Below are 72089 nucleotides of genomic sequence, written 5' to 3' on the forward strand. Positions count from 1 at the left end.
CCTCTAGCCACATGCTTAAGGTCCAGTCTTCTCAATTGAACCGGCTTGCCTTTAGAGTCTCTTTTCCATTGAGCTCCTTCAACACATATGTCCATAAGGACTTGGTCCAACCTTTGATCAAAGTTGACCCTTCTAGTGTAGGGGCGTGCATTTTCTTGCATCATAGGCAAGTTGAATGCCAACCTTACATTTTCCGCACTGAAATCTAAGCATTTCCCCCGAACCATTGTAAGATAATTCTTTGGATTCGGGTTCATACTTTGACCATGGTTCCTAGTGATCCATGCATTGGCATAGAACTCTTAAACCATTAAGATTCTGACTTGTTGAATGGGGTTGGCCAGAACTTCCCAACCTCTTCTTTGAATCTCATGTCGGATCTCTGGATACTCATTTTTCTTAAGCATGAAAGGGACCTCAGGGATCACCTTCTTCTTGGCCACAACTTCATAGAAGTGGTCTTGATGGGCTTTTGAGATGAATCTCTCCATCTCTCATGACTCAGAGGTGGAAGCTTTTGTCTTCCCTTTCCTCTTTCTAGAGGTTTTTCCGGCCTTAGGTGCCATCAATGGTTATGGAAAAACAAAAAAAAGCTATGCTTTTACCACACCAAACTTAGAATGTTGCTCGCCCTCGAGCAAAGAAAAGAAAAGAATAGAAGAAGAAGAAGAAGATATGGAGGAGAGTGAGGGAGAGGTGGTTTCGGCCAAGGTGAAGAGAGGGTTGTGTTTGTGTGAAAATGAAAAAGGAAAGAGTGGTTTATATAGGAGTGGGAGAGGGTAGTAGGTTCAGTCATTCAGGGTGGGATTGGGTGGGAAAGAGATTTTAAATTTGAAGGTAGGTGGGGTTTATGGGGAAGAGTGGATGGATGTGAGTGGTGAAGAGGTGATGGGGAAGAGAGATTGAGGTAATTGGTAAAGGGTGTTTGGGGAAGAGTGTTATTGGATTGTGTGAAAGAAGAGAGAGGGTGAGTTGAGGTAGGTGGGGATCCTGTGAAGTCCACAGATCCTGAGGTGTCAAGGATTTATCATCCATGCACCAATTAGGCGTGTAAAACATCCTTTGTATGCAATCCTGGCATTTAACGCCAGATTGATGCTTGTTTCTGGCGTCAAACGCCAGCTCTATGCTTGTTTTGGGCGTTCAACGCCAGTCTGCAGCATGTTTCTGGCGTTGAACGCCAGATTCATGCTCTGGGTGTAATCCTGGTGTTTGAATGCCAGACTGTTGCTTGTTTCTGGCGTTCAACGCCAGATTCATGCTCTGTTCTGGCGTTCAACGCCAACCAGATGCTCCTTACTGGCGTTCAAACGCCAGTAAGCTCTTCATCCAAGGTGTGCTATTTTTTCTGCTGTTTTTTATTCTATTTTTAATTTTAGCATTTGTTTTGTGACTCAACATGATTATGAACCTAATAAAACATAAAAGAACAATAAAAATATAAATAAATAAAAATTGGGTTGCCTCCCAAAAAGTGCTTCTTTAATGTTAATAGCTTGACAGTGAGCTCTCATGGAGCTTCACAGGTGATCAGGTCAATATTGTAGGCTCCCAACACCAAACTTAGAGTTTGGATGTGGGGGTTTCTCAACACCAAACTTAGAGTTTGTTACACCAAACTTAGAGTTTAATTGTGGGGGCTCTGTTTGACTCTGTATTGAGAGAAGCTTTTCATGCTTCCTCTTCATGGTTGCAGAGGAAGATCCTTGAGCTTTAAACACCAGGTAGTCCCCATTCAATTGAAGGACTAGCTCTCCCCTGTCAACATCAATCACAGCTCCTGTTGTGGCTAGGAAGGGTCTTCCAAGGATGATGCATTCATCCTCCTCCTTCCTAGTGTCTAAGATTATGAAATCAGCAGGGATGTAAAGGCCTTTAACCTTTACTAACACGTCCTCTACCATTCCATAAGCTTGTCTTATTGACTTGTCTACCATCTCTAATGAGAATGTGGCAGCCTATACCTCAAATATCCACAGCATCTCCATTACAGAGAGTGGCATAAGATTTATACCTGACCCCAGGTCACACAGAGCCTTCTCAAAGGTCATGGTGCCTATAGTACAGGGTATTAAGAATTTACCAGGATTTTGTTTCTTTTGAGGTAAAGTTTGCTGAACCCATGTATCTAGTTCACTAATGAGCAAGGAAGGTGAATCTTCCCAAGTCTCATTACCAAACAACTTGGCATTCAGCTTCATGGTAGCTCCTAGATATTGAGCAACTTGCTCTCCAGTTACATCTTCATCCTCTTCAGAGGAAGAATAGTTCTCAGAGTTCATGAATAGCAGAAGGGGGTTCAATGGAATCTCTATGGTCTCTATATGAACCTCAGATTCCTTAGGTCCTCAATAGGGAATTCCTTCTTGTCTGGGAGACATCCCATGAGGTCTTCCTCATTGGGATTCACGTCCTCCCCTTCCTTTCTAGGTTCGGCCATTTTAACTATGTCAATGGCCTTGCACTCTCTTTTTGGATTCTCTTCAGTATTGCTTGGGAGAGTACTAGGAGGAGTTTCAGTGATTTTCTTACTCAGCTGGCCCACTTGTGCCTCCAAATTTCTAATGGAGGACCTTGTTTCACTCATGAAACTTAAAGTGGCCTTAGACAGATCAGAGACTATATTTGCTATTGCTATGCCTGTTTCTTCCACCATTATTAAAACCTTGTTGAAGCTTTTGTTGATCCTTCCATGAGAAATTCGGATGATCTCTCCATGAGGAATTATAGGTGTTCCCATAGGGTTCACCCATGTAATTTACCTCTGCCATTGCAGGTTTCTCAGGATCATAAGCTTCTTCTTCAAAAGATGCCTCTTTAGTACTGTTGGATGCATTTCGCCATCCATTCAGACTTTGAGAAATCATGTTGACTTGCTAAGTCAACATTTTGTTCTGAGCCAATATGGCATTCAGAGCATCAATTTCAAGAACTCCCTTCTTCTGAGGCATCCCATTACTCACAGAATTCCTCTCAGAAGTGTACATGAATTGGTTATTTGCAACCATGTCAATGAGTTCTTGAGCTTCTGCAGGCGTTTTCTTTAGGTGAATGGATCCACCTGCAGAATGGTCTAGTGATATCTTAGAGAACTTAGATAGACCATAATAGAATATATCCAAAATGGTCCACTCTGAAAGTATGTCAGAAGGGCACCTTTTGGTCATCTACTTGTATCTTTCCAAAGCTTCATAGAGGGATTCACCATCTTTTTGTTTGAAGGTCTGAACATCCACTCTAAGCTTGCTCATCTTTTGAGAAGAAAAGAACTTAGCCAAGAAGGTCGTGACCAGCTTATCCCAAGAGTCCAGGCTATCCTTAGGTTGTGAGTCCAACCATGTTCTAGCTCTGTCTCTTACAGCAAAAGGGAAAAGCATGAGCCTGTAGACTTCAGGATCTACTCTATTAGTCTTAACAGTCTCACAGATCTGCTAGAACTCAGTTAAAAACTGGTAGGGATCTTCTGATGAAAGTCCATGAAACTTGCAGTTCTGTTGCATTAGAGCAACTAATTGAGGCTTCAGCTCAAAATTGTTTGCTCCAATGGAAGGGATTGAGATGCTTCTTCCATCAAATTTGGAAGTAGGTGTAGTATAGTCACCAAGCATCCTCCTTGTGTTATTATTTTTGGTTGCCATCTCCTCTTCCTTTTCAACTCCGCCTATGTTACACTTGCGGTACATAGCTGGTCCCAAGCCCGGATAAAGGAGGAGGGTTGTGTTAGGTCTTCGGCAACCAACATAAAAATATAGCCGAACCCCCATGATATGAATCAAAGACATTATTGCGCTAAAGCTAGGTCGTTGCCCGGAAGCAACGTGCCGTATGGCTCGAGTACGGTGTTGAAGCAAGAGCCGCTGCATCGGTGCCCGGATGTAGTGTTAAATGAGCAAGGGTTCTTGCGTTTTCGTGAACGGACGAGGGTAAATAAGCTAGTTCACAAAGGAAAAGATATAGGTCGAAGCGACAGAAGGTTGAGATTTGGGACATGGAACATAGGCACTCTAACAGGAAAGTCCATGGAGTTGGTGGACACCATGACAAGGAGGAAGATTAACATTATGTGCCTACAAGAAACGAAATGGGTTGGTGCAAAGGCTAGGGAGTTGGATACTTCTGGTTTCAAACTTTGGTATACAGGAAAGGTGAAGAATAGGAATGGGGTTGGAATAATTGTGGATAAGCAGTGGAAGAAGGACGTAGTGGATGTCAAGAGGGTGGGAGATCGGATCATCTCTATCAAACTTGTGGTGGAGGGAGGTGCTTTCCATGTGATTAGTGCCTATGCACCGCAAGTGGGTTCGGACGAACAACACAAGATAAGGTTTTGGGAGGATCTAGAGAGTTTGGTTCAAGGCATACCTTTGGGAGATAAGATTTTCTTAGGAGGAGATTTAAATGGCCATGTTGGGAGAGAAGTGACTGGATATGGGAGTATTCACGGAGGCCATGGTTTCGGGGTGATCAATACCGAGGGTAAAACTATTTTGGACTTTTCCTCAACTTTTGATCTTCTCATCGCAAATACATGTTTTAAAAAGAAAGACGAACATCTTATAACCTATAAGAGTGGCATGACAAGCTCTCAAATCGACTTCTTCTTGTTGAGGAGAGTCGACCGGAAATTTTGCATTAACTGTAAAATTATCCCGGGAGAGAGTTTGACAACACAACATAGGGTGCTCGTCATGGATTTTCGCGTTGAGCAAAAGTTTAGGAAAAGACATCATACGAAGAACCCAAGGACGAGGTGGTGGCGGATGAAAGGTGAGGAACAAAGAAGCTTCCTAAGACGGGTAGGAGAAGAGGCAAAGTGGGATGGGAATGGAAGCGCGGAAGAGATGTGGAGGGAGATGGCAGAAGTTATTAGAAGAACAGCAAAAGAAAGTTTTGGTGAATCTAAAGGAATAGGACCAAGAGACAAGGAGTCCTGGTGGTGGAATGCGAGTATACAAGAAAAGATAAAGATAAAAAGGGAATGCTTTAAAGAGTGGTCTTTATGCCGCAATGCAGATAACTGGGAAAAATATAAGGCGGCTAAGAAAGAGACATAAGTGGCTGTAAGTGAAGCAAGGACAAGAGCATATGAGGGTCTCTACCAGTCTTTGGGCACGAAAGAAGGAGAAAATGTATATATACAATCGCAAAGAGTTGGGAAAGAAGAACGAGAGATTTGGATCAGGTTAAGTGCATAAAGGATAAGGATGGAGAGGTGTTGGCTCAAGAGGAGAAGATTAATGAAAGGTGGAAGAGCTACTTCTACGAGTTATTTAATGAGGGACAGAAGACTCTTCCGAGCCTTGGCAATCATGCACAAGGGAAGAAGATCAAAACTTTGACTACTATCGAAGGATTCGAGACTTCGAGGTAAAAGAGGCTCTAAAGCAGATGAAAAATGGCAGGGTAATAGGACCTGATAATATCCCGATTGAGGTTTGGAAGGGTCTTGGAGGAAAAGGCATCAACTGGTTAACCAAGCTTTTTAATGAGATTTTAAGGTCAAAGAAGATACCTGATGAGTGGAGAAAGAGCACCTTGGTACCTATCTACAAGAATAAGGGGGATATACAAAGTTGCGGAAACTATAGAGGGATTAAGCTTATGAGTCATACTATGAAGTTATGGGAAAGGGTGATAGAACGGAGGTTGAGAAAAGAGACACAAGTAACAGAGAACCAATTTGGATTTATGCCAGGCAGATCTACCATTGAAGCGATATACCTATTAAGAAGGATGATGGAGAGGTATCGTAGTAATAAAAGGGATCTGCACATGGTGTTTATTGATTTGGAAAAAGCGTATGATAGGGTACCAAGGGAGGTCTTATGGAAGGTTTTAGAAAAGAGGAGAGTAAGGATCGCATATATTCGGGCAATCAAAGACATGTATGATGGGGCCACAACTAGTGTGAAGACTCAAGGTGGTGTGACAGAGGAATTCCCTATTGGTATAGGATTACACCAGGGATCATCCTTAAGTCCATACCTTTTCACATTAGTCTTGGAAGTACTCACAGAGCATATCCAAGAGCCTGTGCCATGGTGCATGCTTTTTGCCGATGATATCGTCCTTACGGGAGAGTCAAGGGAAGACCTAAATAAGAAGTTGGAGTTATGGAGAGAAGCTCTAGAAGTGTATGGTCTGCGCATAAGCCGTAACAAGACGGAATATATGGAATGTAAATTCAGTCTGAGAAGGGAAAACTCCAATATAGAGGTGAAGATTAGAGAAAATATCCTACGAAAAGTTTAAAGTTTTAAGTATCTTGGGTGCATCATACAGGATAATGGAGAGATTGAACAGGATGTAAATCATAGGATCCAAGCAGGTTGGTCAAAATGGCAGAGTGCATCTGGTTTTATATGCGACAAAAAAGTGCCTTTAAAACTTAAAGGTAAATTCTATCGCACCGCTATAAGACCGGCTATGCTGTATGGTACGGAGTGTTGGGCGGCTAAAGGGGAGCACGAACATAAGCTGAGTGTGGCAGAGATGAAGATGTTGAGATGGATGAGTGGTCATATGCGATTGGATAAAATAAGGAATGAAGATATAAGGGAGAGAGTTGGAGTAGCACCCATTGTGGAAAAGATGGTTGAATCGTGTCTCAGGTGGTTTGGACATGTGGGAAGAAGACCGATAGAACATCCAGTCAGGAGGGTGGATGAGATGGAAGATGGACAAAGAGCGAAAGGCAGAGGAAGACCTAAGAAGACCATCCGTGAGGTGGTCAAACGAGATCTACATGTAAACGGTCTCTCTGTAGACATGATACATGACAGAGCACAATGGCGTCGTTTGATTCATGTAGCCGACCCCACTTAGTGGGACAAGGCTTTGTTGTTGTTGTTGTATCTCCTCTTCCTTTTCGAAAATCTCTGTCAGGTTGTCTCTGGATTGTTGTAATTTAGCTTCTCTTAGTTTTCTCTTCAGAGTCCTTTCAGGTTCAGGATCTGCTTCAACAAGAATATTCTTGTCCTTGCTCATGCTCATATGAAAAAGAAGGGAACAAAAAATAATAATAGGGATCCTCTTTACCACAGTAGAGAGATTCCTTTATGTGAATAGAAGAAGAAGAATAGAGAAAGGAAAAGAGGAAAATTCGAACTCAGAGAGAGGAGAGGGTTCGAATTTTTAGATGAAGAAAAGTGTTAGTAAATGAATAAATAAATAGAAAAGAGATGATAGAGAGAGAATTTCGAAAATAAATTTTGAAAAAGGGTTAGTGATTTTTGAAAATTAAGATAAGAAATAAAATTAAAATTAAAATTTGAAACAATTAGTTAATTAAAAGAATTTTGAAAAAGAGGAGGGAATTTTCAAAAATTAGAAAGAGAAAAGTAGTTAGGTGGTTTTGGAAAAAAAAGATAAGAAACAAACAAAAAAAATCAATTAGTTAGTTGAGAAAGATTTGAAAATCAATTTTGAAAAGATAAGAAGTTAGAAAAGATTTTTGAAATCAATTTTGAAAAAGATATTTTTAAAAGATATGATTGAAAAAGATATTTTGGAAAAGATTTGATTTTTAAAATTAAAATTGATTACTTGACTAACAAGAAACTAAAAGATATGACTCTAGAATTTAAAGATTGAACCTTTCTTAACAAGAAAGTAACAAACTTCAAATTTTTTAATCAATAACATTAATTGTTAGTAAAGTTTTCGAATTTTTGAAATAAAGATAAGAAAAAGATTTTGAAAATAAATTTTAAAAATTTTTGAAAATAATAAAAAAATGAAAAAGATTTGATCTTTGAAAAAAAGATTTTGAAAAGATAGGATTTTTAAAATTGAAAATTTGACTTGACTTATAAGAAATAGCTAAGTTTTAAAAATTTTTGACTAAGTCAACTCAAATTTTCAAAAATTATGAGTAAAATAAGGAAAAGATATTTTTTATTTTTGAATTTTTAATGAGGAGAGAGAAAAACACAAATATGACCCAAAACATGAAAATTTTGGATCAAAACACTTAATGCATGCAAGAACACTATGAATGTCAAGATGAACACCAAGAATAGTTTGAAGATCAAGATGAACATCAAGACTTATTTTTTAAAAAATTTTGAAGAAAAGAAAAACATGAAATTCACCAAAGTTAGAAATTTTCAATGCTTAGATACTACGAATGCAAAAATGCATATGAAAAACAACAAAAGATACAAAACAATAAAATTTAAAGATCAAACAAGAAGACTTACCAAGAACAACATGAAGATCATGAAGAACACATGCATGAATTTTCGAAAAATGCAAAAGTTTTTAAAACATGCAATTGACACCAAACTTAAAAAATTACACTAGACTCAAACAAGAAATACAAAATATTTTTGGTTTTTATGATTTTATTAAATTTTCTTTTTTTTTTTCAAAAATTGTTTTTGAAAAAACGCAATCAAAGAAAAAATTTTGAAAGATTTTTGAAAACTTTTTGAAAAGAAAATTACCTAATCTGAGTAACAAGATGAACCGTCAGTTGTCCAAACTCGAACAATCCCCGGCAACGTCACCAAAAACTTGGTGCACGAAATTGTGATCATCAACAATGGCGCCAATAGACTTGGAGCTCTCAAACGTGAATCACACTTTGTCACAGCTTCGCACAACTAACCAGCAAGTGCACTGGGTCGTCCAAGTAATACCTTACGTGAGTAAGGGTCGATCCCACGGAGATTGTTGGTATGAAGCAAGCTATGGTCATCTTGTAAATCTCAGTTAGGCGGATAATAAATGGTTATGGAGTTTTCGAAAATAAAGATAAATAAAACATTAAAATAAAGATAGAAATACTTATGTAATTCAATGGTAGGAATTTCTGATAAGTGCATAGAGATGCTTGTTCCTGTTGAATCTCTACTTTCCTATTGCTTTCATCCAATTCTTCATACTCCTTTCCATGGCAAGCTGTATGTAGGGCATCACCGTTGTCAATGGCTACATCCCATCCTCACAGTGAAAATGGTCCAAATGCTCTGTCACAGCACGGCTAATCATCTGTCGGTTCTCGATCATGTCGGAATAGAATCCATTGATTCTTTTGCGTCTGTCACCACGCCCAACAATTGCAAGTTTGAAGCTCGTCACAGTCATTCAATCCTTGAATCCTACTTGGAATACCACAGACAAGGTTTAGACTTTCCGGATTCTCAAGAATAGCCGCTAATAATTATAGCTTATACCACGAAGATTCTGATTAAGGAATCCAAGAGATATTCGCTCGATCTAAGGTAGAACGGAAGTGGTTGTCAAGCACGCGTTCATAAAGATGGATGATGATGAGTGTCACGGATCATCACATTCATCATGTTGAAGTGCAACGAATATCTTAGAACAAGAATAAGCTTAATTGAATAGAAAATAGTAGTAATTGTATTAACATTCGAGGTACAGCAGAGCTCCACACCCTTAATCTATGGTGTGTAGAAACTCCACCGTTGAAAATACATAAGTGATGGTCTAGGCATGGCCGAATGGCCAGCCCCCCAAAATGTGATATGAAATCGAAAATAAGGGAAAAGGACCCTTTGTACAATAGTAAAAAGTTCTATTTATACTAAACTAGCTACTAGGGTTTACAGAAATAAGTCTAAGTGCAGAAATCCACTTCCGGGGCCCACTTTGGTGTGTGCTTGGACTGAGCTTAAGATTTACACATGCAGAGGCTTCTTTTGGAGTTAAACACCAAGTTGTAACGTCTGTTTGGTGTTTAACTCTGGTTTGTGACATGTTTCTGGCGTTTTACTCCAGAACGTAACATGGAACTGGCGTTGAACGCCAGTTTGCGTCATATTAACTCGAATAAGGTGTGGATTATTATATATTGCTGGAATGCCCTGGATGTCTACTTTCCAACACCGTTGAGAGCGCACCATTTGAAGTTCTGTAGCTCCAGAAAATCCATTTCGAGTGCAGGGAGGTCAGAATCCAACAACATCAGCAGTCCTTTATTAGCCCTCTATCAGACCTTTGCTCAGGTGCCTCAATTTCAGCCAAAAAATAGCTGAAATCACAGAGAAACACACAAACTCATAGTAAAGTCCAGAAATGTGAATTTTACATAAAAACTAATGAAAACATTCCTAAAAGTAGCTAGATCCTACTAAAAACTACCTAAAATCAATGCCAAAAAGCGTATAAATTATCCGCTTATCAAGCTACCATGTAGTTGAGAACTTCATTATTATTTGGCATTAGCTCACCCATATTTTATTTGTTTGCATATCTTTGTTTGTGGGTTCTTCTTCTTCTTTCTTCTTCTCTCCTTTCAGGATGGCCACCAAGAAGAAAAACGGAAAACTTCTAAATGGGGCGACAAACAAGTTTCGCAACACAATCTTTGGAGAAAGCGTATCAATTGTAGCAACCCATCCACTTGCACATCTTTGCATGCACCGAGGACGGTGCAATCTTTAAGTGTCGGGAGGTTGATACCGACTTTCATGGGTTAGTTACTTTCTTTTCAACACCAATGTTTAATATTCTTTGTTAGTTATTTGTTGCATTGCATAATAGATTGCATGATCAGTTAGTTGCTTACAATTAGCTACTACTTGGTTGAAGTAATATTTTCTTTTTTCAAGAAACTTTTTAGAGCATTTCACTAATTTGAATTAAAATGTTTGTTAAACTTGTTTGAAGATATTTAATTTGAAACATGGTTTTAGAGCTCGAACACACAAAACCGGTGAGATTTTGAGCCTATTTGATTGGTTGCATCTTATCAACCAATATTTTATTTTGGTGTGTGTTGTTGTCTCTAAAATTGTGATCTTTGTCTTGCTTGATTCTATATTTCCATTGTTTGATGTATGCATGCACTTATGTGATTGAGGCCTTTGTTTCACTATAGCTCACATATCTATATGGCCTTACCCTTTCATTATCCTTTGTAACCCAATGTTGAGCCTTTTCAACCCCATTTATTCTTTACTTTAGCTCATCACTAACTCTAAGCGAAAAATAATAATGTCCTTAATTTGAATCCTTTGTTAGCTTAGACTAGTGAGAGTGCACATTTTAAGTGTGGGAAAATTGGTTTGGAAACATTTGGTTTGAGAATTGGGTATTGTATATTTTTGGTGAATTTGTGAAAAAGATAGTTAAACACATATTCTTGTATTCAATACCTTAATCATATGCATTGAGAAAAACAAAAGAAAAGAAAAATAAAAAGAAAAAAATAAGAAAAGAAAAAAAGAAAATAAAAAGAGCAAATAATAAAAAGGGACAAAATTCCCCAAAGTAGATGGTGATAGCAATGCATATGTACTGTACTCAAAATCAGATGCATGAATATATGGAAAACATAGTTAATGGGTAGTTAGATTTTGTATTTTGATTACATGGATTGTCTTAAGTTAGGTGGAAACTTTAGGTTAATCAAAGATTTAGATTTTAGTCCACTTGACCAAATACAATCCTACCTTGACCCTAATCCCATTACAACCCTTGAAAAAACCTCTTGATATGTATATTTGTGCATTAATTTTTTATTGATTGGTAGAAGAAGAGAAAGTCTTAGAAAGTAAGATTAGTAGAGAATTGAGAGAATCGAACCTTAAACACCTGAGTGATCAGAGTGTATACACTTCTGGTGAGGGTTCGATGCTCGATTCTTTGTTCCCGTCTTTCACGAGCTTTCTTCTTGAAAATCTATTTGTACTTTATTTTATGATTTGAATTAGTGGAATCCAGTTCATATTCATTCTTAAAAGATTTTTTTACTTTTAACCAAGTAGGTAGAAGCATTTCACATTTAGTTGCATTCATATAGATAAGTGGCACTACGCCAGGAACGGAACATAGCGGCAAAGAATTGGCGGCGTTTCACCTTGCCACCGCAAAGCAGTGGTGCAAATGAAGGCTCTCTATGTGTTCCGCTACAACAATGGCGATTGCCTAGTTAAACGCCGCTAGGTAAGGATCTCTTAAATCAAATTCTGTTTTACCCCCTTTTTAATTTATCCTATAAATTCTAATTAAATCTTTCCCAAATCAAGCAGAACCCCGCGAAGAGTCCTTGGAAGCGCGTGAACACTGCCATCCCTGATCCACTGCGCCACTGCTGCCGATCCTGGGTCCTCTGGCCGTCGTCAAGCATTTGGGGCAGCCACATTTCCGGAAACCCATACTCCCTTGTCCAAGGTGTGCAAAATCCCTAGGATCTGCAACACCCTGCACCTTTGTCTGGGTTGTAGAGTCGCGCAGCTTCCATACACGCTTCTCCTACCGGCGTCGAAGTCTCCCATCTCCTTGGTCATGCACGAAACTATTGAGCCACCCTCCACCGTTCGCCATCTTGAGCTATCGCTGCCTCTCTTTGTCCCTGGTTAGTTCTAACACTTTGAGCTTTCCTTTGTGTTTTCACTCTTGGTTCTACTGCTGTTTAGGGTTAGGGATTTGATTCATGTGACTTGGTCCCATATGAGCAAGCTTAGCTGGCTAATCATTATTCTACTTCTGTCATAATTTTAACCAATTGAATACGTGAGTGTTGATTGGCTAGATAGTTAATTGAGTTAGATGAATTAGCAGATTGTAATGCAACCTTGTCTCCCTGACAAAGCATGCCTTGTTTAATTAGAACCTAAACATGGAAAAAGGTCGAGTTAATATTAACATCACTTGATCTGGAATCTCCTATATGATTATTGAAGAGGCTAAGGCAAAATTGACTTACTAGGACACACTAGAGTATGGCAGCTAACACCATCACACCAAAAGATTGTGGTTGAGAGAATGAGCCCTAATTTTTTGAGCAGTTGTCAACTCCTAATGCAATAAGCAAGAGACCTAAACCAGTTCAGTACATGCAAGTTTTGAGTTCCTAAGTTATTTTGCAAGCATAAGGGATAACGTATATCTAGTTTTCAAAAGTAAACATAAAACTTGATAATGTTTACTTTTGTGCTGAATTAGGAACATGGTGATGAAAGTGATTTGTAATCGTCAAACGAACTTAAGTATAGCAAAGCCCCAACTCAGAAATTAAATATAGGAGAAAAAATGTAACCTTTAATTATATTGCTTAAGATACAAGGAACAATGAGTTGTAACTAGTTTGGTTATAAAGAAAAGAATTATAAGTGAGTGAACTTATTTAGTTATAACTCATTAATTATTGGGTGAAGTTGGCTTATTTTTATAGTAAAAAATATAAATAACAACATAGCTCATCTCCTTAGGAAAAAAGAATAGATAGGAAGGAATTGAATGAACCTTTTGACATTGAATGTAAGCAGAGAGCAAATTGGGATAGCGGGGATGGTTGGCGATCTGAGCCAACCATGGCTACTAGTATTGGATGCATTTGAGAGAAGTACTTATAATTATGATTATGGGGGATGAAACAATAATCTTTTTGTATCTTTTGTTCTTAAGTGAAGCTTTCATTTTTTGCAGTACTTATAATTATGATTAGTTTCTGCTATATGCCAATTATGCAGGAATCACCAATATATATATACATAATGAATGCAGAGTGTTGGATTAAGATATCTATAGCTCTATATAGAATGAACAGTAAACGCAATTTCAAATTAGGCTACAATATATCTATCACCTTTTTGCATGCATTTCATTTACATTAACGTGAAGTACACTTTTCCAATGCCTGAAAATTGTGGTCCATAGGAAATCATAGAATTCATAATCTGTTAGTTCACTAATGCCCTTATATATTGCTAACTACTAACAAAATAAATAAATCCCTAACAACCCTTAATAAGCCCTAATTTTTTGAGTAGTACTCAATTTTGTACCTGCTTGCTTAGTTGAATCTCTTTAAAGCATATACATGTCATTGTATAATTTTAAATTCTCCTTGCTGCTTAGTTCCTGAGATGGCTGCATTATCAGGAAATTTGGTTTATTGTGTCTGAATCACTGATTTTGTGAAAGCTCATTCATTACACTTGCTCTATATCAGAAAATTTAGTTTATTTGCAGCAGAGAAGCTTCTAGAGCACACTCCAAACAAGGTTATTTTCTTACAACTTTCTTATTATATATGTATATGATGATCTTGATTTATTATTATTGTACTATTCCTCTTTAGCCTTTGTGAGGATTAGAATCGATCATTCTGTAGTAAGGAAAAGGAAAAATAATAAGAAGGGATTGAGATTGATATAAACTATAATACTATTAAAGCGTTATAAGCAATATACAAAATTGGCTGCTGCTCAACATTACAACTTGGCCCTAGTTTCTATTGTATCAAACTGTTATAATCAATATTCTGGTGGTTTTTGGTATTGTTGGATAATTGATAATATAGTATACTGTGGATTTTTGCGTTGATTACATTGATTTTAGTTTCGTTATCAGCACAAGAGTAAAAAAATATACATTACTTGATAGGGGCGTTAAATGGGAAGGGTGGGAGTTAACGAGACTGAAATTCTAGTAATGCTTTAAGGATAAAAGGATGAAGGGTATATAGAGAATACATATCTAACCAAGTCATTTTTCACAAGAACAAGGAATTTGTTATTGACTCTTCTAAGTGACCATTGAACGTTAGTAATTTTTATTTTTCACATGCTGTGTTGCTGGTCCGTTAATTGTGCTTTACACCTCGGTATTTTTTTAACCATTTTTGCTAGAAAAGGTTAACATTTTATTTCAGCAAAATTTTGATCTGATAACTTTGATCCAATCGAATGCCTTTGATGGAACAATTTTCTATCTGCTTGCTTAGTTGAATCTCTTTGAAGCCTGAACATGTTATTGTACAATTTTAATTTCTCCTTGCTGCTTAGTTCTTGAGATGGCTGCAGTATCAGAAAATTTGGTTTACTGTGTCTGAATCATTGATTTTGTGAAAGCTCATTGATTACACTTGCTGTATATTGTGAACCTAGTCCTATTTCATGTTTAGCAGCATTCATGGATGTTAGAAAATGGTACAGAATATAGAAGTTGCATTTGTATTATTCGCTATGTGAAATTAGAAAATAGTACCTAATGAATTCGTGCAGCTAGCTAGCTTGGCTGGATTATGTGTTTATTATTGGTGGAGAAATTGTTGTATAGAAGGGAGGAAAGTTAATGATTTTACAAGTATGAATAACAGTGGTTATTTTATTATGGTAGATTTGATTATTTTAGTAGTTAATTATTTAATTAAAAAAATATAACATATGATTATTGATTTAGTTATTTATTTTTTTGGTGTATATTATTTTTTGAGTGTATAATAGTTTACTTAGCATTGATTTGAGATGTAAGTAACTAAATAAGTAACCATAAAATTCATAAGTTGATTTCCACATAATCATCATGCGTGCTTGCTAATATGGGTGAAAAATAAAACACAAGGTCAGCTAGATCTTTTGTATTCTTTATATATATATGACACCACATATCAAAATAGTAAAATTGAGAAATTCAGCAAATAAAGGGTACTCCTTGGTACTCTGATTAGTAGGATATTTATATAAAGAATGTTTTTATTGCTAAGCTATTTTTCCATTATAGTAGAAAATAGAGGACCCAGTAGAAGCAACAAAAAAAATAGAAAATGTGTATGTGAAGTGAAGTGCACTATTAAAAAAAAACACTTAATTATTCGACGGTTATTATAAAATATGACCCAGTTTTTTGGCCTTCTATACTCGTTTCAATGATTATAGCTAACACCCTAGGACATGCATGAAATAATCAATGCAAGGAGTTAATTAAATTGGGAGAGGTGATGAGTAATTTATATGCTCTTTGTTGTTCAAACCTGTACCTAAAATATGACATTAATATATATCACCATTTGGTTTGTATTTTGATATGTGCGTGGTGTTTTTTAATAGTGTAGTCTACCTAAGATTTAATGGTTCGGTCATACCTACCTATGGGCATTTCAATGTATATATTTCAAATATTCCCTGTGTATTTGCTGCAACATGTACTTGGAAATTATTTAGTCACTTAGCCCTAAATAAATATATTAATCTATAAAATTTATTACAAATATACTGTTCATAGCTTAAAAAGGAGAGATTGAATAAAGATTATCTTCTTATTGCCAACAGTGTATGTGATATTTGAAGCCAAAAACTATATATGGAACACAGTAATTAATTTGGAGTTGCCTTTTGCAAGTGCTACACTCTTGAATGTACGTGCTGCTTTTTTTGTAAAAATGGTTGGGAGTATCTTAGATTTTTGGGCAGAAATTATAGTCTCACATGTATGTAATCTCATATCTATATTTAAACCTGTGTTTTCTATATGGATTAGTCAATGAATTATATTTCAATTTTGGTTGTAACAAATTTACCATAACAGCATGATATGTGCTTCGACTCCTCTAGATTCTAATTTGTTATTTGGTTGAAACAGGCGCTCTTTATCTTCTAGGATGGCTAGAAAAGGTCGTTTCACAAAAAAACCGAAAGTAGGACCAGGATGTCAGCAACCAAATATGGCTCCGCCTCCGGCCTCTGCTACCCACCGCGATGACTCTGAAATTCTCCTGGATAGTGATAGTGTCCCTCCAATTTCACGCCCGTTCCTTCCGCCGCGCAGTGTACCAAGGCCTGCTCCATAAACGAGCACAACTACCATTAAGAACTCGGAGCCAAGCCATGTAAACTCGGCAGATAATGCTAATGATGTGGATTCTGTTGATCAAGATGCTGATGGCTCGTTTGTTGATTCTAAAGCTCTGAATCGCAAAGGACGCAAGACTATAGAGTTTTGGAAAGTCAGGATAATCAAAAATTTAGCCAATAATTTTTATGTGTTCAACATGATTTAGACACATGTTAAGTATTCTTAAATAAAATATTAGGATTGGAGATATTTTGCATTGAAGAAAATATTTTATTGAATTAGACTGAGCAACTCTTTGAAAGATATTTCTTTTTGTTAGTATTTTGATGGATATATATTTCTTGTTTTGCTTATATTTCAATTTTATTTTTGCTACAAGTTTAGATTCTAAGGTTGAAAATATTCAATCTTAAACTAAAAAAAAATAAAAAAAATTATAAATAATTGAATAATATTTTAAACCAATTATGCGTGTAATCAATGAAAGACCCAAATTTCCATTTTTTTTAATTTCTCATAAACTAGCGGCGGTTTTAAACCGCCTCTGATTTGCTTCAATGGTTAGAAAAACTATTATATCTGGCGGCGGTTTGTAACCGCCGGTATCTCTCACAGAAACTACATTAGCATTTAGCAGCGGTTTCGGTGACTTGGACTATCGATAAAAATTGCGATGGTTTGGAAACCGCCAGTAAATATGAGGTAAATCATGTTAGTTGGGTTTGGTGGCGGTTTTCTATTGGTGTGCCGCAAAATCTTGATTTAGCGGCGGTTATGCCAGCGATTTCTGGAAATCGCCGCCAAATCCAATCCGGGCACCTAGATCCATGGCGGTTAGGTAAACCGTCGCTAATGCATAATAAAACCGCCGCCAATTCCCGCCTCCCTTGTAGTGTGGCATGCCATACATTCTACCATCCCTCTTTACCTCCTTTATAGTTTCTCTTGAGCATAGCATGAGGACATGCTAATGTTTAAGTGTGGCGAGATTGATAAACCACTATTTTATGGTTTATTTAGTCTTGAATTGAGTGGATTTTATCCATTATTCTCACACTTATGCATATAATTTGCATGTTTTACATTCTCCTTCCTAATTTTGTGCTATGACTGAAAACATGCTTCTTTGGCCTTAAATTTGCTAATTTTAATCCTCTCTTATTACCATTCGACGCCGTGATATGTGTGTTAAGTGATTTCAGGTTTTCCAGGGCAGGAATGCTTAGAGGATGGAAAAGAAGCATGCAAAAGTGGAAGAAACACAAGAAATTAAAGTTTAGAGAAGCTGGCAGCGACGCGCATGCATAAATGATGCGTACATGTGACTGGTGCAGGAGACAAGCGACGCGTACGCGTGGATGACGTGTACGCGTGACAAGGAATTTGTTCAGTGACGCGTCACGTGTTGCAATTTACAAAAAACACTTGGGGCGATTTCTGGGCTGCTTTTGACCCAATTTCAGGCCCGAAATTACAGATTAGAGGCTGGGAGTGGAGCAGAATCATTCATTCAACTTTCATTCATACACAATTTTAGGGTTAGATGTAGGTTTCTAGAGAGAGAGGCTCTCTCCTTTCTCTAGGTTTTAGGGTTTCTTCTTTCAGTTTCTCCTTAGGTTCAGGTTCAATCTTCCTTTAATTTAGTTTTCTCTTATTTTTATTTATTTAAGCACTTTAGTTCACCTTCCTCTCTTGTTAATTTCCCTTTTTCGTCATTTTTATGTTTATGAGCTCTTGTTACGTTTGATTTCTTTTAATACAATTTATGTTTTCTATGTTTATTGTTGCTCTCTTTAATTGTTGGTCATTGATGCTTGCAATTGGTTGTTTAGATTTAATATTCCTTGTTAATTTTCTATGTTTTTATTTTGTGTCTTTCAAGTGTTTGACGAAATGCTTGGGTGGATTTTAATTTAGATTTTTATGTTCGTACTTGGATTGATCAATTAGAGACTCATGAGTTATCAAAAGTCTTTTATTGATTGGTGATTGAAGATTGCCAGTTAGCTTGAACTTCACCAAAGCTAGTCTCTTACTATGAGTTGACTAGGACTTGTGAATTCAAGTTGATTGTATGCATTTGAACTTCCTCCATTGGTTAGAGGTTAACTAAGTTAATGCAATTTACGTTTACCATCACAATTGAGTATGATAATAAGGATATGAATTCTTAATTTTTTTTCTTGCTAAGAGCTTTCTTAATTATTAGTTTATTTTCTCGCCATTTTTCATTCTTGTTTCTCATTACAAAACCCAAAAATATACTTTTTCATAACCAATAAAAAATACACTTCCCTGCAATTTCTTGAGAGATGACCCGAGATTTAAATACTTCGGTTAATTTTATTGAGTTTGCTTAAGTGACAAAAAATCTAAACATTGATTGAGGTTGAATTGTTAGTAAAGAATTTCACAAAAATGTCGCGTTGCAAGTATAGTTCTAAACTGACAATTCAACCTCAATTAATGTTTAGATTGTTTGTCACTTAAGCAAACTCAATAAAATTAACCAAAGTATTTAAACCTCTGGTCGTCTCTCAAGGAATTGCAGGGAAGTGTATTTATTATTGGTTATGAACAAGTATATTTTTGGGTTTCGTAATGAGAAACAAGAAAGTAAAATGGCTAGAAAATAAACTAATAATTAAGAAAGCTCTTAGCAAGGAAAGAAATTAAGAAGTCCTATCATTATTATCATCCTCAATTGTGATGGTAAATGTAAATTGCCTTCACTTAGTTAACCTCTAACCAATGGACAAAGGTCAAGTGCATACAATCAACTTGAGTTCACAAGTCCTAGTCAACTCATAGTGAGAGACTAGCTTTGGTGAAGTTCAAGCTAACCGGCAATCTTCAATCACCAATCAACAAAAGACATTTGATAACTCAAGAGTCTCTAATTGATCAATCCAAATTAGGAACATAAAAATCTAAATTAAAATCTACCCAAGCATTTTATCAAAGACTTGGAAGGAACAAAATAAAAACTTAGAAAATTAACAAGGAATATTAAATCTAAACAACCAATTACAAGCATCAATGACTAACAATTAAAGAAAGTAACAATAAACATAGAAAACATAAATTGCATTAAAAAGAAATCAAACGTAACAAGAGCTCATAAACATAAAAATGGCGAAAAAGGAAAATTAAATAGAATAAGAGGAACTAAAGTGCTTAAACAAATAAAAGTAAGAGAAAACTAAATCAAAGGAAGATTAAACCTGAACCTAAGGAGAAATTGAAAGAAGAAACCCTAAAACCTAGAGAGAGGAGAGAGCCCCTCTCTCTAGAAACCTACATCTAACCCTAAAATTGTGTATGAATAAAAGTTGAATGAATGATTTTGCTCCACTCCCAACCTCTAATATGTAATTTCGGGCTTCAAACTGGGTCAAAAGCAGCCCAGAAATCGCCCCCAGCATTTTCTGTAAATTGCAGCACGTGATGCTCTGTCACGCGTACACGTCAGCCATGCGTACGCGTCACTGAACAAATTCCTTGTCACGCTTATGCGTCATCCACACGTACGCGTCGCTTGTCTCCTGCACCAGTCACGCATACGCGTCGTCCACGCGTGTGTGCCTCTGCCAGCTTCTCCAAACTTCAATTTCTTGTGTTCCTTCCAGTTTTGTATGCTTTTTTTTCATCCTCTAACCCATTTCTGCCCTGGAAAATCTGAAATCACTTAACACACATATCACGATATCGAATGGTAATAAAAGAGGATTAAAATTAGCAAATTTAAGGCTAAAGGAGCATGTTTTCAGTCACAGCACAAAATTAGGAAGGAGAATATAAAACATGCGAATTATATGCATAAATATGAGAATAATGGATAAGATCCACTCAATTCAAGACTAAATAAACCATAAATCAGTGGTTTATCAGGTAGCTTCATCAGTTGATTCCGGCGACACCTGTGCTATACCCAGTGACCAGAAAGGCGGCGGAGCAGCTCCAACAACCTCATGCAGCTCAGCGGCAACCTTTAACCACAACAAGAGAAACAATGACAAAACCCCTCCTTACCATAACCTTCTCTCTCTTCCCGGCGTCTTCTTCTCCCTCAGTCCAAATCGGCAGTGGGCTTGACCCACCAGCAACGGCGATGACGGCAGTTTTTTCGCGGCAGCAGAGGAGCGTGGTGACAGCAGCATAGGACCTCCTCTGCTCCATCGTGTTCTACTCCTCGTGTCTGGCTCTCTCTTCCGTGTTAGGTGGCGATAGATCTGGCGACAACAGGAGTCACAGCAGTGCGAATTGGAAGCACAAACGGTGGCTCGACAGTGGCAAGAAAATGCGACGGAGTGACGATGCTGCTTCCACTTTTTCCCCGCAAACTTGTCTCTCTCCTTCTCCTCTGTTTGCGGTTCACAGTGGCGATGTAGGTAACGGGTTCGGCGGCGGTGCTTCGGCAGCTAGGCGTGGTGGCAGTAGCTCCCGCTGGCTCTCTATTCTCTCTCTCTTAAACACATCTCTCTCTCTCCGATCGCAACCTTCTTTCTCTCGTCTCCCTTAGTCCATTCTGCGTTTGTGTGGGTTTGTTTTGTGTGTAATGAGGAAGGAAGGGTAAAGGTGGGGGGGGGGGGCGGGGGGAATGGCAGCTGTTAGCATGAAATTAGGGTTAGGGTTTCAATTTGAAAATTTCTTGGGTAGTTTAGGTAATTTTAATAAAGATAGGGGTAATAGAATAATTAAAATCAATCTTAATTCAATAATAATATCTATAAAAATACTATTTAATTATCAACTTAAAATTTTATTTTCAAATAAATACTCTAATTCAATTAATAGAGATAATAAAAATAAATTTCCTTTATAATCATAAAATAAAACTAAAAATCTAATTATTCAACTTAAAGTATATAAAATATTTATTATTATTCAATTACTAAAAACTTTAAATCATAAATAAAAAATTACTTAATTTATATATAAAATCTCATAAAAATATAATCTTAATTAAACATAATAAATTAGAAATAAATTTATTATTTAATTTTTTTAATAATACGGGGTCTTACACACCTTATCCATGATAGTTTGGATTCTAGTAGTTTTTGGATTCCCTTCAGATGCACGTCTCTTACTCAAATAAGGGATGACTGTACAACCATCATATGGGGCTAAAACCTTCTGGGATCAGATGATTGAACCCCATCCTATAGACGTTGAACACCGTACTAAGGCGATACACTTCGTGGACATAGGCTGCCCAACTCAGATGAGAGTATGCACAGCAAGCCATGGCATGTCGACATGGATAATGAAGTGCCTGGTAGTACCTACAGTTGCAAGTCCAATCCCTCAGTGAAACTCTATAAGAGCCAAGTGAGAAATTACCAGTTGGTGTAGTATCTGCCATGTTAAACTTAGAATTATCCCTATCATACAAAGTCACTATGAAATATCTTGATGCTTTCAGATTAACCTCTATTGCCGTCATCAAAGCCTGACTAAACTGCTGTCTTATCCCTAATTGTGCCTCAACCTCTCTTCCCTTATGAACAAAGAGCTCGGCTAACCTCCCATAAGTGGACTTCACTAAGGAACAAACTAGAAGGTTCCTTATACCATTTAGCACGGAGCTAACACACTCGGAGATATTAGTTGTCATATGTCCGATTCTACGACCCTCGTCCCGGTGCTAAGTCGACTTCTCATATTCCATTCTGTTGGTCCACTCATACATTGTCGGGTCTTCACTTCGAAGAATGTGAAATCAACAGTCAAACTCAAACTCAATCTTGGCATAAGTAGCATTTACTAGAAACCTCCTTGCATCATTGTCCTTGAAGCTCTCAAATCAAAATTTGCTACAACATGCCTGACACAAAATGTACGATAAGCACTAAGCGGAAGCCATCCACCATCAGGAGCCTCCAAAGTATCTTTGATTCCGTTGTACTTATCTGATATCACTAGAATACCCAGCTAAGGTGTGACGTGCTATCAAAGGTGAGATAGGAAAAACGACCAATACTCTGCATTCTCAACCTCTACAAGTGCGAAAGGAATGGAAATGATATTTGAATTTTCATCTTGTGCAATCGCAACCATCAATGTACACCCATATTTACCGTACAAGTGGCTCCCATCAATACTAACCAGTGGCTTATAATGCCTGAAGGCCTCGATACATAATGAGAATGTCCAGAATATTCAATGGAAATAAGCTGGTGACCTGTCAACTTGGCTGCCTCCAACTTGCACATGACCGTCTTCAGCACTGCAATACCACTTGACATTGTTGTTTGCACACATAAAATCCATATTGGCAACTTATTGCATGACTCTTCCCAATCCCTATAAATCTACACAAAGGCTTTTTGCTTAGCCAACCAAACCTTTCTGTAACTCGGCCTAAAACTAAAATCTTCCTCTATGGCAATCTGCTGTATCTTAATCGACACAGTCGCATCGGCTTTTGTCCATTGAAAAGATGAACGCATATATAACATGGTAATCAAGCATCTTGTGATCACTAGAAATTGATGTGGCCAAACATGTATGAGATCCATTATACCTTCTGACCTCTCAAGCACCCTTTCGCTGGCAAAGAGTAATCCGAGTCAACCAACTGCAACTTTTTTCAAATTCCTTACACTTTCCATGATACTTGATATGATCTAACTCTAACACTCTATACTCAACTTCACGACGAATGCTATAAGTCTTCACACTTAAGACGACTTTCTTTTTACTCTAAAACTCTTGACCAACTTGGAACTCAACTGTAGCTGACTTATGTTGAGCATCTCTGCCCCTAAAACTGGATTCTACATCTGAAAAATTCTACTATACCATGGCCTCTATATCTAAAGTCGAAAAGTACAAGAATTTTGCTGAGTTCCTGAACTCGATGCTCTACCCCGACCAACTGGAATACTCCTCTCCAATTCATCACCGCTATCCTCATCTATCATGCTGGACTCCGCATCATCGTCATACTGCAATACATCTTCTGTGGGATTTAGTTCACTATCTTTCCCAGAAACTAGGATCATAACAGGAGTATCTACCATCGTAATCACAAGCTCACCAAAAGATTGGTTATCACCAATTTTTTCGTTATTAACGCATTTTAGATCAACTGCAAAGGATAGATAAGCCACCAAAACTGCTTCGGAGAATTACAGACACATATGAAGAGACAACAACAAGCACTAAACTAGAGGCTCCTAGCGTTGTTATAAATTGAGAATTTTGATTAGATACTCTTGAATAGAGACCACATCTCCAAAATTGACCAATAGTTCATGGGTTTTCACTTCGAAAAACTGATGACGACGGTAAAACAAAAGTTGTAAATCTTCATCACTATATATTACAAAGGAGTCGTACTTTACACCATCTCGAACAATAGAAACTGGAATCCTATAAAATAATTTCTTCACCTGTTTCATGCCATGCACTCACAGTTTCTGGTTTATAGTATTCTTAAATTGAGCAAAACTGGTATAAGAATTGATAAAAACACTTAATGGATCATTATCAGTAAATTTTATTCTCTCTCGCATTTTTTTAATCAACCCTATATAGTGCACAAGAACTAAACAACTATCATCACTAGCTATTGTGAATGCCACTCTGATGAAGAGTTACATTTGTTATATTTATAAGACGTACTCGTATCTAAATCAAATTAAGTAAATTCGAATTATATTGTGCTTCATTACTTAGTAATTTGAATCAATTAGATTTAATTACCTTAGAGCTATATCCTTAGGAAATGAAAGCAATTTTCATAGATTTACTATTGGCTTCCCTATGCTTTAAATTGAATTGGTTTGTTTCGATTTACTAGGAGTTGTGTGTATCAGTAGCTACTAGCTAGTAAATCGAATTTACCTATTTCGATTTACTATTACCATTGCTAAAGTGAATTATTCATTTGATTTGATTTACACTAAAAGAGCTTAAATTGAGTTGATTTGATTTAGTTTAAATAGAGTTTTAAATGAGACAGACATGTAGCACAATTCAGTTGAGGATATTTTACATAATATTAATGTAAATAATTTTATCCATGTAATTTATCCTTTAAACTAATATTTTATTATTCAGAATTTTGATTCTAAAATATCTTAATAGAATAATAAAATATATACTATTTTAATGGGTTAATAATCAAATTAGTCCTTGAAAGAAAAGTCATTTTTTAAATTCGTTCCTGAAAATTTTTTTCAATTAAATTAGTCCTTCAAAGATTACGAATTAATCATATATGTCCTTCAGTTACTCTATTCATAATTTTTGTCAACGATTGATGATGTGAACTGTTAACTGATAGCATACATGACACATAACATATTTAATCAGATGTTGACTAAATATGTTTACAAAAATCTATCAATTTAGTCACTAGGTTATATTAGGAATATGATTTTTGTAATTGAAAAAAATTACTAAATTAATAAACTTTCATAAACATATTTGGTCAATATCTAATTAGATATATCAGGTATTATATATGTTATCAATTAACGTTTTACAACATCAATTTTTGAAAAAAATTATTAATAGAGTGACTAGAGGACAAATATAATTAATTCGCAATTTTTAAAGGACAATTTGATTAAAAAATAAATTTAAAAAATATCTTATTTTTCATAAACTAATTTGACTATTGAATCTTTTTAACTATTATTATTATTAGGAAAAAGGTGAAACTCATCTATGAATGAAATGCTAGGCCCCATGCCTTTATTAATTCGTACACAAAAAATTTCATGTCTGATACTTTGAAATTTCTTTTACCTGGTCCACATCCGTGAGACGTGGAATCCAAAATATTCTTTTCTTTGCAATAATGAAATGAAATCATCAATCTTTTCTTAACTCCCCATCACTTTTACAAGTCCCTCTATCCGTTTTGAGCTATATACCTTTACAACAGAATCAAGTTCGCCTTTCTTTGCTTAGATTCTGGGTTTTTTTTTTGTTCTTTGATTCCTTACATGGCTTTTCTCTTATTAAATTTCCCTCGCTTCGTTTCCTTCCGGCTTCTGCTTTTATGATTTCCCTTTTCAGTCCACACAAAGAATAAACTTAGTATCCTTCGTTTGACATAGAAGTTGTTTTCATTTGTTTCTTTTTATTTTTTGGTTCACGGAGGAACATGCATGCTCCCTTGATGCTTGTCTGATCTGGATTGGATCAAAAGGGTCTTTGCCAGTTTTGGCGTTTTTGTTTCAGGTAAAATCTCGTTAGTCCAAAGCAAGAAAGGAACAAGGTTAGTTTAACATCTTCCACCACTCCTTTGATTGCTTGATCTGGGAGACCCCACAAGATGCTTTTCTTTACTTTTGATTATTCTGCACTTTTCTGGTTCTAATGGATCTTCTTCTCTTTTTATTAATAGTGACATTTTACCTGTGTTGTGATTCTAGAGGGAAATTGTGAACAAGGGTGTGTTTGTGTTGATCTGTTGAGTGAAAGTCTTGATATTTTTGTTGGGGCATTTGTTTTTGCTTGTGATTGTGATTGTTAGTTAGTGTGGGATTGGTGGCCCTCTTGTGCTATTTAGTTATGGCGGGGATTGATGTTGCAAAGTATTCTCATAGTCCTGTGCACAAGGCCATAATTCTAAAGGATCATGCTGGACTTAAGAGGATACTTGCTGGTCTTCCGCGGCTATGCAATGCAGCGGATATTTGCACGGAAGCAATTTCAATCGTGGAGGAGGAGAAGGCCGATGTCATCTCTTCGGTGATTGATCGGCGTGACGTGCCAAACCGTGACACCCCGCTTCATTTGGCTGTGAAATTAGGGGATGAAGGGGCAACTCAGATGCTTATGGTTGCCGGGGCAGACTGGAGCTTGCAGAATGAGCAGGGATGGAGTGCACTTCAGGAAGCTATTTGCAATAGAGAAGAAGGTATTGCAAGGATAATAATTAAGCATTATCAGCCTCTGGCTTGGGCAAAATGGTGCAGAAGGTTGCCTCGGTTGGTAGGAACCATGCGAAGGATGAGGGACTTCTACATGGAGATTACATTCCATTTTGAGAGTTCCGTAATTCCTTTCATCTCACGGATTGCGCCCTCAGATACTTACAAGATTTGGAAAAGGGGTGCAAATCTGAGGGCAGACATGACTTTGGCTGGTTTTGATGGTTTTAGGATTCAAAGATCAGATCAGAGTATTCTTTTTCTGGGTGATGGTTCAGAGGATGGGAAAATCCGGCCTGGTTCACTCTGCATGATGTCACACAAAGAAAAGGAGGTACTGAATGCTTTAGATGATGCTGGCTTTTCGGCAAATGATGAAGAGGTTCAGCAAGAAGTGGCTGCGATGTCCAAAACAAATATCTTTAGGCCTGGAATTGATGTTACTCAGGCTGTTCTTTTGCCTCAACTGACTTGGAGGCGACAGGAGAGAACAGAAATGGTTGGAACTTGGAAGGCTAAGGTGTATGATATGCACAATGTTGTTGTGAGCGTCAAATCTAGAGGGGTTCCTGGAGCTATGACTGATGACGAGTTCTTCTCGTCATGCAATGAAAATGAAACAGAGAGTGAAGAACTTAATGATATTCTCACTGAGGATGAAAGAAGGCAACTGGAAGATGCACTTAAAATGGATTCTTCTGAATCAAGTCATGATAATGATGAGGGGAATTTAGGCTACCGCCATAGCTGTTATGAAACACGTGATATTCCTATTGAAGATGGAAATTGTAGCAGTGGAGAAAATAAGCAGGAAAAGAAAGGATGGTTTGGTGGATGGAGGAAAAAAGATTCTAAACATGAAGCTCCAAAGAAGATTGCTCCACCAAGAAGCTCTCTTTGCATAGAGGAAAAGGTGAGTGATTTACTGGGGGATTCTCCCACAAAGAACCAGACTAAGCCAGGCAGACATTCTGTTGAGATAGTTAGGGTTGATGAACATCGGAGAAGAAAAGATGCTAAAGCTTCTTCTTCAAATTCTGATAGTAGAAGTCGTCACAAGGATGGAAGTCGTGAAAATGAATATAAGAAAGGGTTGAAGCCTATTCTTTGGCTTTCCCCAAATTTTCCTCTAAAAACAGAAGAACTGTTGCCACTGCTTGACATTGTCGCAAACAAAGTGAAAGCAATTCGTCGTTTGAGAGAACTCCTTACAACAAAACTTCCAGTGGGAACATTTCCTGTTAAGGTATGTGCTCGTCATCTTTGTTTTAGACATGCTTCTTAAATTTTGAATGTTAGGGACACAAGTTGAATTGCTAATAGTTTCCACTTTTCAGTTTCCGTTTTTCTTTGGTATGACTGACTAGGTTGTGTTTATACTCTGGACATTATGTGCTGACCTATTTATTTGGAGCATATAGGGAAAAGAAAATAGAGAGAGAGACAGAGGGAGTAAGGAGGATATTAATTGGAGTTAAGAATATATCTGAGTTGGAAACAAAAAATGGTGCTGACTTCTGTCATCAATTCTAGTCTATGCACTACCAACGCTCGGTATCAACCGTGATGATTGCTTAAATGTTGTCACTGTTTGTGATATCAGTGTAAACATCTTAAAATCTGTGACTGCTAATTAGATACCTGTTGCAATTTTCTGACGGCATATGTAGGAATAATGCATGTGACTGTTGAGTTTTGCATGTGATTAGTGTTTGGAATTGGAAACATAGGGTTTTATGAAATACTTAAGAATTAATAGCTTATTATTGACACCATGCAGATATTTTTTCCCTATGTCACTTTTTTGTTTCTTACATATTCAATATGGTATTAGGGTTGTACTGGTATCCTTCCTCTGTCTCATTAATATTATTTCGTTGAGCTCATACAAATCTGGAACACTTCAGTCCTTCCTTGTGTAAAACCTGATTATGCAAATTAATCTGATGACCTTTTTGGCTTTGAATCCGCCACTGCATGTTCTTTCAGTTTTCCGTAGCTTTGTTATTTTGCACAGTAGTCCTTCAACTAGATGCCCAGTTTCTGGTGACCTCCTTGCCTTGGCAACCACCTCAGACAATTCCAACCTGCCCATCCATATAACACTTTTCGTTATCTGCCTTCACAACCACACCCTAAGAATGCTCTATGTACTCTATGTTTATTCAGTCATCAATATTTCATTGTTCTGACAATGCCCTTTTGCTGGTGATACTGGTGCTTACCTCCAGCCTACCTTGCTCATCATCATTGTTACCCACAAGCAGTGTGAGTTCATATTATTTCTTGTTCATTTTTAAGGCTCCTCGGTTACAAGTTCTATTTAAAAGACATACAAGCTGATTGTTTTAAAATATTTGGCTTCAGTGGGATTATAAATAATAATTTTTGTTACTATGAGTTTTTCCATGAGAATAAAGTATGGCGTTGGGAAATGGAAACAGTCTTAGGAAGTAACTAAGTTCTAATTAATGAATTTTGAAACTGCATTTTTGTACTCACTAATAACTATATAATGTTACTAGATATCTACACTAATTGAACTTTGAACCTAAGCTGGAAGAGAAATAAGGACGAACTTCTTCGAAAACTGTAGAGGGCTTCAAAGGTGAGTGAGAGGGTAACTGGTGAAGGGAAGAGGGGATGCAAGAACCTAGCATAGTAGCATCTAGAGTAAGTAGAGGAAAGAAGCAGTACTAGAGAGATAAGGGAGACAGTGATATCAGTGGGATATCACCAGATTTCCCGGTATTTGTTATTATTATTTGGTAAAAGGATGGTATATAACAAAGATATCAGGTATTTGAGAGACCTGATTTTCTCCTAGAGTCTGATCCCATCTTTTCCCAACTTTTTCCATGCCCTCTCACTACTTCCCCCAGCCCTTTATAGTTCCCATCCCTCTCTCATAAGAGAATGCTTACTCACTTTCGCGCACTTTCCAGCTAGGCAAGTTAGTTACAAAACCCACTCTAGCCCATATTTCACTCAATTACAGTTAAGTCCCTAAGTTCTAATTAACTTGCCTCTGCCTCCAAAGTGAACGCAGAAAATATCTTTTTACCTTTTTCATAATTTTCTAAAATTTTGGAAATGTGTTCCTAAAATTGAAAATGAAAATGGATAACCAAATATGTTTTCTATAGCATTTTTTATTCTTTTGGTAAATGTAAACAGAAAACAGCTAAACCAAGCAACCCCTAAACTTGTTCCTTAACAATGATAAGAAACTTCATATGAAGCGGACATTCTGAATTTTACATCTATTCCTTAACTCTAGGCTTCTAACCCTTACTCTGTCATTGGAAGTCAGAATTTTTATTTTGTGTAACCTGGTTCCTCATCCTCCCTCTTTTTACTATTGTATCTGTTTTGTTTTTGTTTTTGTTATTGTCTTTTGTTTTTTGTTTTTTGTTTTTGTTTTGATAAATATTGATCTATGTTGATCCATCTCCTTCAGAAAAGGGGATTGTTTTTGTTTGATGACCCATAAGGATCCTTAATATACAATCCTTGGATAAAAATCATTTACAAGAAAAGTTCTAACTCAAAAATCTAGTATTAACGGTGGAATTTCTGTCATAGCAAACTTCAATCTTTCATCGTGGTTTTATTTATGGAACTTTTACTTATCCTTTTGAAGTACAATAACTACTGAGGGAAACTGCAGCCATATTTGTTATTCAAATCATGAAATTAGTAGTGCCTGATAAAATTTTTTACTTCTGATTCTGTGCATTTGTAGTTTGTCAATAGGTCCTTCATTCCTTTGAGCTGGCAGCTCATAGTGCTTAGCATTTAAATCACTAGTTTGGTCCATAAGTTGGGTCAGCCATAAAACAGGCCAATGACAGCGTAAAGCTTTACAAACAGTCTCGAGATTTGTTGTTAAATTTTGTAAACTATAACATACACTTGTTAGAGTTCCACCTGAGTTAGCCTGCGATTTTCTTAAAGCATGAAGGAGCTTTTGTTGTTAAATTACATCTATTCAATTCGAATATGGGGCATTTTTACCAATGTACTATTTTCGAAACTTTGCCACTCTTCTAAAGCTAATTACCTAGATGCCACCCTTTCAACATTATTATAATTAATCATAATTACAAATAAAATATCAAAGCAATTGTCACCTTAGCAAAAGGGTGGCATTTAAGTAATTAGTTTCAAAATGGTAGCATTTTGATAATAAGTTTCAAAAAAGGTGGCATATTATTAAAAAGAAGCCCGATCATGATATTAAAGATTTAAAGCTCTCTGGTATTGGTTCATTGGATACAAACTTAACCTGAAATGTCAGATAGTGTGTCAGTGAAGACCAAGCCACAAAGTATTAGCCTTTTCTCTTTATTCATTAACACCTTTGTTAGCCTTACTAGTTACAGCTTCACAGAAGACTGACTACAAGTTTTCCTTGATTGGCCTCTCATTTCCATTAGGCTGGATGCATTCCCATTGTAATGGCAGTGGAGCCCTGCGTGGGACAAGGAGAGTCGCACATAGCTTAGAGATAAGGCCTAGATAATAAAACATTGAATGTTTCTTCGTTGGACTGAAAGATTTTCATGTTAGTCACATGGGTTTTAGTATATTTTTACAAAGATATATCATTAACTTGCTTCTGAAATATCTTCGCAATAAGGAAGGGTGTAAACGTTAGACCTCTCCATTGCTGTGTTTGCATTTTCCGATCTCCTGTATGTTTTATTCTCTCTCTCTCTCTCTCTCTCTTATTTATTTATTTCAATATGTTTGTCGTTATAAATCCACTGCCTTTGCATAATCAGGTCGCCATCCCTGTAGTTCCCACCATTAGAGTATTGGTTACTTTTACAAAGTTCGAAGAACTACAGCCAGTGGATGAATTTGCAACACCGCCTTCGAGTCCTCCTGCTGCTGGCATCGAGAGCCCTGCAGTGACACACTTCTCAGCTTCGTCTTGGTTTCAGTGGATAAAGGCTCCTTACCGTCCAAGTTCAACTGCGGCATGCTCCAGTAGCAGGATAGAAAATGTTTCAGACCCTTTTGCAATTCCCTCCGACTACACTTGGGTTACTGCTGAAGCAAAGAAAAAAAGGATGCAAGAGAAGAGCAAGTCAAAGAAAGGGAAAAATCATAGTTAATGATATCAATCCCTGATATCAAGGAGTTGGTCATGTGTTATAAGGAAATGAAACATTGTGATTCTTGCAAAATTGCTAGAAATTTTCAAGTCTACACCATAGATTTGTTGACTTTATTTTCAGTATAGGTGGAAACCCATTTACTCCGAGTAGTTTCAATCACAGTGGGAAACTTGCATCACAAAAAAGCAACAACTATGCCTGTTCCCACAACGTGGATTCAGTTATATGGATGAAACTTTCCTCGTGGTTGCTGGAGTTTAAATTCACCAATGTTTGATATTTTATAATTCTTTTCCCAATTCTATTCTTGTTGTAAATAAACTTCTGAATTTGCTAGCTTGAGTTTCATAAAAGTTTGTTTTATTGTATATTATTACAGCATTGATTTACTTAATGAACATTTATTTCAATTCAGAACGGAACTACCTTGGGTTATTTTTGGCGTATTTTTATTGTTGAAGTAGGAGAAAGTAGCACTCACCAGTTACTACCGAGTGATCAATCACAATGCATGATGCACCCTTTTGAGTCTGATTGATTTGCAATAGGTTTGAGCTATTTAGTAAATAAATTGTGTCATATCTTCTCCACTTTACCCTCCTCATTCCTGATTCTATTATTCATCTGCTACGTATTCTACCACGTTCGTTCAGGATTCATCCTACTTCTTTCTTCAATTTACTACTGGTGAGTCTCAACTGCTTTCATATCTTCATTATAGATAGTTGTTTTTTTTTTGTTACTGCCATTGCTACACGCTATACGTTAGTTCTGGCTATTCTTACTTGGCTTGGGCGCGTCATTGTTAAGTAGTTTCACAGTGGGGTTACCATTAGTTGTCTGAAACTTGAGTTTAGGCCTCCAATTATCCTCGGATTAGTGTAGAACAAGGTCGTAGCATAATGTAGCCTTAGTTTCAGTTTCCTCCAATTTACTGACCTCTCGAGTTTAACTTAAGTGGTGTCTCCACTGTAAGTATGGCGCAGCGTCCTATTGCGAGAGCTCTTGTAGATCGTTATATTTGGGTTACAATTGACGCCAAGGACACGGCCTCCAAGATAACCCAGGAGGAGCTTCAGGAGTTTCGTAACGTCGGGTTATTGTGTGGAGATGGCCTCGAGGAGGCCAATTATGATGTGTTCGTTCCTAGAGATTGGGAACGGGTTTGCCATATAAACATGTCTACTCCTCAGGTTGCCAATTGGTTGTGGGTGTACAAGCCCATGTTTACCAACTTGGGAGTTCGGCTCTCTTTCTCCCCTTTCTTCATTTCACTTTTGAATCGATGTGATGTGGCGCCTTTACAACTGCATCCAAACAGTCGGGACTCCATCCGTTGCTTCGAGATAGTGTGCGACTACCTGGAGCTCCCAGCCTCCGTAAAAGTCTTTCTCTATTTCTTCCTTTTAACCAACCCTTCGAAAGAAGAGAAACACAAAAAGGGGTATCTTTCATTTCGAGCTATGCAGGGCCGACGGATCTTCAGACTATTCGAGGATTCGTTTCACGGCTTTAAGGAAAAGTTTTTCAAGGTACGGCCTGCCCCAAGGTCGGCACCCTTTCTGGCTTACCCTAGAAGGGGAACGCCGCATACCGACCTACTGGAGCTTTGATGCCGGAACCAATTACTTAATAAAAGGTACCTACGATGGGTTGATTCAGCGAAACAGGAACATCGCCGACATACTGCTGGCCATTTTCGGTGGGAATAACCTCAACCCTCACCTTTTGATGGGTGATCGTGAGACCGGTAGGAGTCACTGATAAACCTCTATTTTATGAGTCATCTTTGCTTAAATTGAGTGTTTTTATCAAATTTTCACCCACTTATTCATGTAAATTGCATGATTTTACTATTCCGTCCTCATTTTATGATATATGTGAAAACATGTTTCCTATCCTTTAAAAATATTAAATTTAATTATCCCTTATTACCATTCGATGCCGTAATTTGTGTGTTAAGTGTTTTCAGGTTTCATAGGGCAGGAATGACTTAGTGGACAAAAAGAAGACATACAAAACTGGAAGGAAAACACAAAAATGGAGTTTTGAAGAAAAAGTAGTGACGCGAACGCATGGACGACGCGGACGCATACTTAGCGCAAAACAAAAATGACGCGCACGCATGGACGACGCGCACACATGCCTTGAGCAGATCGCAATTGACGCGGACGCGTGACTGACGCGGACACGCGGAAGAGCAAAACTCCATATGACGCGAACGCGTGACCCACGCGTACGCGTGACAGACGCCACGTGCAGAAATTGCAGAAAACGCTCCTAGCGATTTCTGAACCCTCTTTTGGCCCAGATCCAAGTCCAGAAGCACAGATTAGAGGCTATAAAATGGGGAATTCATCCATTCATCAATAACAATAGATACAAATTCACAATTTTAGGTTTTTAGATGTAGTTTTTAGAGAGAGAGGTTCTCTCCTCTCTCTTAGGATTAGGATTTAGGATTTCTATTATGTTCAGACTACTTCTCTTCATCATAAGTTCAATGTTCCTTTAATTTATTTTCTACTTTTATTTATTCTATTACTTTAATTTATGAACCCTTATGTCAGACTTGATTTCTCTTATTTATACAATTTGAGGTAATTCATATTTATGACTTTAATTTAGCTTTTCACACCCTTTGGCCTTGGTTGAGTAATTAGTAACACTTGAGTTATTAAACTCAGCTGTTGATTAAAATTGGAATTCTTTGCTGATTAATATGTACTCCAATAACTCTAGTCTTTCCATAGGAGTTGACTAGGACTTGAGGATCAAATTAATTAGTCCACTTGACTTTCCTTTATTTAGTAAGGGCTAACTAAAGTGGGAGCAGAGTCCAATTCTCATCACACCTGATAAGGATAACTAGGATAGGACTTCAATTTCTTATACTTTGCCAAGAGATTTTATAATTATTAATTTATTTTCCTTGTCATTTAAATTACTTGTTCCTTATTTCAAAAACCCTAAATAAAATATATCTTTTTTCATAACCAATAATAAATCATACTTCCCTGCATTTCCTTGAGAAGACGATCCGAGGTTTGAATACTTCGGTTTATAAAATTATACTGGGTTTGTTACTTGTGACAACCAAGCTTTTGTACGAAAGGGATTCCTTGCCGGTTTAGAAGCTATACTTGCAACGAGGATTTATTTTGTGAAAATTCTAGACAGCACAGGAATTCAGTTCGTCAAAATGGCGCCGTTGCCGGGAAATTGTGAACGTGTGCCTTATTATGGGTTATTGTAAATATTTTCTTTTTCTTGTTTATTTATTTTTGCTTTTTTTTTTAATTTTTATTAGTTACTATGAGTTCTCACCCCCATCGCTTTGAGTTTGGTTCTAATAGTGTTGAAAGGAATGGAAGCTATAACAGGAACATGCATCAAGGTCAAAACAATCAAAGATGGACGGAACCACGAGGATCTGATCAACCCTTTAGGCAACAACACCCTCCAAGATACCATGGACCACGACCATTCCAGAATGCATGTCAAGACAATAGTTATGGTGGACCCTTTCGTGACAACCAACACCCACCAAATTACTATAGTCAAGAGCCATTCCGAGGTGCGTACCAATATGATAGATATAGTGGACCCCTTGTAGTTACCAACAAGCCCCACCCAATGCTTATGAATCACCTCCACAACATACATTTGAACCACCATACTCACAAGCCACCTACTACCATTCACCTCCATATGACCCTAATCCTTATCCACCACACCAACCACCATATGAACCACACCCAAAACCACCACCTCAATATTCACCATCTCCATATCCTTGTCAAGAAGAACTACCTCCGTATCATGAACCCTTCCCCCCAAATAATGAACCCTCATATCCACCCCAATCTCCAATGGATAACATCCTTCGTGGTCTTCTTCAAGGGCAAGCGAAGATGAAAAGGGATGTACTAGAATTCGCGACTGCCTTAACCGAGGTAGTAAATCGATTAGCTTCCTAACATCTGAGCACTCAAAGTACTCCCATGGCTACATGTGGAGAATCGAAAAAAGACCATAGCATGAAGGAGACACTAGAAATTCCGGTGGAAAATGAGGAACATGGCTTTATATTGGAACAAGTGGAGGAAGCCATAATAGTTGCAGAGGAAGAATTAGTTGAAGATTTAGGAGACGCTGAACCTCCATGGGAATCTAGAGTTATGGAAAATTCCGTCAAGGACGTTGCAATTGATGCTAAGGATGATAGTGCACAACCCTCAAAGCAGGTATCTTATGAAGAACTGGACGGAATAACCCAAGGCACGAGTTTCCTTGAGAATGATAGCCACGAGTCAAGTTCTCCTAGTAATGAACTTGGATCTGCAAGTGAATTCTTTGAGACTGAAGAATCTTCCCCGAATGAATATGAAGATGATGCTGAGGTAGACTTTTCTCAACCTACCAATTATAACTCAAGTGATGAGGAAGATATCGAAGACTTTGATCAAGACGTGGTTACAGTTGAAGAAATTCGCAAAAAAGTGGAAGAATTCACAGAAGACTACAAGGGAGTAGAGCTTGCAAAACTACTGGAAACACAGTATCCCAAGGCCATTACTGCCTAATACAAACTTCAAGTGGGTAAAATCCTTAGCTTTTATTTTTACTTTTCCACTTGAATATGGTTTACTTGAAACAGATGGCCAGCTTAGAGCTCTTTGCGGCTTTAAGAGTAAAAGGAAAATGACTCACACTCAGAGCATGTATGCAAGATTTAATGAGGTTTCACACTTCAATTTGAGGAGCAAGGATTGGTACAGAGTTCGATTAATTGGGTCTCGAAAGATGTTTGGTCATCTTAGTGAGAATAAAACTTCCAAACCATCCGGCTGGAAAAATATAAATCGAGACAAAAACGGGTGCAAAAGCAAGGTTTGGGATCCTGGAATCTGTTCTGACATTCAACACCCCGGAAGCCTGAGAACCTGTTTGAAACTGCTCAAGGGCTTTACATGCCTTGTTTGGGACCCCGGAGGCTGTTGGAATTCCAAACACTGGTGGAGATTTTTGGATGAATACAAGCACAAGCCACCATAACAGGAAGCTCATCAAATGTCCAACTTAAGGACTTTAACCAAAAGTGCTAGGTGGGAGACAACCCACCGTGGTATGATCGTTCCATTTTCAATTTTCTTTTGTTTTGTTTGTTTTTGAGTTTTCTTTTATTTTATTTTATTGAACCTGGAATTATTCATAGCATCCACATTAGCATTGCATTTTGCATCCTGCATATAAAAAAACCCCACGCGAGCGCGCAGATCACGCGTGGGCGTCGAATGGTAATCGGCGTAAAGATCCAACGCCCAGAAAGTTGGGTTGAAATCGTGCGGCTGGTGTGCATTAGGCACAAATTGGGCTACGCGTTCGCGTTAATGACGCGAACGCATCACTTTCACTTCACACACACCACGCGAAAGCGACGAGTACGCGTCGCGTGAACATTATTGCCCCCCCCCTAAATGGACACAGAGAGTTGCGCCAAATCGACGCTGGAATTGTGCGTTTAGCACAATTCCAAGTGACGCGTTTGCCTGTTTCACACAGACGCGTCACTTCACTCACGCGATTGCGTTAATGACACGTTCGCGACATTCCCTTTCCACCTCAATCACGCGATCGCGTGCACCACGTGTTCGCGTGGATTTGAATCCTCTAAACCCAACCTATGCGAAACCCTAACCCAATTCACGTCACTTTCCCCCCAACCCCCTCTGCACTCTCTCTTCTTCTCCCCCCAATCACCACATCACCACCGCCCCATCTTCACCGAGTTGCCACCATCGTCGCCGCACCCCCACCTACCACCAGCACCACCCCCAATCCCTCGCCCCCTTCTTCTCTCCTTCACCTCCATAACCCTAACCCGACCACCGAACCGCCCTGCTCCACCGCCGCCGTGCCGCCTCCCAGCATCGCCGCGTCAGCACCACCATCTCTCTGTTCCCTAATCCTTGTTCATACACACACCAGGTTCTGTTGAACATCGTTTCCTTTGTCATAGTTAATATGTTGCATATTTTTCAGTTTTTGTTCAAATTAGGATAGTTAGAGATGCATGATTGTAGTGGATTTTAGGTGATGAGCGGATAATTTGTATACTTTTTGGCATTGTTTTTAGTATGTTTTTGATATAATATAGTTAGTTTTTAGTATATTTTTATTAGTTTTTAATTAAAATTCACTTTTCTGGACTTTACTATGAGTTTGTATGTTTTTCTGTGATTTCAGGTATTTTCTGGCTGAAATTGAGGGACCTGAGCAAAAATCTGATTCAGAGACTCAAAAGGACTGCAGATGCTGTTGGATTCTGACCTCCCTGCACTCAAAGTGGATTTTCTGGAGCTACAGAAGCCCAATTGGCGCGCTCTCAACGGCGTTGGAAAGTAGACATCCTGGGCTTTCCAGCAATATATAATAGTCCATACTTTGCCCAAGATTTGATGGCCCAAACCGGCGTTCAAAGTCACCTCAAGAAATTCCAGCGTTAAACGCCGGAACTGGCACCTAAATGGGAGTTAAACGCCCAAACTGGCACCAAAGCTGGCGTTTAACTCCAAGAAGAGTCTCTACACGAAATTGCTTCATTGCTCAGCCCAAGCACACACCAAGTGGGCCCGGAAGAGGATTTTTATGTCATTTACTCATTTCTGTACACCCTAGGCTACTAGTTTCTTATAAGTAGGACCTTTTACTATTGTATAGAAATCTTTGGATCACTTTTAGATCTCTAGATCATCTTTGAACATTTTAGTTCTTAGATCATTGGGAGGCTGGCCATTCGGCCATGCCTAGACCCTGTGCTTATGTATTTTCAACGGTGGAGTTTCTACACACCATAGATTAAGGTGTGGAGCTCTGCTGTACCTCGAGTATTAATGCAATTACTATTGTTCTTCCATTCAAATTCCGCTTGTTCTTTATCCAAGATATCACTTGTTCTTCAACATGATGAAGGTGATGATTGACGCCCATCACCATTCTCACCCATGAACAAGGTGACTGACAACCATTCTTGTTCTACAAGCATCTGAGGCTTAGTGAATATCTCTTGGATTCCTGATTGCACGATGCATGGTTGATCGCCTGACAACCGAGTGCTCGCCTGACAAACGAGCCAGCCATTCTGTGAGATCAGAGTCTTCGTGGTATAGGCAAGAACTGATGGCAGCATTCAAGAGAATCCGGAAGGTCTAACCTTGTCTGTGGTGTTCTGAGTAGGATTCAATGACTGAATGACTGTGACGTGCTTCAAACCTGTAACCTACTGGGCGTTAGTGACAGACGCAAAAGAGTTATTCTATTCCGGTAGGGGAGGGAACCAAACCGGTGATTGGCCGTACTGTGACAGAGTATTGAGCATTAGCTTTCACTGCGCGGATGGGAGGTAGCTGCTGACAACAGTGAGACCCTATACGAGCTTGCCATGGAAAAGAGTAAGAAGGGTTGGATGAAGACAGTAGGAAAGCAGAGAGACGGAAGGGAAGGCATCTTCATGCGCTTATCTGAAGTTCCTACCAATGAATTACATAAGTATCACTATCTTTATCTTTTATGTTATTTTCGTTCATCACCATATATATCTGAGTTTGCCTGACTAAGATTTACAAGATGACCATAGCTTGCTTCAATACTAACAATCTCCGTGGGATCGACCCTTACTCACGTAAGGTTTATTACTTGGACGACCCAGTGCACTTGCTGGTTAGTTGTGCGAAGTTGTGTAATGCCATGGTATTGAGCGCCCGACCAAGTTTTCGGAGCCATTACCAGGGATTATGAGAGTTGTGAAAAAGTATAGTTCACAATTTCGCGCACCAGGTAGCTAGGATGTGGTTAGTGGATTTAGACCTGATAATTGCGCTGTTCTTGTTAATTCACAATTCTGAATTTACTATGATGATGATGCTGTTCATATGTTGTTCTTTCATGTTTGATGCTGCTGTTAAACTATTCTCTAATTGATGGGTGATCGTGAGACCGGTAGGAGTCACTGATAAACCCCTATTTTTTGAGTCATCTTGTGCTTAAATTGAGTGTTTTTATCAAATCTTCACCCACTTATTCATGTAAATTGCATGGTTTTACTATTCCTTCCTCATTTTATGATATATGTGAAAATATGTTTCCTATGCTTTAAAAATATTAAATTTAATTATCCTTTATTACCATTCGATGCCGTGATTCGTGTGTTAAGTGTTTTCAGATTTCATAGGGCAGGAATGACTTAGAGGACAAAAAGGAGACATACAAAACTGGAAGGAAAACACAAAAATGGAGTTTTGAAGAAAAAGCAGCGACGCGAACGCAAGGACGAAGCAGACGCGTGCTTAGCGCAAAACACCAACGACGTGCACGCATGGATGACGCGAACGCATGCCTTGAGCAGAACGCAATTGACGCAGATGCGTGACTGACGCGGACGCGCGGAAGTGAAAAACTCCAGATGACATGAACGCGTGACCCACGCGTACGCTTGACCCACGCGTACGCGTGACAGACGCCACGTGAAGAAATTGCAGAAATCGCTCTTAGCAATTTCTAAACCTTCTTTTGGCCCAGATCCAATTCTAGAAGCACAGATTAGAGGCTATAAAGTGGGGAGTCCATCCATTCATCAATAGCAATAGATACAAATTCACAATTTTAGGTTTTTAGATGTAGTTTTTAGAGAGAGAGGTTCTCTCCTCTCTTAGGATTAGGATTTAGGATTTCTATTATGTTCAGAATACTTCTCTTCATCACAGGTTCAATGTTCCTTTAATTTATTTTCTACTTTTATTTATTCTATTACTTTAATTTATGAACCCTTATGTCAGACTTGATTTCTCTTATTTATGCAATTTGAGGTAATTCATATTTATGACTTTAATTTAGCTTTTCACACCCTTTGGCCTTGGTTGAGTAATTAGTAACACTTGAGTTATCAAACTTAGCTGTTGATTGAAATTGGAATTCTTTGCTGATTAATTTGTACTCCAATAACTCTAGTCTTCCCATAGGAGTTGACTAGGTCAGGATCAAATTAATTAGTCTGCTTGACTTTCCTTTATTTATTAAGGGATAACTAAAGTGGGAGCAGAGTCCAATTCTCATCACACCTGATAAGGATAACTAGGATAGAACTTCAATTTCTTATACCTTGCCAAGAGCTTTATTAGTTATTAACTTAATTTCTTGAAATTTACTTTTCTTGTTCAACCTATTTAAAAACCCCCAAAAGATACTTTTTCCCTAACCAATATTAAGAACACCTTCCTGCAATTCCTTGAGAAGACGACCCGAGGTTTGAATACTTCGGTTATCAATTTTATTAGGGGTTTGTTACTTGTGACAACCAAAACTTTTGCACAAAAGGATTCTCTGTTGGTTTAGAAGCTATACTTACAACGTGATTATTCTTGTGAATTTCTTTGCCGATAGAAATCAGTTCGTCAGTCACGTATGTGAGTTTGGTTTGGTTTCGCTATTTTCATCGTCTCTTTCTCTTTCGACTTGTATTCTTTGCACAATATCTTTAGTAATAATTGCTTTTACTTTCTTGTTTTAGTTTCCATGGCTGCCGGGAAGGTTGGTTTTATCGACTTGATGGCCCAATTTCTTCCTGGAACATCAACGATAGTTCAGAGCCTCCTTCCGCGGGCACGCCCTCCTCCCCTGCTGCTGAGGTGCAGCCCCAACCTAGTGCGACAGGTGTGGGTGACAAAGTATTGGTAGATTCTGGTCCCGAGGTGAATATCGTTGAAAATTCTTTGAAGAGAAAAGCCACGTCCAGCCCTGAAGGGATGCTCAGCGTGATGGAAGGAAACTTTGATACCAGGAGCTTTATCGATTCTCAACTCCTGCTGGGCAAGAGGATTTCTTCCAAGGCGGGGACCTGGCTTCCCAGGCCAAATGGACTTATCGCTGCATGCTTAGTGCCGCTACCATTGCGAGGAAAGCAGAACTCGTGCTGGCCCATTGCCATGTCTTAGATGGTAAATAACGGGTAGCTTTGAAGGACATTGGTGAGATAAAATATGAAGTGGAGACCACGAGGATTAAATTGGAGGAGTCCAAGAAAAAACTGAAGGTTGTCGACGAGGCGGTGGCTCACTGACGTGGTGTAAAAATCACCGATTAAAAGTTTATAGAGAAAATAGCGTTGCAAGTATAGCTCTTAACCAATGAAGATTCTGCGTATCAATTTAAAAGAGTTGTCACAAAATTTTAGAAATAAAAATACTGGGAATATGAGTCCCAGGTCGTCTCCCAACGAGTTGCAGAGAGAATGCTAATTTATTAATCAGGGGTTTTTAAGAGAGTTGAGTTGAATGATGAGCAATTAAATAGTCGTAAATTAAAGAAATAAAAAAACTAAGGATGATTATTAATATTCTTTGTAAAGGAAGGCCTTGACTGGGGGAATGATCAATTAGAAGTTCTATCCTTGTTGGGATCTCTTAGGTGTAGTATTAAAAAGGTTGTTGTTTTCACTTAGTTAACCCTTACTAAATAAGGGAAAGTCAAGTGATTGAGCTAACTCTTATTCACAAATCCTAGTCCTTTCCCTTGGGAAGGTCTAGGGTTAGTAAATACAGAACTAGCCAACAACTTCCAGTTTAACCTTCACTTAAGCCTTCCAACTCAAGTGTCTCCTCTTAATCAACCCCCATGTCAAGTAGAGAATCTACTCCATTGACATAAATATAATACTCAAAAAAATATAAGAAGAAAACATAATAAATTAAATAAAATAGAGATTGAAAATTAATTAAAAATAAAAGTAATCCTCTGTATCAACAATCCACGAAAATATACCAATTATCACTTTAAACAAGAATTAGGAATATGGAATAAATAAAAGAGCAAGTAAGGAAACAAACTAGAATAGTATTTTCAACGGAGGTGATGACTCTTCAATATCCAAAGCAAAAAGCAATAAACTATGAATGTAAAGAGAACCAAGAGGAAGATTAGTTCCTCTCTAGATTCAGATCTAAAATTCTAAAACTATCCTAATGAGAATGTGTTGATGTTGTGTTGAGTCTCTGTATGTTTCCTGTCTTTATTCTGTGTTTCTGGGCCGAAAACTGGGTCAAAACGCGGCCCAAAATCGCCCCCAGTGTTTTCTGTTATTTCTGCAGATTGCGCAAGTCACACGTACACGTTGGTCACGCGTGCGCGTCATTCAGCGATTTTCCTTGTCGCGCATCCGCGTCATCCACGCGTGCGCGTCATTCGTGCAGACTCCAATCCGCGCGTACGCGTCTGGTACGCGTACGCGTCGCTGCGATTTCCTCCATTTCGCGATGCTCGCTGGTCATCTCCTTAGTTTCTTGTGTTCCTTCCATTTTTGCAAGCTTCCTCTCCATTCTCTAAGCCATTCCTGGCCTGTAAAGCCCAAAACACTTAACACACGGATCATGGCATCGAATGGTATAAAGGAGAATTGAAATACACAAATTAAAGATCTTTAGGAAGCAAGTTTTCAATCATAGAACAAACTTAAGAAGGGATTGTAATATCATGCAGTTCGTATGAATAAGTGGGTAAAGACTTGATAAAACCACCCAATTACATGATAAACCATGAAATAGTGGTTTATCACTCACCTTTCGAACCGGGAGCTAAACTTGGAGAGCCAACTTAGTGCCACTCTAAGTCGGGCGAATGCGGCGGAGACCAAGGTAGCCGACTTGGAGAAGGAATTTGCTACTGCCGTTGCGTCGGCCGGTGCTGTTAAGGTTGAGGTCGGCCATCTCAAGAAAAAGAATAAAGAAACTGTCAAAAAATGCTCGTGAGGCTATCGGAGGTACCGAGGAGGCGATCAAGGCACATATCAAGTTATTGTCCTCCGATTTTGATACTTCGGCGATTGGAGCCTTCAAGACCATCAAGGATGGCAAGATAATCGATATCTCGAGAAAGTAAATTTGTATTTTTGCCTGTATTGCCGAATGTATATCTGCTTTTGGTTGGGCCAATATGGTGCCTATGTATTCTGAACATTTTTAATTTCTTTTTCATTTTATCGGGCCGGAATGTCGCCTTATTTTGTACCTGGAAAACATTTTCTTTAATCATTTGTCATCGTGATGTTTGTTGTATAGACGAGTGTCTGTCGGGCCAAAGCAGTGCCCTTTTATTTCTTTAAACCATTTTCGCTCATGGAATGTTGGTTATTTTACTTGGCGTTTCCTTGCTTGGCTTTTAAATCGTGAGTCGCTCTTCGTGGGATACTCATTGGTGGTCAGTTTTGGCTTATAGGGTGATCAGTCTCGGGTTGCCGTTAGAGCAGTGACCGTTTCAAGCCAGTAATGTCAGAGCTAATAGTAGATCTCGCCAGAACCCCTTACTGTGACCCCGTGCCTCTTCAACAATTTTTGATAGATAAGCCAAATTATACATGCTTCACTCATGAATGCTTTTAACCATGGGAGAGGTAAATTAACAAGAAGATGATAATTGAAATAAAAAGGTAAAGGAAACAATATATTTAGAGTAGGAACTGTAGAATAAAATATGACAATGTATGGAAAGAAAAGACCGGTAAATCGCTTCTCAAGAGTAGAACCTCTTCAGATTCGCTACGTTCCACGGCCTCGGGACGTCGCTTCCATCCAGCCGCTCTAACTTGTAAGCGCTCTTTTCGAGAACTTCTCTAATTCTGTACGGGCCTTCCCAATTAATCGCCAACTTACCTTCTCCTAGAGTCAGTAGCCCAATGTCGTTGTGCCGCAACACTAGATCACCTTCTTCGAAGTTCATGCTGAGTACTTTTCTATTTTATGGTAAAGATATCCTCTGTTTTAGTGCGGTTTCCGTCAGGATGGCTATCTCTCTTGTCTCATCGATTAAATCCTTCTTGACTGTTTCTATGCCACCGCTGAGGAGAAGCCTCAGGCTTGGCTCCCCGATCTCCACAAGAATGACCACGTCAACTCCGTAGGTAAACCGGAATGGCGTTTTTCCGGTGGAGAACTGCCGCGTTGTTCTGTAAGACCATAAGACCGACGCTAACTCGTTTTCCTAGGACCCCTTCTTCTAATCAAGCCGCTTTTTCAGTCCCTTGAGGATTATCTTGTTTGCTGCTTCTACCTATCTGTTTTTCTGGGGGTGCTCTACTGAGGAGAACTTTTGCTTGATCCCCAGCCCAAACAAGAATTCTCCAAACTTCTTGTCTGCAAATTACGTTCTGTTATCCGAGATCACCATCTCCGGGATTCTAAACCTCGAGATTACTTGTCTCCATAAAAGCTTTCGACAGTTTGCTGATGAAATGCTGGCTAGTGGTTCTGCTTCTACCCATTTTGTGTAATAGTCGATGGCCACTATCAATTACTTGACTTGTCCATTCGTCTGCTCGGGTTCTTGACGGGTCGGGTTGAGATGGTAACGTAGCAGGTGCGAAAGGGAGTCGGGACCTGAGCACGAACTTTGATGGTGGAGCCTGGTTGTGACGTCAGTTGGACGGCGGATGGGGCCACCAGCAAGGACACCCCGAAGCTTAAGTTAATGTCCATACAAAGACGGTTAATTAGGGTAAGAATAGTGACGTACTTCCGGAGAAGGGTTGGTCTCTCCCTTTTTATACTTTGTATCCAGATGGGTTCTTTATGGTTAAATCCATCTTTCTAGAAGCTTCCGCTAGTTGTCCAGATTCTTTGTGGAATGGAAGGTGACATGCAGGTCATCTCTTGGCTCGGATCGGTGGGTCATAATCGGACCCGGCTTTTTAGTGGACTGAACCGGAACAATAACAAACAATAGATAATAGATTTACATGGAACAAAATTTGATCAACAAATAAGACATGTGCATGCTATATAAAAATTTTGACCTTTTATATGAATTAACGTTTTTTATAATATATTTTTTATATAGTTAATTAACTTAGTGCTTAGAAATTATGAGATTGAGGTTAGATTAATTATATAAATACTATTTTTTATGATAGTATAAATGTAATTATATAAATAGATATTTTGTCTATATTCTTATAAACTTAAAAATTTATATATCATTCACTTACTATAACATTAATTTGATTTTTTTTTATGCATTAGAATAGATAAATGGTCTTGTTTGCACTAACAACGAAGTACCTAATGAAGATTAAATGGATAAATGCTCCCAATTTACCTTATATAATTATATTAGAATATATTATATATATAACCTATTTTTTATTTAGATAAAATAACATGCTGGTTCATAAGGGTCATTATTATTGTTTGCCCCGTCGGGAAAGAAAAATCCTCTTTGGTATAAAAATAAGTTCATTTTTTTTTTCTTAAATGAGATCGAATTGAAGTCCTGCTCGTCTACCTCGTTTCTATTGATGCCTCCATAATAAACGTCTCTAATTTTAAACTTTTAGCAATCAAAATCAAGTATCTTTGTGTGCCTCACTTTTAGTTCCCATTATAGTATCTCCATTATAAGTAAATGTTTCCCCCCAATTTTCTCCTTGAACTCTCCCCTCTTCACATTCTTTTTTCTTGAATGTTTCTTTTCTCAAGTTTCCTCTCCAGAAAAGTTATACCTCATTAAATGCTTGGTTTTATCGATTGTAGTTCTGATTAATGATTTTTTTATTTACATTAATAAATTTTTTTCTTTTAAATATCAAGTTGTTAATTATCAAGTTTGGTGTTTCTACATTTGATGATTGATTATCTTGGGATTCAAATATCGTACCTCCCCGAATAGTGTTGAGGCATGGCAAGCAATGGTGCCTCAATATCTGTTGCAGATAATAGAAATAGTGTTGTGCACAAGGCCATCATAACGAAGGATTATACTACACTCAAGGAGATACTTGCAGGTCTTCCAAAACTTAGTAATCCGTATGAGATTCGGAGCGAGGAGGCTTCACGAAAAGAGGAAGAGAAGGCCGATATTATTGCCGCGGTGGTGAATGGGCGCAATGTAGAGAACGGGGACACCCCTCTCCACGTTGCTGCAAAGCTCGGTGACTTGGTGGCCACAGAGATGCTGATGGCTGCCGGCGCCAACGTTTACTTGAAGAACAAGCAAGGGTGGAGTGCTCTTAGAGAAGCCATAATCAACAAAAGAGACAAGATAGCAATGTCTATGATAAAAAATTCTTGGAATGATTTGGATGAGAAATGGCATAGGAGGTTGCCTCGTTATGCAGGGACTCTAAGAAGGATGAGGGACTTCTATATGGAGATTACGTTCCATTTTGAGAGTTCTGTCATACCTTTTATCTCAAAGATTGCGCCTTCGGATACTTACAAGATTTGGAAAAAGGGTGCTAATATGAGGGCAGATATGACATTGGCCGGTTTCGACGGCTTGAAAATCAAGCGGTCTGATCAAAGCATTCTTTTTCTTGGCGATGGTTCAGAAGATGGAAAGAGAGTCCCCGGATCGCTGTGTGTTCTTTCCCACAAGAAGAAGGAATTGATTGTTACTTCTAAGCTCCCTGGGCCTTCGAAACCAAGTGATAGAGAGATTCGACAAGTTCTGGCTAGAAAGTACAGAGACAACAAAGTCGTGAGTGTTGCAATAGATGTGAGCCAGGCTGTTCTTGTTCCGCAGCTGACGTGGAGGCGAAAGGAGAGGAAGGAATCGGTCGGGTCATGGAAGGCGAAGGTCTATGACATGCAGAATGTCATTCTAAGTGTGAAATCCAAAAGCATTCCAGGAGCTCCACCCGACATCGAGCTAGCTTCTAGACAATGTAATAAGGAACAGAGCAACAAGGAGCTGGATGAGGTTTTGACACCTGAAGAGAGAAAGCAATTGGAAGTTGCACTGAATTCAACAGAAGAGAATAACGGTCATAAAGGTCATGGAAAAAAAGAAAAGAAAGGGCGTAGTGGAGGGCATAAAGAAAAGGGGAATAAAACAAATGCTAGTTCTGGTGGAAGTAGTGTTGGTAATGGTAATGGGAGTGATGAAGTTTTTAAGAAAGGAATGAACCCTTCTCTGTGGCTTTCACAAAATTATCCACTGAAAATTGAAGAATTGTTCCCGTTGCTTGACATTTTGTCCGAAAAAGTTAAAGCAATTCGTCGTGTGCGGGAAGTCCTCACAACAAAACTTCCTAAAGATACTTTTCCGGTTAAGGTGTGTGTGTGCATCTTCTTTGAATATTTACAAAATATCTAAAACTTATTGGCACAACATTGAGCTTTAAAATCTTTCATGTGCGATTTCTATTTACCTATTGCTTTCCACTTTGTATTCCATGATTTCTTACACGCTGGGGAGAAATTCGTGTCTCATATTAAGCTTAATCAATCATGCAAATCTTTAAACAAACTATTATTTTGTCATCTAATAATAAAATTCTTGTTGATCTTGTACACTTTACTAAAAAAACTTGATATGTAAATTTTACACATAAAACTCATCCATATAGTTCCCCCCTATTTTTATGGAAAACCAAACATAGCACTATAGCAGTAATTATACAAATATTGTGGGAAGTAAACTTTGTAAATGCATAAGATTTATAATTTGGGAAAACAGAATTTTTTGTCTTTGTCATGCATTAAATTTTGTGTTATTCTCATGGTTACATTAGGCCTTTTCTCCTTTTGTGTTACAATAAAAATGATTATCATGGCAAATGCAGGTCTCCATCCCTGTGATTTCCACAGTTAGAGTACTGGTTACATTTACAAAGTTTGAAGAATTACAAAATAAAGATGAGTTTGAATCAGCACCATCAAGTCCTACTAGTGCCGATGAAGATAATAACCCTTCATTGACACAATCCTCATCATCGTCGTGGTTTCAGTGGATTAAAGCCCCCTCACGGTCATCTTCTTTTGTTGAACCAAGTAGTATGATAGATGATAGCCAAGACCTATTTGCAATTCCTCCAGATTACAAATTGACTACTTTTGACGAAAAAATGAACAATATAGAAAAGAAGAGGATCGCAAGGGTACAAGAACAAAAGTCACAAGCAAAATAGGTTCGTTGATGCACTAGAAAGCTTACAATTCATCAATGATGGTATATGGGAATGATATTTTGTAGAACTTATAGATTTTGTTAAAAATACCTTGTATACCTTGTATATATTATCGAACAGACACGTTTAATTTTTCAACTATTGTAAACAATATAGAGGACTCACCCCAATAGAGATATCACATTTTATAAAGAGAAATAGAAAGACATCACAATTTATTGTTTGGCCATTATTTTTAACTATCAATCTATTTAGTTTAATAATCTAATAATATACTTTAGCCCATATTTTTAAACATTGATGGACAAAATTAATGAATTCTGATAACCTTCTAATATTCCTTTTTTATAAATGTAAAAGGCACATCAATTTGGTGAACGCGCGTAAAATATTTCATGGAAATTTGGAGCATTTGATGTTCTAATAAATCTAACTAGAGTGAGACCCGCGCAATGCGCGGATTAAAAATATTTTAGAGAACATATTATAAAGAAATTTTGAATTTATTTATTTTTAAAAAGACAGGTTATTTATATTATAGTTACACAAAACTGCATTTTCATTTTTTTCATTTTTTGATTTGCATTAATGGCTACACTGTCTTTTCTTGCAGTTTTTTTGTTTGTAAATAATTAAAAAAATAAAATTGAATGAGAATGAAAAACATATAAAAATGTTATATTAAATTTAAGAAATTTTTGACAATTAGTATGAGAGATTAAGAAATGAAGAGTAATAAGAGTTTTAATATGCATAAGTTGTAAAATTTGAATATTTGTAACTGAAATTTTTTATAATAATTATTATTATTATGACACTTTTAATGTATGTTTATTGCATTTAATTAGTACTTGATGTTTCAATTGAATAATAATAGATAAGAGTTTTCTGTTTTAATTTTTTAAAGCATTTTACTAAATAGTGATTGATTGATTTTCATCTTTTGCCAAGTCATTAGAATTGCTGATGTTGCATCATTAGCAAAGAAAAGATGGATTAAACTCATTGTGGAAAGAGTTGGTATCAGCTTTTATATATTATAAATAGATAGATAGATAGAAGCATTCAAATTTTGGTTAATAAATCTAACGGTCCAAATTAAAGAAAAAGGATAAAGTATATTTTATGTTCCTAACATTTTAAAAATTTTTTAAAAAATACTCTTAATGTTTAGTTTGTTTCAATTTTGTTCTTAAGATTTTGATAAATTTCAATATTTTCTTCTTGTTAATTTCTTGATAGTCAATGATTAATTAATTTTTTCTAGTTCTATCTCTAATGTTTATCATTATCATCATCATCATCTTCACTTTTCACTTTTTTTTCTTTCCACCGTTATCATCACTACCACCTACTGCCATTGCCACTCCTTCACCACCATCCACCACCATCGTTACCTATCATCACCGTTGTCCCCACCATCTCTTACACTTCACAGTCCCATCTACGACCAACACACTTCACAGGCCAACCCCAATCTCATCTGAAAATTTCACCCTTACCACCATTAGCAGCAATAATACTAAGAATAATAACAATCACTCATAAATATATTTTAAAATTAGATTAATCAATAGTGTAAAATTCTATTAAATAATGAATAATTAACTAATAAATTAATTATGAGCAAAAAGAGTTTAAAATTTAAAATTTTATAATTGAAAAAATAAAAATATTTAGAATACGAATTAAAACATTAATCTTAAAGGTTTTGGTCCAAAATTGAGCCAACGGGCTAAAACGATTGAACCAAGCCATGTTGGGCCCAAGCCCACATACATAACTCCCATTATTTAGCAAATTCAGCACCCAACCCCTCTTTCTCCATTGAGTTCCACGAAGAAGAGAAGAAGAGAGTGAACTGTACCCTAAAATAATATTTATCATCACCTACTATTGCTTATAACATTTAATCTGTAGCTTCGATCGATGACCCTTTTGCAGCCATGCATCGCACTTGTCGTGCTCTTCGATTCTATGTAACTATTGGGGTAAGGAACTTGAAATTCTAGCCCAATTCCCCTTTTCTCTTTCAATTTCACATTTTGGTTTGTGTGTTGAGAAAGATTCGAATTTTTTATGTTTAGAGGAGGCTCAATCTTGAGTTCTAACGGGATTTTGATCAAAGACTACGAGCAATAAGTTAAGAGAATATTTTCTCTTTGTTATCCCCAAGTTTGAGTTATGAACTTAGTATGAATTATGTAAAATCTTGTGATTAGATGGAATAGAGTTTCTTTGGATTGATTTTGGGGTGAAGCGGATTTAGCCTAATGAATTTTAGTGTAGAATTGATACAGAATCATTTGGGTGTGAAATTGGTGGAGCTTGAACCGGTGGACATTTGAATTTTACCAGAGAAGGGTTTTCGAGGTCAAGACCATCGTCAATGAAGGTACGGGTCTCGATTTTGGATAGGCATTGTGTAAGACTATATAAAAACCTAGGTTAGCATTGAATGGAAATTCTGATGATGCATTGTGATATAGTTGATTGTGTAAATTGTGTGTTTGGTGAGCTATGTATAATTATATGGATGTAAAGTTATAAATGAATGTTGTGGTATGATTATTAATATATTGATTGGTGTGAAATTGGGCCAAAGGCCGAGATAGGGTTAGATATCCCCTATATGGTAAGCCACATGATGGATTGCCATGATTGAATTGATGATTGGAATAATGATGTTTTTGTTGTATGATTGAATTCTAATGTGATTATCGAAAGAAAACTAATGAAAACCGAATGAGCATGTTGGAATTTACTTGATTTGGTATGGAATGGATATAAGGTGAGGAATGAGTGTTGAAATGCATATGAGTGGTTTTAGAATAATTTGAAAATAAATGTGAACTAAATTTTGGTGAAAGTTAACAAATTGATGAAATAATTGGTAAAAGCAAAATTTTAACCAATTTTGGCGCGCCATAACTTAGTGCTGGAAACTTGGATTTGTACGAAATTTATCTTAAATCAACGCTAGTTAAAAGATCTTTAAAATGGTTTAAGAATGGAAGAAATCGAAATTTTATAGAGAAAGATATGAACAAATGAAGACTGGTATAAAAATTTGAATTATGAGATTATGCAGAAAACAAGAATTTCTGGTATGCGTGTCCACGCACACTATGGTGAATGTGCACAGCACAAAATGGGGAATAAGGCTCGTGCGTACTGGTGCGGTGATTTTACAACCACCGACTAACCAGCAAGTGTACCGGGTCGTACCAAGTAATACCTCAGGTGAGTGAGGGTCGATCCTACGAGGATTGATGGATCAAGCAACAATGGTTAAATGATTTACTTAGTTAGGCAAGTAGAAAAGGGTTTTGAGATATTCAAAAGGTTTAAATTGGAAATATCAGAAGGCAAGCACGCAAGTAAATAAGTTGAAAATAAAATATTGGAGAAAAAGTTAAGGCTTGAGAGTTATCTATTTTTCCGGATTAACTTACTAACTATTTCAATCATGTAGGATTTAATTTATGGCAAACTATATGTGACTAGACCCTAATTCCTTAGACCTTTCTAGTCTCCTCTAAAATTCATCAACAGCCAATTCCTTGGTCAATTAATTTCAATTAGAGGGTGATGATCAAATTCCAGTTTATATGCCACCAAAACTCTAATTACCCAAAAATAAAAGGATTATATGTCACGTATCCTGTTAAATCCAAATAATTAAAATTTAGGAGAATATGTTTTCAAGCTATTGTTCAAGTAAAGAGCTTTTCCAAGTTATACAAGAACTCAAATAGAAAGAGGGTCATACTTCCGTTCCACCAAAATTCATAAGATGAAGAGCGAAAACAATTCTTAAATTATAAATCCATACATGAATTAAAATAGAAAAAGCAATAAAATCAATCCATACAAATAGACAGAGCTCCTAACCTTAACAGTGGAGGTTTAGTTGCTCATGGTTCAGAGAGAAAATAAGGATTCAGGTAAATGTACTGAGTTTCAATATGATGGAATAAAAAGTTAACTAAAGGAATCCCTTTTTATAACTAATCCTAATTAATTTTAAAATCTAATTTTCTAAAATTAAAAATAATATCTTTTCCTAAAAATAAGATTTGAATTTAAATCAGAATAATCAGCATGTCTTCAGTTGATGGCTGCGGACCATTTTGTCCATTTTGCAGCTTCCAATCTGCATTTTCTGGGCTGAAAACTGGGTCAAAACAGCCCAGAAATTGCCCCCAACATTTTTCTGCGTTTTTTGCACGTGGCACATGTCACGCGTACGCGTCAGTCACGCGTATGCATCGATGGTCTTTTTCGTGAGTCACGCGGATGCGTCGATGACGCGCACGCGTCGCTGTGCAAATCTTCAAATCACGCGTTGGCGTCAGTCACGCGCATGTGTTGCCATGGAAAGCCCAAATCATGCGCATGCGTCAGTCACGCGTACGTGTCACTCCTCGCTGCCATCTCCTTTGATTCTTGTGCTGCAGAAACTTTATCAAATCCAGCCGAATGCTACCTAAAATAAACAGAATTGCAAAAGACTCAAAGTAGCATCCATATTGGCTAAAAGATAATTAATTTTTTTTAAACTCAACTAATTAGATGCAAATTCACTAGGAAAAGATAGGAAAGATGCTCACGCATCACAACACCAAACTTGAACTGTTGCTTGTCCTCAAGCAACCAAAACTAATATAGACTTAGGGTGTGAATTTGCATGAGAATGAGAGTTTGATTAAACTCATGTCTCTTCTTATAGCGGGGTTTACAACTGTAATCCTGAATAGTTTTGGCATCTCACTCTCCTTTGAATCAGAAGAATGTTACTGTCATATGGAATTAGAATCCGGATAATATTATGAATTCTCTGATCTTTTGTAACTCAATTTAATCCTTGAACACAACAATTTTTCTTTGGTGCTTTGCACCTTGAGCCTAGCCGTGACTTTAAATGTTTTGTCTCAAGTTTTACTTGACACAGAAACACCACAAGCACTTAACTGGGGAATTCTTTTAAGTTCTAAGTATTTATTTTATTTTATTTTATTTTTTTAAATTTATTATCCCCAGACAGTGGTGCTCAAAGCCTTTGGCGTACTCTGCAATTGATCTCGACTCTAAATGTTTTGTCTCAAGGATTACTTGACACAGAAACACCACAAGCATGTGACTAGAAAAACAACTCTTTGAGCTTTTAATCATGTCTGACCTCCTTAGTCATTGATGCTCAGAGTCTTGGACCTTGCTTTTATTTTTCTTTTGCTGTTTCTTTTGCTTCAAGGATTAAACTTTCATTAATTTCAGGGAAATCATAATAATTCTCTAAATTCTTATTCCTTGTACATCAACATTCTTTGATTCAAATTTAATTATGCACTGTTCATGTTATGCATTCAGAATTACAATTAATACCACCACATTTAAGTAAATAAGACTACTCTTAAAATTAACTCAATTTCTCATGCAATACATCACTTCTGTATTTTTTATTTGAATTCAAGCTCAATGAGTAATATATGAGACATCTTTTCAAAATTAAAGCAATTAAGAGAAAGCTAAACTCGTCCTAGGATTCTAACTAATAAAGGATCATGCAACAAACAAAGCAAAATAGCAGAAAACCGGAACATAACATAGAAAAAGAGGAGAGGAATAAAATAAAAAATGAAAGAAACTCAACCACCTTAGTTATCCTAGCGGTCGCTTTATTCTTCAGGTTGTGCTCCTCAGTGAAGATGATTCGCCTCCCTTTTGGTGCCATAGGAATAAACAAAAAACCTGTTAAGCGAAGCGTCAACACCAATCTTAAATGTTTGCTTATCCTCAAGAAAAGAAGAACTGAAAATAGAAAGAGACAAATATTATGATGAAAGAAAAAGAAAAGGATAACAGAACAAGAGAGAATTAAGATTGGGAGAGGGGGAAAGAAAATCAAAATTGGGCGGCGAACTAGTGTAGTTGTGCGCACAGGTGACGCGTACGCGTGCAGCACGCGTATGCATGGGTCGCGGAATTTTCTTAATGATGCGTAAGCGTCAGGCACGCGTACACGTGCCCTTGGTTTTGTGCGATTCGCGCGAAGCCAGCCGCGCGCATGCACAACTCTCTGTTCGCGTGGCTTGGGCACTAATATTTTCATACGACGCGTGCGCGTCATGCACGTGCACGCGTGGATGAACATTTGTGCAAATGACGCGCACACGTCATGGACGCGAACGCGTGGTCAATTCTGTGCGTCTAGCATACTTCCTGCCCCAAACCAGCACAACTCTCTGCCCAAACACATATTTATGTCGAATTTCAAGGTCACGCGTATGCGTACGCGTCACTGACGCGTACACGTGGAAGGCGAAAAGTGCAAATGTCGCGCACGCGTGGGTTACACGTACGCGTGATGCGGCTTGTGCTTCCAGCACTATTCCCGCTCAACTCTCTGTCAATTTTTATTTTTCACACACATGCATATGACGCGTACGCATCAGCGACGCTTGTGCGTCATGTGCTCCTCTCCTTATTTTTCGGTTCCTGTTCTAAAATAGCTGCATGATTAGAAAATTAGTAAGAACTCAATAAAAATCAGATAAGTAAGAAAACTACTACTATGAAAAATAACTAAGGATACGAAATTATCGGGTTGCCTCCCGACAAGCGCTTCTTTAACGTCACTAGTTTGACGGTCAGTTCTGCTAGTTCAGCAGATGAGTGGACCTCTGGCGATCAATCTCGCCTCCAAGATAGTGCTTCAACCTCTGGCCATTCACTGTAAATTTCCTGTCAGAGTTCTCTTCCTGTATTTCCACATGACCATATGGTGAAGCTCTGGTAACCACAAACGGTCCTGACCACCGAGATTTCAGCTTTCTGGGAAAGAATTTGAGCCTTGAATTATACAGCAGCACTCTCTGTCCTGGCTCAAATACTCTGATGGCACTCTTCTTGTCATGTAATAACTTGGTCTTCTCCTTATAGAGCTTGGCATTCTCATAAGCTGGATATCTGAATTCATCAAGCTCATTTAATTGGAGCATTTGCTTAATTCCTACAGCTTCTGAATCAAGATTCAGATACTTGATTGCCCAGTAAGCTTTATGTTCCAACTCAACTGGCAAGTGACAAGCCTTTCTATAGACCAACTGATAAGGAGACATTCCAATGGGAGTCTTGTACGCTGTCCGGTATGCCTAGAGAGCATCATCAAGCTTCCTAGACCAGTCTTTTCTTGAAACACTGACGGTCTTCTCTAGAATCCTCTTATGTTCCCTATTGGAAACTTCAACCTGTCTACTTGTCTGAGGGTGATAGGAGGTTGCCACCTTATGACGGACTCCATATCTCTGTAGAAGAGAGTCCAACTGTCTGTTGCAGAAATGGCTTCCTCCATCACTAATGAGTGTCCTTGGGACACCAAATCGGCTAAAGATATATCGTTGAAGAAAGCTCATTACCACTTAGGCATCATTGGTGGGAAAAGTCACAGCTTCTACCCACTTGGACACATAATCAACCGCCACTAGAATATAGTTGTTTGAATGTGAGGGTGGGAAGGGTCCCATGAAATCAATACCCCACACATCAAACAACTCAACCTCAAGAATCCCCTGCTGTGGCATTTTATGGTTGGCAGGGAGATTCGTTGCTTTTTCACATCTATCACAGTGCTTCACAAATGCTCTTGCGTCTTTGAAAAGATTCGGCTAGTAAAACCCGCTCTGAAGGACCTTTGTAGCTGTCCTTTCACCACCAAAGTGGCCTCCATACTCAGAACCATGACAGTGCCAGAGAATCAACTGTGTTTCTTCATCTGGGACACATCTCCGGATGATACCATCTGAACACCTCTTAAAAAGATATGGTTAATCCCAAATATAGTACCTTGCATTAGTCAATAGCTTCTTCACTTGTTGCCTACTGTATTCCCTTGGGATAAATTTGAATTATGAGATTATGCAGAAAACAAGAATTTCTGGTTTGTGTGTCCTTGCACACTATGGTGCATGTGCACAACACAAAACAGGGAATAAGGTTCGTGCGTACTGGTGTGGTGATTTTACAACCACATACTAACCGGCAAGTGCACTGGGTCGTATCAAGTAATACCTCAGGTGAGTGAGGGTCGATCCCACAATGATTGATGGATCAAGGAACAATGGTTAAATGATTTACTTAGTTAGGCAAGCAGAAAAGGGTTTTGAGATATTCAAAAGGTTTAAATTGGAAATATCAGAAGGTAGGCACGCAAGTAAATAAGTTGAAAATAAAATATTGGAGAAAACGTTAAGGCTTCAGAGTTTTCTATTTTTCCGGATTAACTTTTCTTACTAACTATTTCAATCATGTAGGATTTAATTTATGGCAAACTATATGTGACTAGACCCTAATTCCTTAGACCTTTCTAGTCTCCTCTAAAATTCACCAACAGCCAATTCCTTGGTCAATTAATTCCAATTAGAGGGTGATGATCAAATTCCAGTTTATATGCCACCAAAACTCTAATTACCCAAAAATAAAAGGATTATATGTCACGTATTCTGTTAAATCCAGATAATTAAAAGTTAGGAGAATATGTTTTCAAGCTGTTGTTTAAGTAAAGAGCTTTTCCAAGTTATACAAGAACTCAAATAGAAAGAGGGTCATACTTCTGTTCCACCCAAATTCATAAGATGAAGAGCGAAAACAATTCTTAAATTATAAATCCATACATGAATTAAAATAGAAAAAGCAATAAAATCAATCCATACAAATGGACAGAGCTCCTAACCTTAACAGTGGAGGTTTAGTTTCTCATGGTTCAGAGAGAAAATAAGGATTCAGGTAAAATGTAATGAGTTCCAATCTGATGGAATGAAAAGTTAACTAATGGAATCCCTTTTTATAACTAATCCTAGTTAATTTTAAAATCTAATTATCTAAAATTAAAAATAATATCTTTTCCTAAAAATAAGATTTGAATTTAAATCAGAATAATCAGTAGGTCTTCAGTTGATGGGTGAGGACCACATGTTTTATCCATTCTGTAGCTTATAATCTATGTTTTTTGGGCTGAAAACTGGGTCAAAACAGCCCAGAAATCGCCCCCAGCATTTTTCTGCATTTTCTGCACGTGGCGCATGTCAAGCGTACGCGTCAGTCACGCGTACGCGTCGATGGTCTTTTTCGCGAGTCACATGGACGCGTCAGTCACGTGCACGCGTCGCTGTGCAAATCTTCAAATCACGCGTACGTGTCAATCACGCGCACGCGTCGCCATGGAAATCTTAAATCACACGCATGCGTCAGTCATGCGTACGCGTCGCTCCTCGCTGCCATCTCCTTTGATTCTTGTGCTCCAGAAACTCAAGCAACTCCAGCCGAATGCTACCTAAAATAAACAGAATATAAAAGATTCGAAGAAGCATCCATATTGGCTAAAAGATAATTAATTCTTTATTAAACTCAACAAATTAGATGCAAATTCACTAGGAAAGATAGGAAAGATGCTCACGCATCACGTACACACAAGAGGATGCGTATGCACGAGATGGGAAGTGCATTCTGATCTGTGCGTGCGCATAGCAGTATGATAAACCCCAATTTTATGGTTTATCTTGTGTTGAATTTAGGGGATTTTATCAACTTATCTCACATTTTTCAATGAAATAGCATGTTTTGTGAAATTCTCCTAATTTGTGCTTAAGAGTTAAAGACATACTTTTTGGCCCTTTAATTTGCTAAATTTAATTCACTTTAGTTCCACTCAAAGCACTCAAAGCCTTGATATGTTTGTTGAGTGATTTCAGGTTCATCGGATAAGGATTAGATGGAAGAAGTGAAGAGAAAAGCATACAAAATGAAGAATTCATGAAGAAATGAGGATTTGAAGAATTCATAGCGACGCGTGTACGTGGCTTATGCGTACGCGTGGAAAGGACATCTGCCAGGTGATGTGTGGAAAACGATCCAACACAAAACTCACCGGCATGTGTACCGGGTCGCATCAAGTAGTAATTACTCACATAAGTGAGGTCGATTCCACAGGGATTGAAGGATTGAGCAATTTTAGTTAGATGGTTGATTTAGTTAAGCAAACAAGTGATGATATGAGTGAATTGTGATAAACAGAAGCTAAATTGCATGAAAGTAAATAGGAGAGGGGAAATTGACAGTAAATTAAAGTGCAAAAGAATTAAAGAGCTGATGCTTAAAGTGCAAGTAATGTAATTGACAGAAACTTATATTGCAAGAAATGTAAATGGCTGAAGCTTAAAGTGCAAGAAATGTAAAAGTGCAGGAAGAGTAAAAGGAATTTCGGGAGCTGGGATGCAAAATTAAACAAGAGAAAATCAAATAAAGTAAGTTGCAGCAGATCTCAAACAGAAAAGTAAAATTTCTTGAAGAAGCAAAACAGAAATGAAACTCAGCTTAATTGCAAAATGAAGTTGAAGATCTCAGGGGATCAAAGAGACTAGAAAACAAGTCTAGATCTCAATTTCTTCCTTGATCCAATAGAGAACAATTTGCAGACGGAAAGAAAGATGAAAACAGTAAATGAAAACTCAGATTCAATTCTTGGAACAATTGAGAAGAGAGGTAAAAGATGATTCTCAAACTTAGGATCAATGAAGCTCTTCAATCTCAATTCAAATCCCAAGAACATATAGAAAAAGTAGCAGACGAAATGAAAATGAAGACAGAAATCTAAATCCAGTTCCCAATCCTTAGAATTATGTAGAAGAAAACAAAGATGAATTGCAGATCAAAGATTGAAACAGAATTCCTTCAATCTCAAATTCAGAATTCAAAAACAAAAAGCAAGAAATGTAGAAGTAAGAACAAGGAAGAAGAGAACTCAGCTCTCAATCCCAATTCCCAATTCCCAAAATAAAACTAAAAATGAAAGAAAATTCCCAAGTCAAAGTAAAAAAAAAGTCCTATACAAATCAAACTAACTCCTATTTATACACTTCCTATTTTTGGATTTTCAGAATTTGGAGTAGGCCTTTTAATTTGGTGAAGAATTGAATTTAAATGGAATTTTAATTGAATTTGGACCATGGGTGCTGCTCTCAGTAGAGTGCTCGGTTAACTAATTGAGCGCAGCGCTACCCATTGCCTTTGGCCTTCAATTTTGTTGCGCACCAAGCCTTCCTTGGCACAGCTCCATAGCGCTCGGTTAAGAAAGTGAGTGCAGCGTCCTTTGCTTGCTAATAAGGTCCCCAGCTTTGAGCCTTGAGGGAAGCATTTGTGGAGCCATTTCTTTTTGAAACAATGAAAGGTAGCGCTCAATTAAGTAAGGGAGCGCAACATCCCTTTGTTTTTGGTGGAGCTCCCTTGTTCGAATCCCAGTGAATGCATTTTGCCCAATTTCCTTGTGAATTAGGTGTAGTGCTCCTTCCTAGCCATCGTGGGTTCGAAACTTGGCTAGCTCCTTTTGCCAATTTCTTTCATGAAGCAATGCAAAGTAGTGCTTCCTTTGGTTCCTCATGTGCTTGGTTTGAGACTTGGAGGTTTCATTAGCAAATATTGCACCTTGCATTTCTTTTGGTGGAAGCCCGATAAAGTTAACAAAGTTAACCGAGCACTATGCTTTTTGCCTTGTTCCTTTGAGCGCTCAGTTAACTCTTTCAACGCAGCATCCTTGCCCTTTGTGTACTTGGCTTTGTTTGCCCATCGCTAGAGCTCAATTAGATAGCGCTGTGCTCAATAAGAGAGCGCTGCTCCCTTGCTTTCTTGATGCGCCATGCTTTTTCCTTCCTTAGGCCACGCTTTCCTTGTTTCTTTGTTTTCTTCACCTATAAGTAATCAAATCAACCAATCAAAGTATCACCAAATTCACAAGGTTTATAATTCATTCAAAAATCAATTAATTCTAGCTTAAACCTCATGATTTTGTGTCAAATAAAGGATAGTTGATTGATTCAACAAAACCATGCAAATCCACTCTAAATCACTTACTTATAATGCAAGAAAGTGCATAAAACCTAATGAAACAAGTGAAAAATGCTTGAAAAGCTAGCATAAGATGACTTGTCATCACAACACCAAACTTAAACCTTGCTTGTCCCCAAGCAAGCACTAAACGTAAGAGAAATGAAATGAAACATGGAAGTATGCATATCCTTATTTAGCAGATAAGTGAATTTGGTTCATGGGGTTTTATGCAGACAATGGTAACTTATTTATTACTTGCTGACAGATAAGAAATGATTTTTCAAAGGTTCACTAGAGTTGTTGCTATACTGTCTTACTTTTGTTTGATACCTTGCTAGCTTTTCCTTCTTTATTTTACTTAGGAAGCTTATTTATTAATGAAGGCTTGGTGAAAAATGTTGCAGCAGCTTTTGGCTTAGTTTTGCTCAACATTTCTTCACCACAGACACATGGCTCACATTGTCTTCCTAGGAGCATTGATGCCCAGCATCTCTTTGGATCACTAAGTGTTTTGTAGCTAGGTTGCTCTTGATAGTGGACTTTCAGTTGGCAATCCCAGATCAGTTGATCCATGGCCAAGTTTTGAAATACTCCTCAGAACCTACTTGTCCAAGCATATCCCAGTACAAAAACACCACAAGCATATGTCCTAGGGTCCAAGCTATTGGTGTCTAGCCTTATTGTTTATTTCTTTGCCAATTTTTAGCTTTTCTCTTTCTTTTTTTTTCTTCTTATTTTGCTTCATTCTCAAGGGAATTTCATTAATTGAGAAATTTTATAGCAGCAAACTAACTCACGCTTCAAAGAATCATGTTATTATGCAGCTTTTTGTTTTATGAGCTAAAAATTGAATCAAACAGGTACCACCACTGACTTTCATTCCAACTTCTACAACATTGGACATTCACTTTCTATTTCAAACATTTTTCTTTTATTTATGTAGAAAGGAAACAAAACATAATTCAAGCTAATGATGAATGACAAAAATTATGCAGATCCAAGCATTTCTTAGCAAACATTTTCACCTAATTGAACACTTTAGCAAGACATATAGGAATCTCTAAATTAAAACACTTTACAGCAGCAAGGATTAAGTATTCAATACAACCTGTTGGGAGTGTCTCTCATCTTTTCTTCTGTTGTATCCCTTGGATGATGATGCAGCTCTCTTTTTAAGTGTTTTCCTGCATAATCCTTAGAAGTTGCTTGCTTCTCAAGCCCTTAAGCAATTGGTTAGTATGCATGAATTGAGTGTGGCTTTTGAATGTTTTTGATGCAACAAGTTAACCATTTGTGAATCCTTTTGCCTTTGTTAAAGGTTATAAAGCTAAAGCTAGAAAACATTGGTTAAATAGTTTATCTGATTGCTTGGAGCTAGTAACCATTTATACAGAAAGTGATAATGTGTTTTTTAATTGAGATTTTTTTGGTGGAACACCAAACTTAGCATCCTTCGTTCTCCCTTAAATTATTTTGGTGTGCAACACCAAACTTATCTTCTTACAATACAGATAAAACTAATTAACCTTTTTATTGAAATAGTTGAAAAAGGAAACTACCTCAAGTTAGGTTGCCTCCCAACAAGCGCTTCTTTATTGTCACTAGCTTAACATTTTTCATTCTTGCTTAATTCAGATTCTGAACCTCCTTTTCTTTGTCCCATTGGCCTCCCAAGTAATGCTTTGCCCTGTGACCATTTGCTGTGAAATAACTCTTTGTTACTTTATCTAGCAATTCAAGGCTTCCATAGGTAAAAACCTTTGTCACCAAGTATGGACCAGTCCATTTGGATTTGAGCTTGCCAAGGAAAACCTTAAGCCTGGAGTTATATAAGAGTACTTGCTGTCCTGGTTTGAACTCCTTCTTTGAGATCTTTTTATCATGCCACCTCTTAGCTTTTTCCTTGTATATCTTAGCACTTTCATAAGCTTCTAGCCTAAACTCATCCAACTCATTTAGTTGTAGTAGCCTCTCCTCCCCTGCTACTTGAGAATCAAGGTTGAGGAGTTTAGTGGCCCAAAAAGCTTTATGTTTAAGCTCTACAGGGAGGTGACAAGATTTTCCATATAACAACTGAAAAGGGGACTTTCCAATAGGAGTTTTGAATGCTGTCCTGTATGCGCAAAGTGCATCTTCTAGTTTTCTGGCCCAATCTTTCCTGGTTACTCCCACAGTCTTTTCCAAAATCCTCTTTAACTCCTTATTTGCAAGTTCTGCTTGGCCGTTGGCCTGTGGGTGATATGGTGTGGCTACTTTATGCATCACCCATATTTGTGGAGTAGTTTCTCCATCTATTTATTGCAGAAATGGCTGCCACCGTCACTAACCAGACCCTTAGGTACTCCATACCTAGTGAATATGTGCTTCTTTAGGAATTGAAGGACAACTTGTGCATCACACGTGGTTGTGGCTATAGCTTCTACCCACTTTAAGACATATTCCACTGCTACAAGTATGTATTTGAAAGAATATGAAGGAGGAAAAGGACCCATGAAATCAATGCCCCATAAATCAAAGAGTTCTACCTCCAGGATGTAGTTTTGAGGCATCTCACTTCTTTTTGTTAATCCCCCACCCCTTTGGCACTCATTGTACTGATGAACAAACTCTCTAGCATCCTTAAATATGGTTGCCAATAAAATCCACTTTGAAGTATCTTGGCTGCTGTTCTTTCTGGCCCAAAATGTCCACGATAAGTTGAACTATGACAGTGCCACAATATGCTTCCCATCTCACCTTCAGGAACACATTTCCTTATCATTCCATCTGAACATTTTCTGAATAAGAATGGTTCATCCCATAGGAATTTCTTTGCTTCATTAAGTAGCTTTTCACTTGTTGCTTGGTGAATTCCTTAGGAATCTTTCTTCTAACCTTATAGGTTGCAATGTCTGCAAACTAAGGGGTTTGTTGAATCTGTAAGAGGTGTTCATCTGCAAAGCTTTCATTCACTGGATGTGAGGCTTCTTGAATTGTTTCTTGTGGCAGTCTCGATAGATGATCAGCAACTTGGTTCTCACTACCCTTCTTGTCCTTTATTTCAATGTCAAACTCTTGTAGAAGCAATATCTATCTGATAGGTATTAGTTTAGTATCCTGTTTTGACATCAAATACTTAAGGACAACATGATCAGTATAAACTACAATTTTGGATCCAATCAAGTATGATATAAACTTATCAAATGCATAAACCACAGCCAATAATTCCTTTTCTGTTGTGGTGTAATTTTTTTGAGCTTTATTTAATACTTTGCTTGCATAATAGATGACATGATACAAGTTCCCTTTCCTTTGTCCTAACACAGCACCAATTGCAATGTCACTTGAATCACACATGAGTTCAAAGGGTAATACCCAATCTGGGGGTGTGATGATTGGTGCAGTGGTGAGTCTGGTTTTTAAAGTCTCAAAGGCATGCTGACAGCTTTCATAAAAAATGAAAGGATTATCAACCATCAACAAATTGCTTAATGGTTTGGCTATTTTTGAAAAATCCTTGATAAATCTTCTATAAAATCCAGCATGTCCTAAGAAACTTCTAACAACTTTCACATTAGTTGGTGGAGGGAGTTTCTCTATGATTTCTACCTTTGCCTTGTCAACTTCTATCCCTTTTCTGGAAACTTTGTGACCAAGAACAATCCCTTCAGGTACCATAAAATGACATTTCTCCCAATTTAAAACCAAATTGGTTTCTTGGCACCGTTTCAAGACAAGGGTAAGATGATGCAAGCAAGCACTAAAAGTGTCACTAAAAACAGAGAAATCATCCATGAAAACTTCAATAAATTTTTCTACCATATCTGAGAAGATTGATAGCATGCATCTTTAAAATGTTGTTGGAGCATTACACAATCCAAATGGCATTCTTCTGTATGCAAAATCTCCAAAGGGACAGGTGAAAGATGTCTTCTCTTGATCCATGGGGTCAACCATTATTTGATTATAACCAGAATACCCATCAAGGAAGCAGTAATATGCATGGCCAGCTAGCCTCTCAAGCATTTGGTCAATGAAAGGGAGAGGGAAGTGATCTTTGCGTGTGGCATCATTCAGCCTCCTATAGTCAATACACATCCTCCATTCTGTCACATTTCTTGTGGGAATGAGTTCATTCTTCTCATTAACAACAACTGTCATCCCACCTTTCTTTGGTGCCACTTGAACTGGATTTATCCATGAGCTGTCAAAGATAGGATAGATAATCCCTGCATTCTATAACTTCACTACTTCCTTCTGGACACTTCCTTCATTGTGGGATTTAGCCTCCTTTGATGTTGAACTACTAGTTTGCAATTGTCTTCCAAAAGGATCTTATGCATGCAAACTGAAGGGCTAATACCCTTCAAGTCATCAATGGTCAATCCTAATGCATCTTTGTGAGCCTTTAGTACATTAAGGAGCTTTCTTTCTTCTTCTTCAATCAGGGAAGAGTTGATGATCAATGAAAAGCTATCTGCTGTGCCAAGGAATGCATATTTGAGATGAATAGGGAGAGGCTTCAATTCTTGATTTAGCACTTCTTCCTTCTTGTCTTGTTTAACCTTTTTCTCAATGGAAATTTTAGCTACTTGTGCTTCCATTGTCTCCTGATCTTCTTCCCCTTCTTCTTTTGTTGCTCATGATGATTGGCTTCTGGTGCGCGAAATTGTGAACAATACTTTTTCACAACTCTCATAATCCCTGGTCATGAACTCCAAAAACTTGGTGGTTCAATTCCATGGCATTACACAACTTCGCACAACTAACCAGCAAGTGCACTGGGTCGTCCAAGTAATACCTTACGTGAGTAAGGGTCGATCCCACGGAGATTGTTAGCATTGAAGCAAGCTATGGTCATCTTGTAAATCTTAGTCAGGCAAACTCAAATGTATATGATGATGAACGAAAATAATATAAAGATAAGGATAGTGATACTTATGTATATCATTGGTGTAAGAGCTTCAGACAAGTGTATGAAGATGCCTTCCCTTCCGTCTCTCTGCTTTCCTACTGCCTTCATCCAATCCTTTCTTACTCCTTTCCATGGCAAGCTCGTATAGGGTCTCACTGTTGTCAGCAGCTACCTCCCATCCTCGCAGTGAAAGCTAATGCACACACTCTGTCACAGTGCTGCCAATCACCGGTGTGGTTCCCTCCCCTACCGGAATAGAATAACTCTTTTGCGTCTGTCACTAACGCCCAGTAGGTTACAGGTTTGAAGCACGTCACAGTCATTCAATCATTGAATCCTACTCAGAATACCACAGACAAGGTTAGACCTTCCGGATTCTCTTGAATGCTGCCATCAGTTCTTGCCTATACCACGAAGACTCTGATCTCACGGAATGGTTGGCTCGTTTGTCAGGCGAGCACTCGGTTGTCAGGCGATCAACCATGCATCGTGCAATCAGGAATCCAAGAGATATTCACCAAGCCTCAAATGCTTGTAGAACAAGAGTGGTTGTCAGTCACTTTGTTCATGAGTGAGAATGGTGATGGGCGTCAATCATCACCTTCATCATGTTGAAGAACAAGTGATATCTTGGATAAAGAACAAGTGGAATTGAATGGAAGAACAATAGTAATTGCATTAATACTCGAGGTACAGCAGAGCTCCACACCTTAATCTATGGTGTGTAGAAACTCCACCGTTGAAAATACATAAGAACAAGGTCTAGGCATGGCCGAATGGCCAGCCTCCCAATGATCTAAGAACTAAAATGTCCAAAGATGATCTAGAGATCTAAAAGTGATCAAAAGATTTCTATACAATAGTAAAAGGTCCTACTTATAAGAAACTAGTAGCCTAGGGTGTACAGAAATGAGTAAATGACATAAAAATCCTCTTCCGGGCCCACTTGGTGTGCTTGGGCTGAGCAATGAAGCAATTTCGTGTAGAGACTCTTCTTGGAGTTAAACGCCAGCTTTGGTGCCAGTTTGGCGTTTAACTCCCATTTGGGTGCCAGTTCCAGCGTTTAACGCTGGGATTCTTTGAGGTGACTTTGAACGCCGGTTTGGGCCATCAAATCTTGGACAAAGTATGGACTATTATATATTGCTGGAAAGCCCAAGATGTCTACTTTCCAACGCCGTTGAGAGCGCGCCAATTGGGCTTCTGTAGCTCCAGAAAATCCGCTTCGAGTGCAGGGAGGTCAGAATCCAACAGCATCTGCAGTCCTTTTGAGTCTCTGGATCAGATTTTTGCTCAGGTCCCTCAATTTCAGCCAGAAAATACCTGAAATCACAGAAAAACACACAAACTCATAGTAAAGTCCAGAAAAGTGAATTTTAATTAAAAACTAATAAAAATATACTAAAAACTAACTATATCATATCAAAAACATACTAAAAACAATGCCAAAAAGTATACAAATTATCCGCTCATCACAACACCAAACTTAAATTGTTGCTTGTCCTCAAGCAACTGAAAATCAAATAAGATAAAAAGAAGAGAATATGCAATGAATTCCAAAAACATCTGTGAAGATCAGTATTAATCAGATGAGCGGGGCTTTTAACTTTTTGCCTCCGAACAGTTTTGGCATCTCACTCTATCCTTTGAAATCCAGAATGGTTGGCTTCTTTAGGAACTTAGAATCCAGATAGTGTTAATGATTCTCTTAGTAAAGTATGATGATTCTTGAACATAGCTATTTATTGAGTCTTGGCTGTGGCCCAAAGCACTCTGTCTTCCAGTATTACCACCGGATACATACATGCCACAGACACATAATTGGGTGAACCTTTTCAGATTGTGACTCAGCTTTGCTAAAGTCCCCAATTAGAGGTGTCCAGGGTTCTTAAGCACACTCTTATTGCCTTGGATCACAACTCTTATTCCTTTTTTTTTTTTCGTTTTTTTTTTTCGTTTTTTTTTTTTTTGAAATGCTTTTTCTTGCTTCAAGAATCATTTTATTGATTTTTCAGATCCTCAGTAACATGTCTCCTTTTTCATCATTCTTTCAAGAGCCAACATTCATGAACCACAAATTCAAAAGACTATGCACTGTTAAGCATACATTCAGAGAACAAAAAATATTGCCACCACATCAAAATAATTAAACTATTATAAAATTCAAAATTCATGCAATTCTTTCTTTATCAATTAGGCACGTTTTTATTGAAGAAAGGTGATGGATTCATAGGACATTCATAACTTTAAGGCATAGACACTAAGACACTAATGATCATAAGACACAAACATGGATAAACATAAGCATTAAAATTCGAAAACAGAAGAACAATACAAGGAAATCAAAGAACGGGTCCACCTTAGTGATGGCGGCTCTTTCTTGCTCTTGAAGATCCTATGGAGTGCTTGAGCTCCTCAATGTCTCTTCCTTGTCTTTGTTGCTCCTCCCTCATGATTCTTTGATCTTCTCTAATTCATGAAGGATGATGGAGTGTTCTTGATGCTCCACCCTCAGTTGTCCCATGTTGGAACTTAGTTCTCCTAGGGAGGTGTTTAGTTGCTCCCAATAGTTTGTGGAGGAAAATTCATCCCTTGAGGAATCTCAGGGATCTCATGATGAGTGAGATCTCTTGTGTACTCCATCCTTTTCTTGGTGATGGGCTTGTCCTCATCAATGGGAATGTCTCCCTCTATGTCAACTCCAACTGAATAACAGAGGTGACAAATGAGATGAGGAAAGGCTAACCTTGCCAAGGTGGAGGTCTTGTCCGCCACCTTATAGAGTTCTTGGGCTATAACCTCATGAACCTCTATTTCTTCTCCAATCATGATACTATGGATCATGATGGCCCGGTCTATGGTAACTTCGGACCGGTTGCTAGTGGGGATGATTGAGCGTTGTATGAACTCTAACCATCCTCTAGCCACGGGCTTGAGGTCATGCCTTCTCAATTGGACCGGCTTTCCTCTTGAATCTTGTTTCCATTGTGCGCCCTCTTCACATATGACTGTGAGGACTTGGTCCAACCTTTGATCAAAGTTGACCCTTCTAGTGTAAGGATGCTCATCTCCTTGCATCATAGGCAAGTTGAACGCCACCCTCACACTCTCCAGACTAAAATCCAAGTATTTCCCCCGAACCATAGTGAGATAATTCTTTGGATTCGGGTTCACACTTTGGTCATGGTTCTTTGTGATCCATGCATTGGCATAGAACTCTTGAACCATCAAGATTCCGACTTGTTGAATGGGGTTGGTAAGACTTCCCAACCTCTTCTTCGGATCTCATGGCGGATCTCCGGATATTCACCCTTTTTGAGTGAAAAGGGGACCTCGGAGATCACCTTCTTCAAGGCCACAACTTCATAGAAGTGGTCTTGATGCACCCTTGAGAGGAATCTATCCATCTCCCATGACTCGGAGGTGGAAGCTTTTGCCTTCCCTTTCCTCTTTTTAGAGGTTTCTCCGGCCTTGGATGCCATAAATGGTTATGGAAAAACAAAAAGCAACGCTTTTACCACACCAAACTTAAAATGTTTGCTCGTCCTCGAGCAAAAGAAGAAAGAAGAGAGTAGAAGAAGAAGAAATGAGGAAGAAGGGAGATGGTAGTGTGTTCGGCCAAGAAGGGGGAAGAAAGGGTGGTTAGGTTGTGTGAAATTGAAGAGTTGAAGAAGGGTATTTATAGGAGAGAGGGGGGTAAAGGTTCGGCCATTATGGGTGGGTTTGGGAGGGAAAGTGGTTTGAATTTGAAGGGTGAGGTTGGTGGGGTTTTATGAAGGATGGATGTGAGTGGTGAAGAGAAAGATGGGATTTGATAGGTGAGGGGTTTTTGGGGAAGAGGTGTTGAGGTGATTGGTGAATGGGGGAAGAAGAGAGAGAGTGATGGTAGGGTCCTGTGGGGTCCACAGATCCTGTAGTGTCAAGGAAAAGTCATCCCTGCACCAAATGTTGCTCAAAATCACGTTTTGAGCCATTTCTGGCGTTAAACGCCGGGCTGGTGCCCATTCCTGGCGTTTAACGCCAGGTTCTTACCCTTTACTGGTGTTTAACGCCAGTCTGGTGCCTCTTTCTGGCGTTAAACGCCCAGAATGGTGCCAGACTGGGCGTTAAACGCCCAACAGCTAGCATTACTGGCGTTTGAACGCCAGTTTCTTCTCCTCCAGGGTGTGCTGTTTTTCTTCCTGTTTTTCATTCTGTTTTTGCTTTTTTCATTGTTTTGTGACTTCTTATGATCATCAACCTACAAAAAGATAAAATAACAAAAGAAAATAATTAATTATAAAACATTGGGTTGCCTCCCAACAAGCACTTCTTTAATGTCATTAGCTTGACAGAGGGCTCTCATGGAGCCTCAGAAATGCTCAGAACCGTGTTGAAACCTCCCAACACCAAACTTAGAGTTTGAATGTGGGGTTTCAACACCAAACTTAGAGTTTGGTTGTAGCCTCCCAACACCAAACTTAGAGTTTGACTGTGGGGGCTCTGTTTGGCTCTGTTTTGAGAGGAGCTCTTCATGCTTCCTCTCCATGATGACAGAGGGATATCCTTGGGCCTTAAACACCAAGGATTTTTCATTCACTTGAATGATTAACTCTCCTCTGTCAACATCAATCACAGCCTTTGCTGTGGCTAGGAAGGGTCTGCCAAGGATGATGGATTCATCCATGCACTTCCCAGTCTCTAGGACTATGAAATCAGTAGGAATGTACTGGTCTTCAACTTTAACCAGAACGTCCTCCACAAGTCCATGGGCTTGTTTTCTTGAGTTGTCTGCCATCTCTAATGAGATTCTTGCAGCTTGCACCTCTAAGATCCCTAATTTCTCCATTACAGAGAGGGGCACGAGGTTCACACTTGACCCTAAGTCACACAAGGCCTTCTTGAAGGTCATGGTGCCTATGGTACAAGGTATAGAAAACTTCCCAGGATCCTGCCTCTTTTGAGGCAGTTTCTGCCTAGACAAGTCATCCAGTTCTTTGGTGAGCAAGGGAGGTTCATCCTCCCAAGTCTCATTTCCAAATAACTTGTCATTTAGTTTCATGATTGCTCCAAGGTATTTAGCAACTTGCTCTTCATGACATACTCATCCTCTTCAGAGGAAGAATACTCATCAGAGCTCATGAATGGCAGAAGTAAGTCCAATGGAATCTCTATGGTCTCATTTTGAGCCTCAGATTCCCATTGTTCCTCATTGAGGAACTCAGAGGAGAGTGGTGCACGCCCACTGAGGTCTTTCTCAGTGGCGTCTTCTTCCTCTCTTTCCTCTCCATATTCGGCCATGTTGATGGCCTTGCACTCTCCTTTTGGATTTCTTCTGTATTACTTGGGAGAGTACTAGGAGGAGTTCAGTAACCTTCTTGCTCAGCTGACCCACTTGTCCTTCCAGATTTCTGATGGAGGACCTTGTTTCATTCATGAAACTTTGAGTGGTCTTTATTAGATCAGAGACCATTGTTGCTAAGTCAGACGTATTCTGCTTAGAACTCTCTGTCTGTGCTGAGAAGATGATGGAAAAGGCTTGCCATTGCTAAACCTGTTTCTTCCACCATTATTGTTATTGAAACCTTGTTGAGGTCTCTCTTGATTCTTCCATGAGAGATTTGGGTGATTTCTCCATGAAGAATTGTAGGTATTTCCATAGGGATCTCTAGGTAATTCACCTCTTCCATGGAAGGGTTCTCAGGATCATAAGCTTCTTCCTCAGATGAAGCATCCTTAGTACTGTTTGGTGCATTTTGCATTCCAGACAGACTTTGAGAAATCAAATTGACTTGTTGAGTCAATATCTGTTCTGAGCCAATATGGCATTCAGAGTGTCAATCTCAAGAACTCCTTTCTTCTGACTAGTCCCATTGTTCACAGGATTCCTTTCAGAAGTGTACATGAATTGGTTATTTGCAACCATTTCAATCAATTCTTGAGCTTCTGCAGGCGTCTTCTTCAGATGAAGAGATCCTCCAGCAGAGCTATCCAAGGACATCTTAGATAGTTCAGAGAGACCATCATAGAAAATACCTATGATGCTCCATTCAGAAAGCATGTCTGAAGGACATCTTCTGATTAATTGTTTGTATCTTTCCCAAGCTTCATAGAGGGACTCTCCATCCTTCTGTTTGAAGGTTTGGACTTCCACTCTAAGCTTACTCCATCTTTGTGGTGGAAAGAACTTTGCCAAGAAGGCATTGACTAGCTTTTCCCAAGAGTCCAGGCTTTCTTTAGGTTGAGAATCCAACCATATTCTAGCTCTGTCTCTTACAGCAAAAGGGAATAGCATCAGTCTATAGACCTCAGGGTTAACCCCATTAGTCTTGACTGTGTCACAGATTTGCAAGAATTCAGCTAAAAACTGATGAGGATCTTCCATTGGAAGTCCATGGAACTTGCAATTCTGTTGCATTAGAGAAACTAATTGAGGCTTAAGCTCAAAGTTGTTTGCTCCAATGGCAGGGATAGAGATGCTTCTCCCATAGAAGTCGGGAGTAGGTGCAGTAAAGTCACCCAGCACCTTCCTTGCATTGTTGGCATTGTTGTTGTTTTCGGCTGCCATGGGTTCTTCTTCTTTGAAGAATTCGGTCAGGTCCTCTAAAGAGAGTTGTGCTTTGGCTTCTCTTAGCTTTCTCTTCAAGGTCCTTTCGGGTTCAGGATCAGCTTCAACAAGAATGCCTTTGTCTCTGCTCCTGCTCATATGAAAGAGAGAAAAAGAAAATGTGGAATCCTCTATGTCACAGTATGGAGATTCCTTGAAATGTCAGAGGAAAAGAGAAATAGAAAGAAGAAGGGGAAGAAGA

At 38.2% G+C, this 72089-nt stretch overlaps 3 protein-coding genes, 1 long non-coding RNA gene, 2 other non-coding genes and 1 pseudogene across 8 annotated transcripts; 6 read left to right on the top strand and 1 right to left on the bottom strand.

Moving 5' to 3' along the window:
* The first annotated feature begins 3141 nt into the window (after window positions 1-3141).
* On the top strand, window positions 3142-3245 carry LOC130964659 (small nucleolar RNA R71). Its single transcript, XR_009080744.1, has one exon. It is a non-coding gene; the product is annotated as a small nucleolar RNA R71 (small nucleolar RNA).
* Window positions 3246-3758: 513 nt separating this feature from the next.
* Window positions 3759-10543, top strand: LOC130962965 (uncharacterized; annotated as a pseudogene).
* A 1228-nt stretch (window positions 10544-11771) lies between these two features.
* On the top strand, window positions 11772-16857 carry LOC130960650 (uncharacterized). Its single transcript, XR_009079187.1, has 4 exons — window positions 11772-11916; window positions 12003-12328; window positions 13928-13979; window positions 16339-16857. It is a non-coding gene; the product is annotated as an uncharacterized LOC130960650 (long non-coding RNA).
* An 8449-nt stretch (window positions 16858-25306) lies between these two features.
* LOC130960897 (uncharacterized) lies at window positions 25307-31946 on the top strand. Of its 3 annotated transcripts, none has more exons than XM_057886409.1 (3): window positions 25307-25789; window positions 25919-27693; window positions 31235-31946. In XM_057886409.1, exons 2-3 carry the CDS (start codon window positions 26086-26088, stop codon window positions 31568-31570), a joined length of 1944 nt encoding a protein of 647 aa, XP_057742392.1. In that variant the 5' UTR covers window positions 25307-25789; window positions 25919-26085; the 3' UTR covers window positions 31571-31946. The 3 variants fall into 3 exon arrangements, with proteins under 3 accessions (XP_057742392.1, XP_057742393.1, XP_057742394.1); XM_057886410.1 differs by having other exon boundaries at window positions 25947-27693; XM_057886411.1 differs by having other exon boundaries at window positions 26048-27693.
* Window positions 31947-46294: 14348 nt separating this feature from the next.
* On the top strand, window positions 46295-48527 carry LOC130962966 (uncharacterized). The gene is made up of 2 exons (XM_057889121.1): window positions 46295-47671; window positions 48183-48527. Exons 1-2 carry the CDS (start codon window positions 46295-46297, stop codon window positions 48525-48527), a joined length of 1722 nt encoding a protein of 573 aa, XP_057745104.1.
* A 6659-nt stretch (window positions 48528-55186) lies between these two features.
* On the bottom strand, window positions 55187-55648 carry LOC130962968 (uncharacterized). Its single transcript, XM_057889122.1, has one exon. The coding sequence runs from the start codon at window positions 55646-55648 to the stop codon at window positions 55187-55189; it is 462 nt and encodes a 153-aa protein (XP_057745105.1).
* A 15687-nt stretch (window positions 55649-71335) lies between these two features.
* On the top strand, window positions 71336-71443 carry LOC130964586 (small nucleolar RNA R71). The gene has a single exon (XR_009080673.1). It is a non-coding gene; the product is annotated as a small nucleolar RNA R71 (small nucleolar RNA).
* The last annotated feature ends 646 nt before the right edge of the window (window positions 71444-72089 follow it).

The sequence above is a fragment of the Arachis stenosperma genome, chromosome 2 (assembly GCF_014773155.1).
Source record: "Arachis stenosperma cultivar V10309 chromosome 2, arast.V10309.gnm1.PFL2, whole genome shotgun sequence".
Lineage (NCBI taxonomy): Eukaryota > Viridiplantae > Streptophyta > Magnoliopsida > Fabales > Fabaceae > Arachis > Arachis stenosperma.

Bases quoted from the DNA above. Each gene is read 5' to 3' on its own strand.
- LOC130960897 (XM_057886409.1), top strand. From the start codon at position 26,086: ATGGCGGGGATTGATGTTGCAAAGTATTCTCATAGTCCTGTGCACAAG. The intron at 27,694-31,234 runs GTATGTGCTCGT...TTGCATAATCAG, and splicing joins TGGGAACATTTCCTGTTAAG to GTCGCCATCCCTGTAGTTCC.
- LOC130962966 (XM_057889121.1), top strand. From the start codon at position 46,295: ATGGCAAGCAATGGTGCCTCAATATCTGTTGCAGATAATAGAAATAGT. The intron at 47,672-48,182 runs GTGTGTGTGTGC...TGGCAAATGCAG, and splicing joins AAGATACTTTTCCGGTTAAG to GTCTCCATCCCTGTGATTTC.
- LOC130962968 (XM_057889122.1), bottom strand. From the start codon at position 55,648: ATGTCTCCTTATCAGTTGGTCTATAGAAAGGCTTGTCACTTGCCAGTT.